This window comes from Heloderma suspectum, chromosome 6, assembly GCF_057233095.1.
Source record: "Heloderma suspectum isolate Gila_16-S chromosome 6, 16-S_ref, whole genome shotgun sequence".
Classification (NCBI taxonomy): domain Eukaryota; kingdom Metazoa; phylum Chordata; class Lepidosauria; order Squamata; family Helodermatidae; genus Heloderma; species Heloderma suspectum.
Genome location: NC_139463.1, coordinates 2,012,847 through 2,084,935, shown reverse-complemented (window position 1 = coordinate 2,084,935; position 72,089 = coordinate 2,012,847). Strand labels below are relative to the sequence as shown.

General features: G+C 47.8%; 1 long non-coding RNA gene across 1 annotated transcript; it reads right to left on the bottom strand.

Moving 5' to 3' along the window:
• Positions 1–14,459: 14,459 nt before the first annotated feature.
• Positions 14,460–68,746, bottom strand: LOC146340366 (uncharacterized). Its single transcript, XR_014784035.1, has 7 exons — positions 68,688–68,746; positions 40,226–40,354; positions 30,227–30,405; positions 20,920–21,010; positions 19,654–19,833; positions 18,696–18,997; positions 14,460–16,342 (listed from the first exon to the last, which is right to left on the bottom strand). It is a non-coding gene; the product is annotated as an uncharacterized LOC146340366 (long non-coding RNA).
• Between the last annotated feature and the right edge of the window lie 3,343 nt (positions 68,747–72,089).

Here is a 72,089-nt window from a genome sequence, read left to right as displayed (position 1 = left end):
AGACTGTTCCGCCACCGATTTCGGGGGGCTGAATGCGCTGGCATTTGGCCTCCCCAAGATCCGTGGCAGAGTTCTCTGACATCCCTACATGGCCACCTAACACGCCCCCTGTAAGACCATCAAGTCCATGGCCGAAAATTACCTAGCTGCATCACTGAAACCTAATGCATTCCACTGCATTGCAGGGTTGGGGCAGCCACACCCCACAATGCACCAGCTCCTTTTAAATGTGTGTGCCCGGTTGCTTAATGTGTCTCTTTCATCCACAGAGTACTTTTAGTATTCTCCCATTCATCCTCATCACAGCTCAGTGTGGGGAGTTAGGCTGAGCCACCCAGGGTCTTCCCTACTTGAGTGGAGGTTTGGACCAGGGCCCCAATGCAGTACTCTGTCTACGCCATACTGCCCACAGGAGACCCTCCAGTCCTCCTAATAATCCAACTCAAGTAGGAAAAGTAATGTCTGCCATGCTGGGTGGGATATGCAGCCAGGAACATTCTTCCCGCTGGGCTGTGCCACCCACCCTGAGCCCCCAATACCTCCTGTAGACTAGCTCCAGCGGTGCTGTGGAGCCAGGGCTCGCAGGGATGCAGTGCTCGCACCTAGCAGGGATGCTGACATCCTCTCCACCCCACCCCCACCCCAGACTTCCCTGTTCCCTCTGAGTTTAACTGCAGTCCTTGAAGAAACTGGGTGTGGGGGATAAATTTTCCCAACAAACACTATATTGTTCCTTGTTGTAATGCAAAGTATTTGGCGTGGCCTGGTCTTGAATGGGCAATTAAAACCCATTAGCTTTACAAAAGGCCTGCTCCTGCTGGAGAACAGAACTTCTAGAACTGGGCTGTTCATATGGATCAAGGCAGCTGCTTACATTGCTGGCCTCTCCTTGGGGGTGTGGCGATGGGGTCTCTTGTGATGAGCGCCTGCACTTGAAAAGGTACCACTCTGCCCCTGACTAGCTGTGATCTGCAGACCTGACTGCAAGTGGGACTGGGAATGCTGAGCACATCGCAGAAGGGTCAGGCCCTGACTGAGGCCCCCCTGCATGGGAGAGTGGGGGTGGGGAAGGCAAGCCCAGCACTGCCATGACCTGGCCATGCTGGCTGTCCAGCAGTACACAAGGCCAAGCTTGGCTACCTGAGGTCCTCCACTCCACCCTGCCAGGACCTTACTGCTCCAAGTGAGGGGAGGGCCTGGGGGAAGAGTAGGCTGCCAGGAGACCCAAGGGCAGCAGCGAAGGCCTCCAGTTGCTGTGTCTCTCTTGTGTGCAACTGGGCCCCTGCAGGGCAGCGAGATGCAGTTGGATGTTGTTGCCAAGAAAGGGCCCCCTGTGTGCCATGAGGCAGGATGGAGCCCTCCCTGAATTTCCTCCTGTTATAGCCTTTTCATCTTTCCAGTGAGAGGGGAGCCCATACTTTACATATGTGATATGAGGCTATCGGGAGAAAATATTACAACAGACAACATGAGCAAGCCAAAGGCAATCGATGCCCCCGAGGTCAGATCTGCACCCAGAGAGGAAAAGAACATGACAAGCTGCCCTTTCCCAAATTGCTCCTCTTAGTAGAAGACATGGGGAGCGAGCTCCAGTACACAGGAGAGGGCTGGGGGCTGGGGACGTCTGTCAAGGGGTTTCGCAAAAGCACAACTGTCTGTGTTCGTTCAGCCGTGTGGAAGGCAGCACTAGAGAAAACCCACTGATGCTGCATGGCAGGGGAAACGAAGCTTCGAAAAGCGCATGCAGATTCCTTCCCCTCCCCTTCCAACCTTCAATGCAGAAAAGGCCCTTGGTGCCTATTTGAGTAGGATGTGGTTTCTGGAGGTATAAAATGAAAACATGAAAACAAAACCCCGGTGAAATGTCTGGACAGGAAAGAGAGACTTGGGGAGTTGCCGACTGCTGGCAAGCTGAGCCTTCAAGCATCTCTGTAATTCCAAGACAGCACCAGAGGCCTCCAGCTTAGTGATCCCAGCAGCCTGTGCAGCTGGCTGGCCCAGCAAGATGGGCAGTTGATGTGGCCCCTCAGTCTGCAGGCCAGGCCAGCCCCTTCCCCAGGGTGGCTGCTGTGGGTACCGAGGCGTCTCATCCGTTGCTCTCTGTGAATTCCTGCTGAAGGGCTGGGAAATAGTTCACATCAGAGGCTGCTCACACTCATGTTACAAAATGCAAATGCAACACGTTTGAATTCCAGTGTATCACAAATTCTGTGGTTTCCAGAGAATTCATTGCTTTTTACTTGAATTTCCAAATGTAAAATAATCGCTCATTCAATTTGGAGATGTTGTGGGGGTGGGGGGACTGCAGCACTGTTCAGATGCTATTGAGGTGGGATGACTTTGATCAGTCTTGTATTGCTTTGAGCCCACCCTTCTCCACCACCACCATCATGGTGTCTCTCTCTAGCACCTGAAATAAAACTTTGGAGAACTCAGAATTGGATTTAAATTTATAAATCATATCAAAATGGAGCTGAGCCCAGTTGGATTTTGTCATTAAACATTAGAGCAATGCTCCCCCCTCCCCCATCACTCAGATCACTTGGGGGAAAGACTTTCATGGACTGCAGTCCACTTCAGTAAATGCATCCAGTGAAATAGGCTCAGCCTATAAAATATGTGTTTGTCTTTAGCGTGCTGCGAGAGTCTGTTGCTTTTGCTGCAACAAAGGAGGGGTCGTGGCTCAGTGGCACCTGCTTTGCATGCAGAAGGTCTCAGGTTCAGCCCTCAGCACCTCCAGAGAGGGCTGGAAAAACTCCTGCCTGAAACTCTGGAGAGCTGCGGCTGCCACTCAGTGTCAACAGTCCTGGGCTAGATGGACCAGTGGTCTGGCTCAGCATAAGGCAGCTTCCTATGTTCCTAAACTAACCCAGTTAGTTAGAGAGCCAGTGTAGTGTAGTGGGAGAGCCAGTGTGGTGTAGTGGCAAGAGTGTTGGACTAGGAGCTGGGAGATCTGGGTTCTAGTCCCCACTCGGCCATGGAAGCTCACTGGGTGACTTTGGGCCAGTCACAGACTCTCAGCCCAACCCACCTCACAGGGTTGTTGTTGTGAGGATAAAATGGAGAGGAGGAGGAGGATAATGTCAGCCACCTTGGGTTCCTTGCAAGAGGAAAAAAGGTGGGGTATAAATGCAATAAATAAATAAATAAATAAACCCAGCTACCCTGCTAGAAGTTTTTACTGGGGGAAAAACATCTAGAAGGGTAGTTGTGTTGGTGCTTTACTGTGGGAAATGAGTTAATATTTCAAGACTTTCTGAGAAACTCACCCCTTTCGTGGGATACTTCCCAGTCAGGAACCTAGGCACGCATGAGAGGTGAACAAAGCCAAATTGTACAACACTGCAGAGTTATGCCAAGCTCCTGACAAGGTGTGGGCTGAGCTGGGCAGGACAAGGCAGGGCAGTCGTGAAGCAAGGCAACCTAGGGAGACTACAGGAGGCAACAAGAGTATTAGTAGCTGCAGATGTATTAGTGGAGTCCCTGAGTTGCTCAGACCAGTGAGCAAAACTGATGCAGAGAGCCTTTGTAGGGGTCAGGAGGCATCCCATGACCTGGTGTCGCTCACTGTGGTTAAGAAGCTTCTTTACCTGCAGTCCCCACCTTTGGCCAGAGGTGAGGGTTATGCTGCGGAAGCTGAATCCATATCTGATATCTCCCAGTTAGTCTTGTGTTCAGGACCTGCTATGGGCTGCTTGAGCCCTGACACTTCGGCATGATCCAGGAATTTCTCTTGCCCAAGCCCTGTTGAAATGCAAGGTCACCCAACACCCTTCAGTGGTCTCTTGAACAACTATTTATTTCAGTGGGGCTTACATAGAAGAAAATCCTGGTAGAACTGGGCCCAATATTTGCCCATGCACAGCTGTGCTGAGAGGAAAAAATAATAACCTTCACAGTAAGCACAGAATGCTATCCCTTCTTCCCTTCCTTCTTCACTCCATCTGGAAAGACACCTTAGGAAAGTGCCTCAGATGGAATCTCTAACCATGTGACTAATTGGCTCTCCAGGGTCTCAGGCAGCAACAAGACTTTGTCACCACTTGCTACCTCATCCTTTTAACTGGAGATGCCAAGGACTGAACCTGAAACCTTCTGCATGCAAGGCAAGGGCTCTACCACTGAGCCAAGGCACATATCATAGTTCTGGTAAACCACTGGAAGACTTCATATCAAGGGAGCATATCAAGGCAATTCCCTGGAGTGCCAAGCGTCAGGTATTGAAAAAGCAAAAGAGGTGTGGGGGGGGGGGGTATGAAGAAAGCAACATGCCCTAGCTCTGACGTGCAGCCGTGCAGCCATCGTCATAATCAACAGTGAAGCTGATGGTTCCCAGAGGGACTTGCTAATGTAGGAGATTGATTTACTCCAGTGTAGCCCCCCGCAGGCTCTGAATGCTGCTCTGACTCAACTTCCTATAAAATCAATCCCAGCTTTTCACCACTTTTGACAAGGCCTTCTAATATTAATCCACTTGCCCTGTCAGTCAACCCAACTAACAAAGGCTCTAATGATCTTTAACTAGGCATACTAAATACTACATGGAACACAGGAGGATTCTGGGGCTGTCTGTGCTTCTGAGAAAATGTTTATAGCATTTTGTGTGTGAAAGAAAGAAAGGAAGAAAGAAAGTTCAATTCTAATTATTTCAAAACCAGATGCATTGCAAATGGGTCATTCTTTGACCACAACAGGGTACAGTAATACTGAAATGTAACAGAATAATTTAAAAGAAATAATAAAATGGGCCTCTGAGCATGTGCCAACTCCTTCCCCCTCCTTACCAATGAGTAATCACACATAAAGGGCCATGCCTCAGCTCCCATTTGCACACACATTGGGCCAACAACCCTAATTATCATCTGGGCCAGGGTACAACAGATGCCAGTTGTTAGGCTACCCACAAAATCTTCATTGGCACAGCTGGTATCCAACAGTTGAGTGCAGCATTGTGAAACTTTGCTGTCAAGCCATGGTACGTCCCTAGAGATGCTGAGAATAGTTGATCTTGAACCAGCTATGAAGCTGATCAAAGACAAGAGTATATCAAAAGGACATACAATTGGATATGGAGGTTGCTCATATTATCCATTTTTCACAATGACCCTGCTTTATAAAGAATGGTACTGCTCCAGAATCTAACTTTTATAAATTAACATTTTATTCCCTGTGAAAAGCCTTTACAGGTCTTTGCTTTCAGACAAAGCCTACTTGGATGGCAAGGATACAAAAAGAGACTAAATTCATGCTTTTGTATCTGTGGTCAGGAGGAAGTCAAGGATATTGCCCATTATGTTTTGCATTATCTGATGCATGCAGCTCCTAGAAGCAACTGTTTTGGGGGCTCTATAGCACACGTTGATGTCTCTGATTTTGGTATCTACAGTTGGACCTGGATAAATATGCAGGGCTGTACCTTTTGCAGTAACTGCTCAGAATGGATATAAATATCCACACAATCGCTGTATCCTTTATGGAGACATTTGTTATAAGAAATTGCTGTAATTGTGTAAGTGGAGGATCATCTCCTGTAATTAAATGTTGACTGTACGTGCAGATACTTGAAATATGACTAAATGAAAGCTACAGAAATCACCTTTTTAAAGAAACCATGGACACAATTTCCATTATACAGGTCACTAGGGTTACATGTTGCTGCCAGTAATCCACTGTGCTTATATATTATACTGATGTGTTGCCCCGTGATACTTGTTTTTATGATGACCTATGATCGTTTAAAATGCTCCAACTTCATGTTTGATGTTTGTTTAGCTCAGTCGTATTTATTTGTTTAAAACACCTGAACTGAACAAACATTGCATGTGAAATAGTCGCAGGAAAAGCACTGGAGAAGCCTATATATATTTACCCAGAAGCATGTCTCACTGAGTTCGATGGGGCTTACTCCCAGGAAAATTTAATAGCACCTTGCCTGAGATATGAGCCAGCTGCATGCATTGATGAATGTGCATGAGATTCAGCTTTGGATGTGGCACTGCAAGCATTCAAAGAGGACTACTTATGGCAGTGAGCTGGAAGCTGAATGCAGCACATGGCCGTTTCTGCAAAAGCCCAACAGGCACAGACTGGGAATCCTCAGCCTGCCCGCCTGTCCACCCATGTATCCCATAACTACCACGTGTCCAGAGGATGGTGTGAACAGGCCCCAAAGAGCAAGGCAACCTGACTGCAATTGGCACAGTTGAGTCTGTGGGTGAGTAGGCAGGGATTTTGCAAGGAAGAATGTGCTTGATGGGGAGCATCGATGACTCCTTTTCTCCTTGCTTCCCATGCCTCTAGAGCTCCTTGCATTTAGTAGGATGTCCTTCAAGGCAAGCCCTGCCTCTTCCCTGTAGATTCGCTGTTTTAGAGCTATTTTTGCCATTCATTTCTTAAATTTCCAGAGGGGCTTACAAATGCACAACAAGAATGGAAAGAAGCTAGAAGTATAAAAACAAAAAAAACCGCAGGGCAGGAAACAATAAACAAAACCAGTCGCTGAAAACAGCAGCGCCACTGTATTTGCTTGTATTTGTTAGTCTGAAGACTTATATCCCGCCTTCCCATTGAATGATTCCCAGGGCAGCTTACAAGCAACAGTAAGGATAAGACTCCCCTTCATGGATCACTGCCTTGCTGTGGCAAAGGGGCTTGCATAACTCAGTGAAGCCATAAGCTGTGCCGTGCAGGGCCACCCAAGACGGACAGGTCATGGCGGAGAGTTCTGACAAAATGTGGTCCACTGGAGAAGGAAATGGCAACCCACTCCAGTATTCTTGCCAAGAAAACCCCATGGAACGTATCGCAAGGTTAAAAGAGATGACACTGGAAGATGAGCCCCTCAGGTCGGAAGGTGTCCAATATACTACTGGGGAAGAGCAGAGGGAATTTCCAAGTAGCGCCAGAAAGAGTGAAGCGGCTGGGCCAAAGCCGAAAGGACACTCAGCTGTGGATGTGTCTGGTGGTGAAAAGAAAGTCCGATGCTGTAAAGAACAATATTGTTTAGGAACCTGAAATGTAAGATCAATGAATCAAGGTAAGCTGGAAGTGGTCAAACAGGAGATGGCAAGACTCAACATCGACATCTTGGGAATCAGCAAACTAAAATGGACAAGCATGGGCGAATTTAATTCAGGTGACCATTATATCTACCACTGTGGGCAAGAATCCCTTAGAAGAAATGGAGTAGCACTCATAGTCAACAAAAGGGTGGGGAAGGCAGTACTGGGGTACAATCTCAAAAATGATAGAATGGTCTCAGTACGAATCCAAGGCAAACCATTCAACATCACAGTAATTCAAGTCTATGCCCCAACCACTGATGCCGAAGAAGCTGAGGTTGATAGGTTCTCTGAAGTCCTACAACACCTTCTAGAACTAACACCAAAAAAAGATGTCCTCTTCATCATAGGGGATTGGAATGCTAAAGTAGGAAGTCAAGAAATCACCGGGATAATAGGCAAGCATGGCCTTGGTGTACAAAATGAAGCAGGACAAAGGCTAATAGAGTTTTGCCAAGAGAACACGCTGATCATAGCAAACACTCTTTTCCAACAGCACAAGAGGCGATTCTACACATGGACATCACCAGATGGTCAATATTGAAATCAGATTGATTATGCCCTTTGCAGCCAAAGATGGAGAAGCTCCATACAGTCAGTAAAAACAAGACCTGGAGCTGACTATGGCTCAGAACATGAGCTTCTTGTGGCAAAATTTTGGCTTAAATTGAAGAACGTAGGGAAAACCACTAAACCATTCAGGTATGACCTAAATCATATCCCTTATGAATATTCAGTGGAGGTGAGGAATAGATTTCAGGGATTAGACCTGATAGACAGAGTGCCTGAGGAACTATGGACGGAGGTCCGTAACATTGTTCAGGAGGCAGCAACGAAATCCATCCCAAAGAAAAAGAAATGCAAGAAAGCCAAGTGGCTGTCTGATGAGGCTTTACAAGTAGCTGAGGAAAGAAGGGAAGCGAAAAGCAAGGGAGAAAGGGGAAGATATATCCAACTGAATGCAGAGTTCCAGAGAATAGCAAGGAGAGCCAAGAAGACCTTCTTAAATGAACAATGCAAAGAAATCGAGGAAAACAATAGAATGGGAAAGACAAAAAATCTTTTCAAGAAAATCGGAGATATCAAGGGAACGTTTTGTGCAAAGACAGGCATGATAAAGGACAAAGAAGGCAGGGACCTAACAGAAGCAGATGAGATCAAGAAGAGGTGGAAAGAATACATAGAAGAACTATAGAGGAAAGATCTGAATGTCCCTGATAGCCATGATAGTGCGGTCGCTGAAATTGAGCCGGACATCCTAGAGAGTGAAGTCAAGTGGGCCTTAGGAAGCATGACTAACAACAAAGGTAGCGGAGATGACAGTATTCCAGCTGAGCTATTTAAAATCCTAAAAGATGATGCTGTCAAAGTGCTGCACACAATATGCCAACAAATTTGGAACACTCAGCAGTGGCCACAAGACTGGAAAAGGTCAGTTTACATTCCAATTCCAAAGAAGGGCAACGCCAAAGAGGGTTCAAACTACCGCACAATTGCGCTCATTTCACATGCCAGCAAGGTTATGCTCAAAATTCTACAAGCTAGGCTTCAGCAGCATGTGAACTAGGGATGGCAGAGAATTCTGCCACAGATTCCAGTGAGGCTGGATTCTTTAGAATCCGGCCCCCCGGAATCCGTGGCGGAATGGCCTCCTGCCCCCCCCCCCCGCGGAATCCCCCGGGATGGAACTTACCTGGGGCGGATGCGGCGGATGTGGCAGAAGCGGCGGCAGCGGCTGGTCTCTTGGCCAGCCACAGCCTGGCTGCTGTGGCTGCCATTGCCGTCCCAGCAGCTGTGATAGGCTACATAAGAATGTATGTAGCCTATCACGGCTAAACCCCCCCCCCCCAAAAAAAACCCAGTATACACAAATGGCAGCGGCTATGGCGGCTGCCATTTGCATTCCCTATTTTTCGCCGTTCTAGCCTATGTAAATATTTACGTAGGCTTTTATGGCAAAAAAAGAAAGAAACGCAAATAGCGCCCACTACGCTATTTGCGGTCCCCTTTTATTTCGCCTTAATTGCCTACGTAAATATTTACACAGGCTAGAATGGCGAAAAATAGGGAACGCAAATGGTGGCCGCTGTAGCCGCCGCCATTTGCGTACGCCGTTTTTGTTTTTTGGGAGGGCATGCCGTGATAGGCTACGTAAATAGTTACATAGCCTATCATAGCAGCCTGGAAGGATGCAAATGGTGGCTGCTACGGCAGCCGCCATTTGCATCTGCAGCAGCCCGTCCGCGGCTGGAAGTCTGGCTGCGGACGGCCCTGGTCGGCTGCTCTGCGGAGCTGCTGTGGAGCAGAGCTGGCCGGGCAGGATTCCAGGGGGGAGGACTGGATCACCTCCCCCCTGTCGAGGATTCTGGGGGGAGGGACGGAGCGCCTCCTCCCCCAGTGGATGCCCCGAGTGGAACCAGGTAAGGGATTCGTACATCCCTAATGTGAACCGAGAACTACCGGAAGTACAAGCGGGGTTTCGAAGACGCAGGGGAACTAGAGACCAAATCGCCAACTTTCGCTGGATCATGGAGAAAGCAAGAGAATTCCAGAAAAACGTCTATTTCTGCTTCATTGACTATGCTAAAGCCTTTGATTGTGTGGATCACAACAAACTGTGGCAAATTCTGAAAGAGATGGGAGTACCAGACCACCTTACCTGTCTCCTGAGAAACCTGTATGAGGGTCAAGAAGCAACAGTAAGAACCGGACATGGAACAACCGATTGGTTCAAAATTGGGAAAGGAGTACGAGAAGGCTGTATATTGTCACCCTGCTTATTTAATTTATATGCAGAGTACATCATGAGAAACGCCGGGTTGGATGAATTACAGGTCGGAATTAAGACTGCCGGGAGAATTATCAACAACCTCAGATACGCAGACGATATCAGCCTAATGGCAGAAAGCGAAGAGGATCTAAAGAGCCTCTTGCTGAGGGTGAAAGAGGAGAGTGCAAAAGCTGGTTTGAAACTCAACATTAAAAAAACGAAGATCATGGCATCTGGCCCCATCACTTCCTGGCATATAGAAGGGGAAGAAATGGAAACAGTGACAGATTTTATTTTCTTGGGCTCCAAGATCACCACAGATGGTGACTGCAGCCATGAAATTAAAAGACGCTTGCTCCTTGGGAGGAAAGCTATGGCAAACCTAGACAGCATAGTAAGAAGCAGAGACATCACCTTGCCGACAAAGGTCCATCTAATCAAAGCTATGGTTTTCCCAGTAGTAATGTATGGCTGTGAGAGCTGGACTATAAGGAAGGCTGAGCGCCGAAGAACTGATGGTGCTGGAGAAGACTCTTACGAGTCCCCTGGACTGCAAGGAGGTCAAATCAGTCCATCCTAAAGGAAATCAACCCTGAGTGCTCATTGGAAGGACAGAGACTGAAGCTGAAGCTCAAATATTTTGGCCACCTAATGCGAAGAGAAAACTCTCTGGAAAAGACCCTGATGCTGGGAAAGATTGAAGGCAAAAGGAGAAGGGGACGGCAGAGGATGTGATGGCTAGATAGCATCACCGATGCAATGAATATGAACTTGAGCACGCTCCGGGAGAGAGCAGAGGACAGGAGGGCCTGGCGTGCTATGGCCCATGGGGTCACGAAGAGTCGGACATGACTGAACAACTGAACAACAACAACAACAACAACAAAGGATAAGACTAAAAGTAATACCAACACACACACAACTGTGGAAGCTAAGCAGGGTCAGCCCTGGTTGGTACTTGGTTGGGAGACTGCCCAAGAATCAGGCTTCCTGCACTGAGCAGGGGGTTGGACTCGATGGTCTTGTAGGCCCCTCCCAACCCTATGAGACTATAATTCTGTAGTCCTCTGGCTGATGGTGGGGCCGGAGCATGCTGCCCTTCTGCAGCCCCAGGGCAACTGTCTCCTGGAGCTGCGGAGCTCCCTGAGCCCCACATCTTGGGCCAGTGGATGGGGTCCAGCTGGTCTCCCCCTTAGCACAACGTTCTTCCCCAGAGGGAGGGTGTGCAACTTTCCTGTGGCCCTTGATCCTCTGGCCAGTGGCAGAGGCCAGGATGCGCTTCCCTTCTGCTTTCTGGTCCCTGGCCAGCTGGCTGATGGAACTGAGTGTTCTCTCCAGTAGGGAACAAGAAAGCAAATTCCCTGCAGCTGCTCCTCTTCCAGCTGAGGGATGAGGCCAGTCTCCCTAGGGTGGCCAGGTGTCCTACTTGACAGAGGACAATCCTGCATTTTAACGGATCTCCAGTCCAAGGCTGGTTCAAAGATAAAGAACCCCACGAAGGGAGAGCAAGGGGGGCCTTGAGGTCGCCCCTGAACAGTTAGCAGCACCAGGGCAGCGACTGAGCAGCCCCCAGCTCACCTGCTGGAGACAGCCCTCCCCCGATGGGGAGATGCACTGCGGCTCTGTTTAAATTACTTTCATAATTTCTACATTTGCATCTATACATAGGAATGATGCGCATCTGCACATTCGATGTGAATCCATGTCCTCCTTTGTCACTTTTCTTGTGAGGTACAAGTGGCCACTCTATGTCTCCCCCTTGCCAGGTTCTTCCGGGGAACAGGTGACAGGTTAAAACCTCTCTGACATTTCAAGATTTCATATTTTAAACCTTGGTTTGCTAGATATTTTCCCATAGCTGCTTTACTGATTTGGGTTTTTTAAAATTTGTATCTTTTTAATATTGTATTGTAGTAGCTATTAGTATGTTTTAAAACTGCAGAAATTGTAAGCCGCTCTGGGATAAGGTTTGATGAAGGGTGGAATACAAGCACCTTAAATGATCTTAATAATCAGGCAGGTTCATATAACTGAGCAGTAGGAGAGTCCTGGATCATTCCAACACACCAATGGTTACTGGAAGAATGATGTGTCATGCCTGTCATAAAGAATGATGAGTCATGCTCCTCTTGGTCCTTCTGCGGGTGGCATCACCACTTCCAGACAGAGGAGAAAAAGAGAGAGCAGCACCTGGATGCAAGAAGGCATGGCTCCCCGATTGGGGAACACCCCTCTAGAGTGGCTCACCTGGTGCCTGCCTTGTGGTCTTTTCTGCGCCAGGTGAAGACCATTTTATTCTCCCAGGTATTTTTAGTCTTTCAGGTTTTTAAAAAAATGTTTTTGTGTTTTAAGATCCTTGCAGTGCTGCTGGCTTTTACTGTATTTTTTTTACTTTAGTTTTATTCTGTTTAAAACTTTAAAATATTTTTATTCTATATTTTATTATGCTATGGTATTTTATGATGTTAAGTCTTGCTTTGTGAGCTGCCCAGACAACTTTGGCTATTGGGCAGTATAGAAATGTAATAAATAATGAATGAATGAATGCAAAAAAGGAGAAAATGACCAGTTTTGTTTATCTGATTAACATTTCCTATATATCTGTCTTCTCTTCTGTCATATCTAGGGATATGTGAATCGGCAAAACTCGAGCTCACTGAAGTTCTTCAAATTCCATCTCAAAGCTCGTTCCGACTGAAGTCTGTATCAGATTGCGAGATCTGTTGTTGTTTTTTCCCACATGAAATTCAGTGCATATTTTCAGGTGTATTTTTCCAAATGTACAAATCAGTTGTGTGCATATTTCAAATGTACACATTCTTCTCCCATTGATTAAAGCATATTTGGGCGCATTTTTCAAAAATGTGCATTTTTGCATGAGCATTCTTCAAATGTATGCATGGTGTCGAAGACATGGGGGGGCGGTCTGCAAATCACATTGCAAGCTCAGAGATGTATGGACTTTGTCTGCAGACTCTGTCTGAGCTCCTGTGCAATCCAAAAGATGCAAACTGGGTAAATCCTGATCAAAAATCAACTGAAACGTATTTCTCAGGTATCCCTAGGCATATCACTCCACCAAGCTCTTCTGCACTTCTCCCTCATTTCAACAAAGCCAGCACAGGAGAGCTTCCCACCAGAGTGGGCCTTCTCCTTTCCAAGAGGCAACGTTTTGGGAAGGGGAGATCCAGGGCAGGAAATCCCAGGCCACTTGGCAAGGACAAGAAGCGGAAGACAGGGTGCCACAACACTGCGCCTGCCAAGCATACCTGGTGTCATTGTTGATGCGTCACATCTAATCCATCGGTTAAATTTTTTATTAACAAGGACTAGCGGAGGCAGCAGGTTGCCGCCCCCCCCATTTCCCCCTGAATACCCTCTAAAAGGCTGTCGCTGCTGCTGCTGTCAGGCCAGTAAGTGCCTTTTTCTCCTCGTCTCCAAAGTAGCTTAAGTGCCGCGTGTGGCACTGCTGACAGGCTGGGGCTGCAGAAACTGCGCATTTTTTATTGAGTAAGGGAGTTAATGGGCATGTAAAACACATACAACTTGTCAGCATGTTCGCCGCCGCCGCCTGCAGCTGAAAGGAATCACACATCCTCATTCTGCATCCCTCCATCCTTCCCTCTCCTGGTGATGTTTTCCCCTTTTACTCTGATTTCCATGAACACCGTGCAGATGGAAGAGAGGCCCCCCAGCCCTGCTGGCTCAGCAGCGCCTTTCGCTCCTGCAGTCCAGCCCCATGGTGTGGGGGGGGGGGCAACAGCGGTATAGAGACGGCCACACAGAGTTCCAGCACGTTCTACTTCATCCTCACATTTCCTTCTAGCGGAGCTAGTTTTATGAGAGGCAGAGATGCGCTGGAACAAAGTGGAGGAAAGCAGGTTGGGCAAGTAGGGAGCCATCAGGAGCCTTTGAAAAGGTTGAGTAATGAGTTGAGGGTCTGATTCTTTCGGCCTAATTGCGTGAGAGCCGGGAAGGCTCGCAATCACTCGAAATGGTTATTGGGCAAACACCCACCGGGAGCCTTCGGGCTCCGGCGTGTGGCTCCCTGTTCTGTCCCCAGCCTGGCAGGAAGGGCCTGGGTGGGCATTCCGCTCCGCGTGGTGCCATAAACAAACCTAATGGTTTGCTCTCCTTCCTCTCCACAGAACCTGTAATTATATATTTTGCTACTGTGCTCAGAAAAGGATTAGACACACCAGCTGTTTGGAGCAATGGCAAAGCTGTTTTCCGAAGCATCTGGAGCTGCTCCAAATGTGTGAGGCCTCTTCCCTGCTCTGCCGATGCCTGAGTGTGGTCAGGAACGGGCTTCCTCTGGTGTGGTGTGGCTGCAGGGGGATCAGCCTGAGCTTTGCAGCCCAGGTGCAAAGTGTTTTGTCTGTACTGGTTGCAGCTGTTTAGGCTCAACCATCAGGAATCCAGATAATCTGCTCAGAGCCAGTTGGCACAGGGTTGTCTGCTCACAGGTGAGGTGGGCAGGCGAGATTTTGTTTTTACATTCCTGAGAGCTCCACATTGCACCAGGACTACAAAAGGACACCAGACAGAAGGGGGCAAACCCTTGTTCACCTGGATGCAGCAAAGACACAGAGCCAGGAGTAATTGAAAGATTCTGGACCATAGAAGGAAACAAGCCAAGGTATAGTTTTACTTATTTGATTGATAAATTGCACCCTCCGCCTTCGAGGTGCTCAAGGCAATGTACAATTAAAACATTAGAACTTCACATAAAACCAAGAAACACAGGCACAAACCCCTCCTCCCCATACGATAAAATCAGAGCGGCATTAAAATTATAATGGAAGAGCAACAAAACATGATACAACATTAAGAGCCAAACAGAGCAAAAGTGCTTGTTTAAAGCAAAATAAGGCAGGAGCCAATCGCACCTCCTTCAGGAGGGAGTTCCACAACTGGGGTGCTGCTGCCAAAAAGGCCCTGTCTCGAATACCACCAATTGAGCCCCTCCAAGTGGTAGCTCATTGAACAAGGGGATGCTAACAAGCAGATGTGACTGAAACCCCCTGGAGGCCCTTGTTCACTGAGAGGCTTCAGTCCAACTAAAGTTAGTTGGGCTTATATCCTATCGAAATCAATGGCCACCCCACTGTCTGAGGTGAGATGAGTGGCAGCCGGTGAGAGGGCTGCCAGCTGCCTTGTCCTGCTCATGGAAGGCTCCTCCCATGGAGGCTCACCTGGTGCCTACTGAAAGCACAGTCCTATGCATGTTTAAACAGAAAAAAAGGCCTACGTGGCTGAAGCACGCTGGGCGTTGTAGGCCTCTTTTCTGTCTCGGCATACAAACGATTGTGCCTTTAATGTCTTTTCGGTGTCGGGCAAGGGAACTTTTATGTCACAAGGTCCCTTTTAGGTCACACTGGACTATGAGGTCTTCTTTGCCACCATTTAATAACATCAGAAGAGCCCTGCTAGATGAGACCACGAGTCCATCTAGTCCAGCATTGTTCACACAGTGGCCAACCAGCTGTTGACTGGGAATCCACAAACAGGACATGAGTGTAACAGCACCCTCCTGCCCATGTTCCCCAGCAACAGACATTCATAGGCATACTGTCTCTGATACTGGAGGTAGCATAGAGCCATCAGGACTAGTAGCCATTGATAGCCTTCTTCTCCAGGAATTTGTCCAACCCCCTTTTAAAACCATCCAAATTTGTGGCCATTGTTAGTGAATTCCATAGTTTGACTATGCACTGTGTGAAGGAGTCTTCCTTTTTATTTGTCCTGAATCTCCCACCAAACAGCTTCATGGGATGAGCCCTTTGGGTTCTAGTATTTTGAGAGGGGGAGAAAAATGTCTCCCTATCCACATTCTCCACACCATGCATAATTTTGTAGCCCTCTATCATGTCTCCCTTTACCCTCCTTTTTTCCAAGCTAAACAATCCCAGCTGTTGTAACCTTCTCTCGTAGGAGAGATGTTCCAGCCCCTTGACCATTTGAGTTGCCCCTTTCTGCACTTTTTCCAGCTCTATAACATCTTTTTTTTAGGTGTGGTGACCAGAACTGTACACAGCATAGATTCATATAAGGGAAGTATGATATTGGCAGTCTTATTCTCAATTCTTTTTTAAATTATGCCGAACATGGAGTTTGCCTTTTTTACAGCAGCCGCACACTGGGCTGACATCTTCATTGAGCAGTTCACCACAACCCCAAGATCTCTTTCTTGGTCGGTCACTGCTAGCTTAGATCCCATCAGGCTATACTTGAAGTTGGGATTTCTTGCCCCAACATGCATAACTTTACACTCACTTACATTGAATCACATTTGCCATTTAGATGCCCATTCTCCCAGTTGGAGAGATCCTTTTGGAGCTCCTCACAATTAAACTAACTTTAATTCAAATGGAGCCAGGGATATGTCGTCTCAGGATAATGACTCTGAAATTACAGCCTCTGAATCTTGATTGGGTAAATAAGTCCACAGCGGATGCAACACAGAGGCCGATTGTTGTGGAGACTAGCCAGCAGGTAAAATTCCATCAGGCTGCATGAAGTGAGGAAAGCAGGGTCACTCCATTGGCTCTGCAGAGAGTTCAGCTACTTTTGGCTCCTTCTCTCTCTGAATTGTTTCCATCCAGTTGGTCATTCTAAGAACTCGTTAACATTAAGAACTTGTGCCTGAGTTTGCTTTTTTCCTCCTCCCTCCTCCTCCCTTTTTACTTTTGTGTTGTGTCCTTTGGATTATAAACCTGTAGGCACCAGCAGCGATTGTGTTGTTTTTTAATTGATGGAAAGCTGCTCTGAGAGAAGCAGCTGAAGAGAAGGGTTCAGATGCTTTAAATAAATACATTCCACCTCACAAGAGCATCCAGTCTGAGAAGAAACCTATCACCCAGTGCCAGCCCTCAAAATCAGAACCCTTAGAAATACATCCACTGCTTAATTGCTCACTAGTCCCTTTCCCAAGGCAATATAAATAACAAAGTGGCTGGTTTCTTTTAGGAAATATGTATGCAAATCCACTCTTGGGTCTGCCTAGCCATGCCTTTGCACTCTCCCCAAAATGCGGGGTGGGGGAGTTCCCCCACACAGGGCATGTGCAACAGGTTGGCTCATGCCCTGCCAGCAATGCCTCCTAATCCTACCCTCCATATCTTGCTGGCTTTTCCACTTTGTGGACACAGCCCAGCATGGAGGTCAAGGGAAGTTTAAGCTCCAAGCATACTTACAGATTTGGAGAAAGTTGCCTGAATGAGCTTTTTTCTAGCCAAGTCTCTCTCTCTCTCTCACTCTCTCTCTCTCTCTCTCTTTCTCTCCCTCCCTCACCCTCCTCCCTGCCCACCATAAGCTACTGATCTGTCTGTCAGGCCTCTACAACCAAGCTCCTTCTTCTGTCTTCTGGCACTTCTCCCATGTTCTGCTCCAATCCAGACCAGGAACTATCCTTTGAACAAGCTGCCAAGGACATCCATTAATGAAACACGACTTATCTCTCCTGGCTCTCAAAAGCTGGGTGGGTGGGTGGTGCTGCCTAATGGAACTTTTATCTCAAATAGCAATAACTTTGACCGTGCAGAATTATACCCTCTTCTAGCCAAATGAACTAGGTAATGCCTTGCATTAGTGTAAAATCTTTCATCAAACCATGAAGGCTGCCATTAAGAATGTTCAAGGTGCAAAATTAGAAGTATGTGAGGAGGAAAATGGGGAAGGGAGGTGTGGGGGCGGTGGAGGGCAGTGAAGCCAGTGCAAAGTCCTCGGTGGTGAGCCCCCTTCGCCTTTCTGCGACCAAAGATGCCCTTCTGCAACTGGCCAAAGGAGATTCAAAGCAGGCCGTGCAAAACACTGTTTTGCACATTCCCTATTGGGGGGCGGGGGGGGGGGCTAATGGCATGTCCTGCTCATTTTACAAGCATTCAGATCTCAGGAAAAAGAGTCTCGTTTGACTAAAAAGTAAAAGTCAGACTTTCCAGTGCACAGATTGTCGAGAAACTCCCACAGCTGGGTTTTCTCAAGAAACTGTGGGGAGCCTTCTTCAGATATCCAGGCCCAGTTTTAGAGGGCAGATGGAATTTAAGAGTTTTGACACCTTAGCCTAAGCTACAATGTGCCATTTGGATGCAAGGGGAACATGTCGGGGTTCAATCATTCTCCCCTGCCACCACCTCTGTTTTGGAAGCCACATTTCCTCATCCTGTCTCACAACACCAGAAGTGGGGGCTGCAGTCAAGTGGTGAAATGCACTCTGTGAAATGCCACTGCACTGGGGTGGCGGAGCGCGGCTGCCCGGCGGCCTCTCCCCTGTGCTGCTGCTGCTGCTCTGCTGAGGGGCAGGCCCGGGGAAGCGCCCGCTGGGGGCGAGGCATTATCAGTGGAAGCCAGCGGCTCCGATGTCCGTGGGGCGGTGAACCTGATGGAGCTCTCTGAGGTGCTTTGGGTAGATTCAGTGGTGCTTCGCACCTTGGAGAGCTCCTTTAGAATCCTGACTGGTTCTGATTGAAACCCGGAGTGGATTCACCGCCCTGCCGGCATCAGAGCGACTGGCCTCCGCTCAACGTTATCCAGCCTCTGCCACACTGTGCTGGGATCCCCTCCTTTCCAAGCAGGTCTCCTTGTGTTTCCAGGCCCCAGGGCCAGGAGGACCTACATGGCTGGGAGAGCATTTCCACGAGCCTTGGGTCCCTCAGAGCCACTGCTAGAGACTGGGCTGGCAGCTGGATCAAGGAGCAGAGATGGATGGAAGCAGGAACCTATCGTGCAGAAGGCCTGCTGACCAAGTGAGAGCAGGAGGACAGGCCGCTAGCCTTTCTACAGCTAGGCTGGCCAATCCAAGGGCTTCATACTGCTTCGTACCAATCACAGGGGCTGCTGTTGCACAGCCCTCTCCCCTTCCTCACCTGAAGAGGGCGGCGCTGAGGCCTGGGCCCACACAGTTCCACGAGATCGAAGCCAGGCCATTCCTGGCGCGCTGATGGGTTTGAGGCCTCATTTGACAGCCTGCCACATGCCTTCTCCACCCATGGCCCCATCCTCGATCAGGAGCTGCTGAACGGGTGCTGCCAAATCGTAAATCGGGTGACTCGCTGCACGCTCCTGATGCGTTCCCTGCTCCTGCCACAGACAGAGTTCCCTCTGCAAGTTCCAGATTTGCTAGTCCGTCCGTCCCCCCGGCCTTCCATGAACACACATTTTAGAGTTGCTATAAAAATTCATGAAGTTAAGTACAGAGAAGTTAATGCACGAAGACCCTGCCACCCCCAGTCTTGCCTTGCTGAGACTCCCAAGCTACCCATCTCCTCTTCCCTCAGCTGCCCTTCGTTAGTGATAATATATAATAATAAAGTTTGTGGTGTTTGCTTGATTTTAATGAAACCAGCAGTATGGATTTTCCTGGAGCACACCTTGGTTTCCTTCTGGCAGCCCTTTCCCCTTCTCTCCCACAAACCTGCAGCTGGAAGGCAAGTCCTCCCAGAGAGAAAAGGCCACGCATTTCATCTGGTGCTCCTTGCTTCACTTTCTTTCAGGCATGCATGCTGCCAAAGCCAATAAGCAGGAGCTGGCAGGGAAGCGGAGCGGAGCCTCAAACGTTGCTGCAAGGAAGGAAGGTGGCGATCCCTGCACTCCAGGCGAGGCACTTGCTGCCTTGTAGCCACCAGAGAACAGACCCTCTTTCTGCCTTGGGATCCGGTCCAGGATCTTTTCTATTGTCTTCAGCATTTGAGGTCAGGTGGCCACTTGCGCATTGCCCCAAAAGTGGACAAAGGAGGACACAGAATTCCATAAAACTGGCACATGCTGATATGTATGGATGCAAATTTAGAAACAGTTACTATAATTTAAATAAAAATACAATACCTCTCCCTATAGTGTGGAAGACTCAGACCAGGCAACCTATGTGCCTGCTACTCAGTCTGCTGTCCTGGACCGGGCAGCCCTTCAAACACAGGATGCCTTCAAACAGAGGACTGTCCTTTGCCAAGTAGGACTCCTGTCCACCCTCCGGAACTTGCAGAAAAGGCTCAGCTGGTGCACACCCTGCCAGACAAAACAGAATTCTCCAAGAAATGTTAGGCTTGAGCTTGAGGAATTTCTCGTCACCTGCTACACAGTCCCCTAATCCAGGTATACCGGGCCAGTCCCTGGCGTGCAAGGTGGGCTCAGGAAATCTTCCTGCACCACAATGAAGAGCAACAGCTGAGATGCCCAGCTGCAAACCCGGGGGGGGGGGGAGCAGGGGATGCTTTTTTAAAGTGCAGTTTTGTTATGCCAGTGAGCTTGTGGCTTAAAGTGTTTCTTCTTCTCGTCTAATTTTTATGCCAGGGGAATTGCGAGACTTCCTGCCTTTCTAACGCACAACGCCTGTCACCGTGGTAATACTTTCTTAGTTACAGACACTCTGTCCCCCTCCCTTTCCTCCTTTACAATTTTAATTCAGAAAGATCACTATGGGGGAGCGGTCTATAAATAGGTGTTCCAGTAAGCTTTAAGTAACTCGAGCAGAAGAATACCTCCAAAAGACTAAAGACTGTCTGACAGGAGAGAATGCAGAAATCAAACCGGGCCTTAATTAGGAGAACAAGACTTTCCTATTTAATATCCACCACCATGTGATACTGGCAAAGTGAGGAAAGGGGGAGGAGAGTGGAGCTAAGGTGTCTGTTTGTTTTGCAATTACAGATGAAATTTTAAAAATATTCCTTGGTCTAATAAGGCCTCATTTCAGAAGAGACCTGTGCAACATACATTCCGATTCATTACCAGTTCAAGCACGGCCCTCCTTTGCATAGCTGTATTGTAAAGTGAAAATATACAAAGGGTCAACTCCCTCTGTCAGTATTATTGCAAATTTGGCTAAACTCAAATGACAAATCTCATTGGCATGCAAATAGGCCTAATTGATAAGGACTTTTTTCCTCTAGGCGGCTCTCAAAGGGAAAGGGAAAGAAGGGAGGGGGGCACAGAAGCGATTCCAATTGTGACAATTCTCCAAAGCATTTTCCTCCTTGCCCAGTGAAGAAACACTATCTTGACAAATTAAAGAGAGTGTAACAAAATCAGATTAATTAATGCCAAGACCAATTTGCACATGCAAAGAAAACAACAGAGGAAAGCAAGATTTACCAATAGACAAATTCATCGCCCTGTGTGTCTTTATACGTCCATCTTTATGCATCTGAAGGAGCTCACTCGTTTCCTTTTTCCCTCACACTCCCTGTAAAGACAAAACAGTGAGAAATGATCTAAGTAATCAGAGATGGAAGGAATCAAGCAGCCATTTAATCCTCCAAGGTCCTAATACAAGGCATCCATCAGCCCCCAGCCCCCACAATCAGCATGAGCCATCCGGAGCTTGCCACAAGGACGGAGAGCAGAAGAGGAGCCCCAAAGCCGGATCAGACCAAAGGTCCAACTTGACAAGCATCCTGTTCCCTGCAGTGGCCAAGTAGATGCCTCCATGGAGCAGGAAGGCCACAGCTCTGCCTCATTCTCAGCCCTATTCTCAGCCCCAGCATCTGGTCTTCAGAGAACATGTATTATAACACCAGGAGAGGAGATTTCAATGGTACACTGAAGACAAGTGACTGCACAGAGAGTTTCGAGTTGCAGCTCTTCCCCGGGGGTGACTGTAGAAATGTGATTCATGTACAACCTTTTAACAGCTCAATATAGAAAGTCATATCTTAAAAAGAACAGACAAATGAACGTAAATGCATAGCTCAGTGATAGAGCATGCCAAAGGTACCAAGTTCAATCCCTGGCATCACCAAGTAGGTTTAGGAAAGAATTGTACCTCAAACCCTGGGGAGTCTTTGCTGCCAGTCAGTGCTGACTATACTGGGCTAGATGGACCCAGGGTCTGACTCGGTATACGGCAGCTTCCGATGCTCCTGTGTTACCTCTGCAAACATCTTGAATTTCTTTCCCCCCTCCTAATCTTGCTTTTTGTAACATCCTGTATGATAAAGAGATCTGGAGATCTTGAAAGTTTGTATATTTTAGCTGACCTCTGAGTTGGCCTAATAAAGGTATTATAGTAATAGGGATTTTGGAATATGGCCAGCATGGCTATCCTTGCTTTCTACATATCATAGTAGCAGGACAATTAATGAAGTTTCTTATAAAACACATCCAAATTCTTGTTATAATTATTATTTTTATTCAATATTCAACAATATGAAACTAAACTGTATCCAGTACTTCCAGTATCAGAGGCAGTGTGTCTATGTAGGCCAGTTGCCGGGGAACACAAGCGGGAGGGTGCTGTTGCACTCATGTCCGGCTTGTGGGCTTCCCGTGGGCAGCTGGTTGGCCCCTGTGTGAACAGAATGCTGGATCAGATGGACCCTGGGTCTGATCCAGCACAGCTCTTCTTACGGCTCTTCTTATGTTCTAATTTTTTTTTAAAAGATGGAAAGAAAAAAATTGTGGCTACATAAATTTAAATATACATCAAAGTTCTCACAAAATGTATGACCTGGGGACACTGGGAGCTGCCTCACAACTGTCCAGCATGCATATACTGTCCAGTGGGTGGGTTAGGGTATGTTTAGAAATACGATGTTTTAATGTGTAATTTTACTGTTTTAAACTGTACTGCTGTACATCGGCCAGAGTGGCCAGGTGACTGGCCAAATGGGCGATTAAGAAATTGAATGAATGAATAACATACTTTCAACCTGAGCCATGCATACAAGGTGAGAGATCTCGGCCTGTGGGCATAGCACCACACATTAAATCGCCAATCACCCAATACTGCCCCGGAGGTGGGACCATGGCAGGGGAGGGTGGTGGAGAGGCCTTCTGACTCCTCTGGTGCTGGGTCAGAATACAGGCAGCCTCCCCTTTCCAGTCTTTGCACGTCAGTTCTTTGTTAAAAGAAGTTTGGGCCTGACATGCTGCAGATATCAGTGCTTTGAAACTGCCCTGGAAAACCAGGTTATGCTGGTCCTCTTCACATCTGATCTTCACACCAATGGTTCAATTTGCGGCTGGTAGAAGATAAGGTTTAATTTGGAACTCTCCCATAGTGGAAAAAAGTCTCTGCTCATGGAGCTGCAAGCTGGCTCTTAATTTAACTTTTTATCAGGAGGGGTGACAAAACGAAATTGTGGTGATCAGCCCAGACAAACTGGGGGTGCGGCAGGGGCAGGGGGAGGCAAGCAGCAGGAATGAACAGAAGCTGGTCTGGATGCAGAAGCCTCTGGGACCATGATTTTCTCCTCCCCTTCCTCTGCAGTAGTATGCATCATATTCACCCCTATCTAAGAACATAAGAAAAGCCCTGTTGGATCAGATCACGGGTCCATCTAGTCCAGCATTCTGTTCACATAGTGGCTGCCCGGCTGCCCATGGGAAACCCCCAAGCAGGACATGAGCACAATAGCACCCTCCCGCCCATGTTCCCCAGCAACTGGTGTATATAGGCTTACTGCCTCTGATACTGGACATAGCTAGGGATGGCAGAGAATTTCTCCACGAATCTCCGGGAGGCCGAATGCCAACGCATTCGGCCCCCCGGAATTGCTGGAGAAATTCTCTGCCCCCCCCCCCGGAATGGGCCTTACCTTTGTCGAATGTCCCTGGCGCTGGCGGCTCCCGGCGGTGGTGTGGCGGCGGCCGGTCTTCCGACCGGCTGCTGCCGCTGCCATTTCCCAGTAAAAAACAACAACAACAAACGTGATAGGCTACGTAAAGATTTACATAGCTTATCATGGCTAATTTTTCCAAAAACACCGTGATAGGCTACGTAAATCCTTACGTAGCCTATCACGGCTGACTTTGGGGGGGGGGAGCGCGTACGCAAATGGCAGCGCCCATGGGCGCTGCCATTTGTGTTCCTTTTTTGGGCACGTGTAGTCTACATAAACATTTACGTAGACTACAGCGAAAATAAGGGCAACGCTATTTGCGTTGCCCTTATTTTCCCCGTAGTCTACATAAATGTTTACGTAGACTACATGTGCCCAAATAAGGAATGCAAATGGCGGTGCCCATGGGCGCCGCCATTTGCGTACACACTTTTTTTATTTCCAAAGTCAGCCGTGATAGGCTATGTAAGGATTTACGTAGTGTATCATGCAGCTGACTGCGGGGACGCAAACGGCGGCAGCTACGGCCGCCACCATTTGCGTCCCGGCCAGCCAGGAGGATTCACGGCCAGAGAGATGGGGCGCCTCCCCTCCGGCCAGAATTTTGGCCGGAGGGACGGAGCGCCTCCCCCCCACCGCGAAGCAAGCTGCGGGAGCAGGTAAGTGACTTTCGTCCATCCCTAGACATAGCACATATCCATCAGGACTAGTAGCCATTGATAAGCTTCTTTTCCAGGAATGTGTCCAACCCCCTTTTAAAGCCATCCAAACTGTTGGCCACCACTAGCGAATTCCATAGTTTGACTATGCATGGTGTGAAGAAGTTTTTCTTTTTATTTGTTCTGAATCTCCCACCAATCAGCTTCATGGGATGAGCCCCTTGGGTTCTAGTATTTTGAGAGTGGGAGAAAAATGTCTCCCTATCCACATTCTCCACACCAGGCATAGTTTTGTACAAATCATGTCATGTTTTGCCAAGAGAACACGCTGATCATAGCAAACACTCTTTTCCAACAGCACAAGAGACGACTCTACATATGGACATCACCAGATGGTCAAGATCGAAATCAGATTGATTATGTCCTTTGCAGCCAAAGATGGAGAAGCTCCATACAGTCAGTAAAAACAAGACCTGGAGCTGACTGTGGCTCAGATCATGAGCTGATTCTTGCAAAATTTTGGCTTAAATTGAAGAACGTAGGGAAAACCACTAAACCATTCAGGTATGACCTAAATCATATCCCTTATGAATATACAGTGGAGGTGAGGAATAGATTTCAGGGATTAGACCTGATAGACAGAGTGCCTGAGGAACTATGGACGGAGGTCCGTAACATTGTTCAGGAGGCAGCAACGAAATCCATCCCAAAGAAAAAGAAATGCAAGAAATCGAGGAAAACAATAGAATGGGAAAGACAAGAAATCTTTTCAAGAAAATCGGAGATATCAAGGGAACATTTTGTGCAAAGACGGGCATGATAAAAGACAAAGAAGGCAGGGACCTAACAGAAGCAGATGAGATCAAGAAGAGGTGGAAAGAATACACAGAAGAACTATAGAGGAAAGACCTGAATGTCCCTGATAGCCATGATAGTGCGGTCACTGAACTTGAGCCGGACATCCTCGAGAGTGAAGTCAAGTGGGCCTTAGGAAGCATTAGTAACAACAAAGCTAGCAGAGTTGACAGTATTCCAGCTGAGCTATTTAAAATCCTAAAAGATGATGCTGTTAAAGTGCTGCATTCAATATGCCAACAAATTTGGAACACTCAACAGTGGCCGCAAGACTGGAAAAGGTCAGTTTACATTCCAATTCCAAAGAAGGGCAACGCCAAAGAGAGTTCAAACTACCGCACAATTGCGCTCATTTCACATACCAGCAAGGTGATGCTCAAAATCCTACAAGCTAGGCTTCAGCAGTATGCGAACCGAGAACTACCGGAAGTACAAGCGGGGTTTCGAAGAGGCAGAGGAACTAGAGATCAAATCGCCAACATTAGCTGCATCATGGAGAAAGCAAGAGAATTCCAGAAAAATGTCTATTTCTGCTTCATTGACTACGCTAAAGCCTTTGATTGTGTGGATCACAACAAACTGTGGCAAATTCTGAAAGAGATGGGAGTACCAGACCACCTTACCTGTCTCCTGAGAAACCTGTACGAGGGTCAAGAAGCAACAGTAAGAACCAGACATGGAACAACCGAGTGGTTCAAAATTGGGAAAGGAGTACGACAAGGCTGCATATTGTCACCCTGCTTATTTAACTTATATGCAGAGTACATCATGAGAAATGCCGGGTTGGATGAATCACAGGTCGGAATTAAGATTGCTGGGAGAATTATCAACAACCTCCGATATGCAGACGATACCACCCTAATGGCAGAAAGCGAAGAGGATCTAAAGAGCCTCTTGTTGAGGGTGAAAGAGGAGAGTGCAAAAGCTGGTTTGAAACTCAACATTAAAAAAACTAAGATCATGGCATCCGGCCCTATCACTTCCTGGCATATAGAAGGGGAAGAAATGGAAGCAGTGACAGATTTTACTTTCTTGGGCTCCAAGATCACCGCAGACGGTGACTGTAGCCATGAAATTAAAAGACGCTTGCTCCTTGGGAGGAAAGCTATGGCAAACCTAGACAGCATAGTAAGAAGCAGAGACATCACCTTGCCGACAAAGGTCCATCTAATCAAAGCTATGGTTTTCCCAGTAGTAATGTATGGCTGTGAGAGCTGGACTATAAGGAAGGCTGAGCGCCGAAGAATTGATGCTTTCGAACTGTGGTGCTGGAGAAGACACTTACGAGTCCCCTGGACTGCAAGGAGGTCAAATCAGTCCATCCTAAAGGAAATCAACCCTGAGTGCTCATTGGAAGGACAGAGACTGAAGCTGAATCTCAAATATTTTGGCCACCAAATACGAAGAGAAAACTCTCTGGAAAAGAAAGACTGAAGGCAAAAGGAGAAGGGGACGGCAGAGGATGAGATGGCTAGATAGCATCACTGATGCAATGAATATGGACTTGAGCACGCTCCGGGAGAGAGCGCAGGAGAGGAAGGCCTGTCGTGCTATCGTCCATGGGGTCACGAAGAGTCAGACATGACTGAACGACTGAAGAACAACAATCATGTCTCCTCTTGCTTGCCTTTTTTTTCCAAGCTAAACAATCCCAGCTGTTGTAACCTTCTCTCATAGGGGAGATGCTCCAGCCTTGATCATTTTAGTCTCCCTTTTCTTCACTTTTTCCAGCTCTACAATATCTTTTTTTAGGTGTAGTGACCAGAACTGTACACAGTATTCCAAGTGTGGTCGCACCATAGATTTGTATAGGGGCAGTGTGATATTGGCAGTTTTATTCTCAGTCCCTTTTCTAATTATGCCTAACATGGAGTTTGCCTTTTTTACAGCATCCAGACACTGAGTTGACATTTTCATTGATCTGTCCACCACAACCCCAAGATCTCTTTCTTGGTCAGTCACCGCTATCTCAGATTCCATTGAGTTATACTTGAAGTTGGGATTTTTTGCCCCAACGTGCATCACTTTACACTTGCTTACATTGAACTGCACTTGCCATTTGGATGCCCATTCTCCCAGTTTGGAGAGATCCTTTTGGAGCTCCTCACAATCCTTTTTTGTTTTAACCAACCTAAATAATTTGGTGTCATCCACAAACTTGGCCACTTCACTGCTCACTCCTAATTCTGGATCATTTATGAACAAGTTGAAAAACATTGGTCCCTGTACAGATCCCTGTGTCACTCCATTTCTTCCCTCCAGTGGGATAATTTACCATTTATTCCTACTCTCTGTTTACTGTTCTTTAACCAGTTACTCATCCATAAGAGGACCTCTCCTCTTAGTTCATGACTGCTAAGTTTGCTCAGGTGACTTTGGTGAGGGACTTTGTCAAAAGCCTTTTGAAAGTTCAAGTAAATAATGTCTACTAGATTACCCCTGTCTACATCTTTATTGACACTCTCAAAGAACTCTGAAAGGTTAGTGAGACCAGACTAACCTTTGCAAAAGCCATGTTCTTTTTTCAGCAGAGCTTGTCCCTCTAAATGCATACTAACTTTATCTTTAATCATGCTTTCAACCAGAAACAGGAACAGACGTTAAGCTAACAGGCTTGTAATTTCCTGGATCCGCCCTGGATCCCTTTTTAAAAATTGGTGTTACATTGGCCATTTTCCAGTCCTCTGGTACTAGGGATGTACAAAAGTCACTTACCTTTCCGCAGATTATGTTGATGGGGGGGGAGGCATTCCGTCCCTCCCCCCGGAATCCTCCACGGCCAGCTGTGCTCCACGGCAGCTCTGCAGAGCAGCCGGCCAGGCCCAGCCAGGCCAGAGCCATCTGCAGCCAGATTTCCAGCCGCGGAGGGCTCTGGGGGGGGGGACCACGTATGCAAATGGCGGTGGCTATGGCTGCCTCCATTTGCGTTCCTTATTTTTGGCCGTCTTAATCTACGTAAATATTTACGTAGACTATGACGGCGAAAATAAAGGGGAACGCAAATAGCGTAGCGGGTGCTACTTGCGTCCCTTCTTGATTCGCCGTTTTAGCCTACGTAAATATTTACGTAGGCTAAAACGGCGAATCAAAAAGGGACACAAATAGCACCCGCTACGCTATTTGCGTTCCCCTTTATTTTCTCCGTCATAGTCTACGTAAATATTTGTGTAGACTAAGACGGCCAAAAATAAGGAACGCAAATGGCGGTGGCCGTAGCCGCCACTATTTGCATACGTGGTTTTGTTTTGTTTTTAAACCCAGCTATGATAGGCTACGTAAATCTTTACGTAGCCATTCATGTCGTTTTTTTGTTTTTGTTTTACAAGACTGGAAATGGTGGTGGCGGCTGGTTGGAAGACCAGCCGACGTAGCCGCCGCCGCCCGGAAGATCCGCCCCAGGTAAGTCTCATCCCGGGGGCGATCTGCGAGGGGGTGGGGGGGTGGCAGGCATCCCTGTCTGGTACACAGGCTGATCTTAGGGACATGTTGCATTTTTTGGGTGGAGTATCAGCAATTTCACATTTGAGTTCTTTGAGCATTCTAGGATGGATACTAGGGATGGACGAAAGGGACTTACCTGGTCCCGCAGCTTGCTTCGCAGTGGGGGGGAGGCGCTTCGGTTCTCCCTCCAAAGTTCAGGCGAGGGCAGGGAGGCGCCCCGCCTCACCCGGCTGAAATTCGGGCAGGGGGGGAGGCGCCCCATCCCTCACCGCCGAAATTCAGGCCGGGGAGGAGCGCCCCGTCTACCCGGCCGTGAAAAAAAAAAAGGAAAGTAAAAAAACACACACACACACCCGTGATAGGCTACGTGACGATTTACATAGCCTATCACGGCTGACTTTGGAAATCTAGCCATGATAGGCTACGTGAATCGTTACGTAGCCTATCACGGGTGTGTGTTGTTGTTTTTTTACTTTCCTTTTTTATTTTGCAATGGCGGCGGTGGCAGCCGGTCAGAAGACTGGCTGCCACCGCCCCCACCGAACCGCTGCCGAACCGCCGCCGGGACCCGCCACCAAGAGGGACATTCACACGAGGTAAGTCCCATCCCAGGGGGGGCGGGGGGCCGGCGGAGAATTTCACCACCAATTTCAGGGGGCCAAATGCGTTGGCATTCGGCCTCCCGGAGATTCGTGGAGAAAAGCTCCGCCATCCCTAATGGATACCATCTGGGCCCGGTGATTTATTTACTTTCAATTTATTAATAAGGTTGAGAACTTCATCTTTTGTCACCACTATTTGCCTGAGGTCCTCAGACTGCCTTCCTGAAAACATCAGTTCAGGCACAGGTATCTGTCCTATATCTTCTGCAGCGAAGACGGATGAGAAGAATTCATTCAGCTTCTCTGCAATGTCCTTATCCTCCTTTAGTACTTCTTTAACTCCATTGTCATCCAACAGTCAAACTGCCTCCCTAGTTGGATTCCTGCTTCTGATATATTTAAATAATTATTTATTGTTAGCCTTGATATTGCTAGCGATATGCTTTTCAAGATGCTTGTTTGCATCTCTTATTGTCTGCTTGCATCGCCTTTGTGCAAGCTTGTGCTCCCTTTTGTTTTCCTCACTTGGGCAAGACTTCCATTTTCTGAAGGAAGCCCTCTTTTCTCTAAAAGCTCCCTTGACACTGCTTGTTAACCATGCAGGTGACTTCTTGGATTTGGTGGTCCCGTTCCAGACTTGTGATATACACTTTAGCTGAGCTTCTGTTATTGTGGCTTTGAGTAACCTCCAAGCATTTTGAAGGGATTTAACGCTTTTGATTCCCCCTTTCAACTTCCTTTTCACCAGTTCCCTCATTTTAGAGAAGTTTTCCTCTTTTGAAGTCAAATGTGACTATATTGGACTTCCTGGGCAATTGTCCACTTAAATTTATGTAAATCTGATAGCACTGTGATCACTGTTTCCAATTGTTTCAACAACATTTACATGTCGTAATATGTCTAGGGTGACACCATTTAGGATAAAATCCAGGGTTGCCTCCCCTCTGTTTGGTTCCATGCCCAACTGTTCTAGGGCACAGTCGTTTCAGGCATTAAGAAATTTGACCCCTGTGGCATCGCTTTTGATTCTTGTCACCCTGAAGGATGCCAGGATGGGGCACAATGCAGCATTTTGCTGAATATCTTCAAGACCTTTTTAAACTGATACACACACGCACAAAGGGGGTGCGTAAGCCAGTTGTACCCAAACAGTATGACATGAGAGAATTGCAGGTAGGCTGAGAGAAATAAATAAAGGAAAATTTGAAGCTGCTGTGAACCTCAGATCCCTATCCACTAAGGCAGGGGTACAGAACGGGGGGTGGGGGGGATGACCACTCACCCAGCCCTCTGCAGGCTGTATAATATCAGGCGAGTAGATTAGGCCCAGGGGCCAGAGGCGCGAACGAGTCTGCCGGCAGGGGTCACTCTCAGCAAGCTGCCAGAAAATCATACTGAAAGGTGTAGGATAATTTCTTGCCAGGCCATCTGCTGCCTCCTTTGTGTGGAGTCTTCCTTTGGCTAGTAATAGAGCAACATAAAAGATTAACTGGAAGGGAGGGCCCTGTTTATCTACCTTGTAATCAAGACATGCCAGGAAACAATATAAGACGTCACTCAAAAGGGAATAAATCACCAAATGTCAAGATAGACAGCCATCTCAGAGTAGCCTGCCTGCCTCCCATGCAGTGAAGCCCACCCTTGTGGAGTACAGAGGCAATGGCCGTGCTTCTCAGGCTATGCAGGGGCGGAGATCGGCCCCTTGATGGGGGGGCACAGGCTCCATCAGAGCCAGTTTTGTTTCGTATCTGCTAGGTGCAGAAAATATTACGCAAGCCTAGGTGGGCCACCACTACGCCCAGTCCTCTCAGGGAAGCCGGACTCTGCTCTGGTCGATAGATGGATTGCTTGGCGTCCTGGCCTGGTTATTCTTTGGGGGATGGGTTGAGGAACAAAAGGGGAAATACGTCAAAGGTGCAAGGAAGATGATTGACCCCACAGGATCAACCCTAAAAACAACCTGTTGCATTTGAATCTGCAGGAAAGGGATGAAATGTAGTCCACAAAAGCTTGTGCCATAACAGATGAGCCATAAGACTGTTGTTTTGCTGCAACAGATTAACCAGACAATCCTATATGTATCACTCAGAAGCAGGGTTCGGGTTCAGTGGGACCTACTTCCAAGTAAGTGTTTATAAGATGCAGGTGTAAGGTGTCTTCCCCTCTAGAAACCATTGAATTTTGTGCTTTTGACAATGTTGGTGTGTTTTTAAAAGAAGACATAATTGTATTAATGGTATTGCTAAGTGGATTTGTTGTTCTCATATACATGTTATGGTATTTCATATCTAAATATTTATCTTCCGATGTTGAAATGAATTCTTAAGATATTACTTTTTATATTGTTAATTCAATATAAAAATTAACAATTCACTTTTAGAGGCACCCTTAAGGAAGAGCTTCAACTTGAAGCAGAATCATGGAATTTTTAGAGTCGGAAGGGGCTCTGGAGGTAATCTAGTCCAATCCCTTGCTCAATGCTGGATCTGCCATTCAAAATGCAACTACAGCATCCCAGGCAGATGGATAACATTTGACAGTCAACAGTATTTGATGACTGGCATGCAATAGCATTTAGTATCTTATGGCATGGGGCAGTGTGCCTGTAACAGCCTTTCAGCCTCTGCTCATATATCTCCAGCAAACGAGCCCACCACCTTCCGAGGAAATTTGTTCCACTGTCAAACAGCTCTTTGTGGTCAGGTGCAGGGATGCATGAGGATTTCATTTTTGCTTGCATAACACATGAGCATGCCCCATTTAAAGCCCCAAACACAAATGCAAGCACAAACATGTGTCCACCGAAAATATTTGCAAATTGCGAACATGTGCTTGTATTCATCTCATTCCTGATTCCCAGTTCAATTTGTGTAAATTTCATAATCTGTATAAATTCTATATTTTTCATATTTTTCATAATTTGTGTACATTTCATAATTGTTTCATATTTTTCATAATTTGTGTAAATTTCATAATTTTTTTCATATGTTTTCATAATTTGTGTAAATGGCCCTATTTACAGCCACCATTTGAACAGAATGGAGATTTAGGAAAAGGCTGAGCTGCCATTCTGTGCAAAACGGCAGCTGCCAGAGTCCCCATCACCACCTGCCAACCCCTCGTAAGGAGAGAATGAGGGGTTGGCCAGCAGTGTGGGACTCCTGCCCCCGCTGCCTGCCAACTCCTGGAGCTCTCCTTCCTTGCAAGGAGAAAGAGGGATTGGAAGGTGGAGGAAAACAGTGAGTTCGCTCGACTCAGCCCGTGCCAAGTCAGGCAAGCATGGGGATCTGTGGACTGGTGTTCAGCGGGGTGAGCAGGTGAGAAATTGCTGAGCTTGAGCCCCAACAGCACTCCCACGACATCCCTAGCTATCATGTCTCCCCTTAATCTTCTCTTCTTCCAGCTAAACACAGCCACCTCTTTCAACTGTTCTTCATAGGAGTTGGTTTCCCAGACTGCTCACCATCCAAGTTCCAGTTTGTCAATGTCCTTCTTAAAATGTGGCACCCAGAACTGGACACACAGCTTCAGAGGCAGCCTGACCAGAGCTTAATAGAGCAGAGCTATAGCTTCTCTTGGTCTGGACACTATGCTTCTGTTAAAGTAGCCTAAAATTGCATTAGGTTTTAGCAGCCATGTCACACTGCTGGCTCATGTTTGGCTTGTGACCGAGTAAGACATTTAGATCTTTTCCACATGTACTGCTGCCAAGCCCCAGCCTATATGTGTGCCTTTCATGTTTGTACCCAAAATTACATGTACCTCTGTTGAATTCCATCGCGTTGGTTTGGGGCCAGTGTTCCAGGCTGCCTAGTCCATTTCCAGTCTTGAGTCTGCCTCCTGTGGTGTTAGGTGCCCCTCCCCACTTCAAGGCACAGGTGGCCTCAGTGGTGTGGGCCGCCTTTTATCAGCTTAGGCTGATATACCAACTACAAACCTAACTGCACTGAGATAGCCTGGCTACGATTATCCATGCGCTGGTAACCTCTAATCTGGATTTCTGCAGTAATAAGTGGGGCTGCCTTTGAGAATGGCCCAGGAACCTCAGCTGTCCAAAATAAGGCTGTGAGATTGTTAACAGGGACTGGCCAACATCATGATATCACCCCAGTTCTTTGCCATGTCTGTTTCCAGGCCCAGTTCAAAATGCTGGAATTAATCTTCAGCCATAAATGGCTGGGGGCCAGGTTACCAGAGAGATCATCTCCACCCATATATCCTTGCCTGGACCCTGAGATCCTCTTCAGGGGCCGTCCCATGGGTTCCTCCACCAAAAGAGGTGAGGTGTGTGCCTGCTGAGGAGAGGACCTTTTCAGTGGTGGTGTGTGTGGATATTGTGGAACGTTCTTCCCGGAGAGGCTTGCCTTGTGCTCATGTTCAGCACCAGGTGAAGCCTGGCTTTTTAGTGCTTCTGTTTTTAAAAAGAGGTGTTGTGTTTTTTTAGATCTTAGCACTGGTGGTTTTACTTCTTTTTTACTGTTCAATGCTATGTTTTAATGCTATGTTTTAAGTTCTTACATTTTCTGGTTTTAGCTGTTCTGTGAAATGCCCAGAGAGCTTCAGCTATTTGGTAGTATAGAGATAATATGTAATAAATAAATAAAAATTAAATAAATTTGGAAAAAATGGGCAATCAGTTGTCTTGTGTGTGCCATTAAAGTCTTCCATTTTCATGCCTGCATTGGGTGCCTGCCCTTCTTTCCTCCAAGGGACAAGCTGAGGCCAATTTGAAGTGGATTTTGATGTAACAGAGACCCCCCAAAAGGCAGAGCCTTTGAAAGAAAAGAACTTTGATTGCCTCATCTCCCACTCTGCCCTCCTTCTAAAACAGCTTGGACCACTCCTCTGCAGTTTCTGCAATGACCTCCTTCAGGCCTGCCTTGACATTGCTTCTTCCGCTTTATGCCTCTATTCTCGTCATGTTCACTTTCTCACTTTTGCTTTTATGAGCAATTAGAGTAGCTTTGCAAGAGCTGATGATGCTACATCAAAGCTGCTCCTCTGTGAGCTTTGCAAGATGTTCGCTCATTTTGCAAGCTAATGCTAACTTGGGTGAGCCTGAGCTAGATAACTCAGACGTAACTTTCAGATGTAACATAGCCAAGTCCCTTCTGATTCAGTTGTTTTGCCTTACGAAATCCAAGTGCTTTGGTTGGATCCGGGCAACATATCCAACTGGAAACCTCTTCACCAGAGACTGCAGCTACTTTTTAAAACAGAAAATGGCCAGCCTGCTGTCGTAGTGGTATATAACCCTGGAAGGTGGTTTTTCTGAAGGACCAGGCTGGCTACAAGGCTCAAGGCCCACAGAGTCCATGCCTCACTCAGGCCTGGGGAGGGATGGAAAGTCCACACTTCGGAATAATTGTGTCTCTTTAGAGAGCTGGCAAGTAGGTCAGGCCAGCGTGATGAAGTGCACTTAAGAGACGGGCATTTTTCTGATGGCATTATCTGAGCTGTTAAGATATTTGAACGATTGAATAAGTGTTATTGTCAGCATTATGCTACCATTCTGCTAAAGTTCACATCTCCAATGCATTACCTCACTCTTGCCATTCAAAATGGGAGTGAGAAGAAGGACATTTAAAGAAAAATATATGGAGAGGGTAATGCAGTGAAGCCTAGAAGGACAAAAGCCAGTGTGGTGGCCTGCTGTGAAGCTGCAAAAAAAAAAAAAGCTATTTTTCGGGCTGATGCTGACCTTCAATCAGAGAGTGATGGGAGGCAATCTGTTCCCTCCAGCAACCTGGTGTAGAACTGGCCCAGGAACCACTGATCGGGCTGGGCAGGAAATAACCTGGGGAAGGGTTGGGGGGGTGTTATGGAGTTACGGAGGCAGACCTGGCATTGCTGGAATGTAGCAACGTTTACCCACAATTCAGACTGTGGCATCACTGAGCATCCATCTAGCCACTGTAAGAAGCGGTGGAACTTGAAGGGCTTTGGGTCTATTACAGCAGCACAAGTAGAGATGGAGCACCTGCTCCAAGCACTACGTCCTCAGCTGAAGCCAACTGGGTCCCTCACAGAATGGGTACCACCAAAGCAAATTTGGATCACTTCCTTGAACTCTTATTTTGCTCTCTGTAAGCAGAGCATCTTGTGAGATGATGTATTTGAAGCTTTTTGAACACAGAGGAGTGCTACATAAATACTAAGCATTATTATTATTATTATTATTATTATTATTATTATTATTATTATTATTACAACATCCCCAAATTATTAATATTACCATTATTGTTAATACAGCCTCATCCATGTACATGGTCCTTGGTGGAACACCATGCACAAAACAGTCCAGTCCCAAGATGATGGCACTTTCAAGTCTGACAAAGGGTGGCAATAAAAGCTCCACTGAATGTCGATATGTTGAGGTGCAGAAGCAATGCTTCTGAAAGGGCCAAATGCCCCATCCCCTGATCACTGTTTCCCTGTTTGGCCATTGTGTGCACCGAGTTCACTGTTTCAGCACCATTTCCCCATTTCATTCTTCCTCAGCCAGTTGGGGGTCAGCATAACAATGGCACCATGCCATCTAGCTGATCCAGTTTTCTATGCAGCAATGCCACGAAACCTACTCAGAGTGGGGCAATATTTTTTTTACTTCATTCTGAGTGACTGAATGTTTGTGCCACTGTTTGCAACACACAAACACACACCCCACACCCATAGACAAGGCTCTGAAAGGGGAGGCCCTTCTCAAAGTTGACAAGCACATTTTGTGAAAAGCACCCCCTCCATTTTGGCTCAGACCTAATGGAGACCCCAAAGGAAAGATTGCAGAGAAAAGGAAGAGGTTAAGAAGGAATTGCGGTGAGCAGGTCTAGATAGACAGAAGGTGCATTCATATAGACACGGAAGCTGTTGGCTTTAGAGATTTCAGGGGATGAAGCAGGAATGCTGAACCTCTGTCAGCCAAAGGCTGGAATGCCTTTTCAGAGGCACTCTCAGGGGCCTCAGGCTGGGCAGGGCAAACGGCCAAAGGTGCAGGGCCCCAAATGCCAGCGTAACTTAGCCTACAGCTCCTATTGCCAGGAATGGAGCCTCAGGAAAGGCATTCCCACATTTTAGAGTGGGGGAAAACTGCACAAAAGTCAGGAAGCCACCCAGTGATTGGTGGCTGGGGCCAGGGGGGCAGGGAGAGGGTGCGGCCGTCAGAGGAGTGCTGGAGGGCCAGAGTGGGGCCCCAGGGCTGAGGCTCTCTACCCCTGGGGTAGGGGGACCTCCTGAATGGGGACAGGATTGCAAATCAAGTCCCCTTGCACTGGAGAAGCACACGGTCCCACCACTGCAAGCAGGGTAATGGTGGGCATCTTTGCCATGGCCTCCTGGACTGCAGCGTCCAAGTTTACACTTACAAGATTGGGTCCCTTCCATGCGTTTCCAATTTGACATTTTAAAAATCAGGAAAGATTCCCAGACACCCAAATGTGGGTGGGTGGGGAATGCTCCAGATGAATACGATGGTAATGATATTTTTGGCTCTAGTCTGAAGTTACAGAATCCAAGTTGGAGACAGCAGACCGTCTGAAATAGGATGTGAGCACCAGGTTCTCCCAGGACCACGGACAGCATCACTGCAGGCAGAGGAAGGCATTCCACTGCATTTCCAGAGGGACACCAAGGTGCCCAGCCCAGGGGAGGGGGAATGGTGAGCAAGAGGAGGGTGGAAGGACATTTTGGGGCTTGGGGTGGCTCTCCTCCGCTCCTCTTCCCTCCCCCTTCCCATTTTCTGCTGGCTCCCTCCCTTTTCTTGGCAGTTTCTCACCTTCTGTAAACCTACATTGTCTTCCTCACCCTCTTTTTTCTCTAGTTTATGTTATTATTTTTAAAACATAAAAAAGCAAAGGAGGAGGAGGAGAAGCATCCCCCCCCCGCAGTTTTGCCTTTTCTGATGCCTAAGCTAATTGAACTCATCAGCTAAAACTGTTGGTGGGGGGAGGAGGGAGGAGTGGATTAGAAAAGGAGAGGGAACCATCCACTGCAGAAGGAACTCAGATGTGAAAATACTTCAGTCTCTGAGATTGCAGTATTTATCCACACAAGTGCCCTGCTGTGCTTCAGAAACCCAGTTGATTTTAATGAGCTGCCGCAAAGGTGTTTGTTATTATGGAATCCAATCTCTCTCTCTCTCTCTCTCTCTCTCTCTCTCTCTTCCCCTCCCCTCCCCTCCCCTGCCACCCACCCCCTCTATTCTGTGTGATTGGGATCCAGGCCTGGAGAGGTTCAGACATGGAGGGTTATGAAAGATTTAGACCTCGTGGCCCATCACCACTCCCAGCCCATGCCTCCAAACCTCCCTTGAAACTGTTCCAAAACGAAATACTGTACAAGCTTGAACAGGGGCCTTGTTTAACCCAGACCCTGAGTGAGAGCGAAGGGGAAATTAGAAAGGCATTTGTGTGAACAGATGTTCTTCCTCTCTGTCTTGGAACAGCAAGAATTGAACTGGGTTGCTTACAATCTGGATGTAGCTGCTGTAATAAAGAAGAGAGAGCACAGTTGGGAGGCAGAAACGGTTTCCCAGAGAAAGTGTCCACCTGCAGCATCCCTGAGCCATCCAGTGGCTGCAAATGCTAGGGACACGGAAGCATGGACCGTCTTCTGTGTATTGGCAGCAGCTAGTGGAGGGCCATCAGAGAGAGAGAGAGAGAGAGAGAGAGAGAGGGAGGGAGGTATGAATCACAGAGCCCCCAATTCAAATCTCACCCCCCCTACACACTCTCCAGGTGTTCTTAGGTAAGGTGAGCCCCACGTCTAAACTACAGGGGTAATGCTGGCCCACCTTACAAGATGATTGTAAGAATTTCTGCCAGGAATGTATCTGAAGTCCTTTGAACATTCCAAACTGCCTCCCAAAACACCTTCCTGGTGACACTGCCAGCTTCCTTCCTTCCTCATTCTTCCTTCAAAATCCTTCTCGATACCCACATTCCCCACAATGCCTTTGGCATTTCCCCTGCTGATCTTCATCCTGCACGGTAACCCAGCCGAAGCAGGTAGAACTATGACAATGATCACCTATTCTTCCCCCATTCTTCCTCTATGGAGGGCCTCCATCCCCCTCCCCTTCCTCTTTTGTCTCCCCGTGTCAAATGTTAGATTGCAAACTCTTCTGGGCAGGGACCTGACCTCTTATGCTTGCACATTGATGGTGATATACATGGACTGGGAATCAGAAAAAGCTTTAAAAAAATCTAATTGAGGTACTTCTTTCTCAGTACAAGATGTGGTGATGGCTGTTGGTCGGCTGAGATGGCTGTAAGGAATGCATCTGAACTGATTCATGGAGGAAAGGTTTATCAACAGTCAGTGATGAAGCGAGGTAATTTTGGATCCTGGACTTAACGGTCTTATGGGAGCTCCTCTGTAGATGGCCAGGTGTACGACTTCAACTGGGGGGCACACCATGAACATTTCTCTTCTTCCCTACCCCACCCTGACCTCCACTCCATGCTTTACAACTGCTTCTATATGCCTCTTATGTTAGAATAACAACAAACAAACAAAAATCAACTGAAGAACTGTTTGCTAACCTCAATTTAACAAAAGAAAAGGAAAAATTCTCTTCATATTTTAAGGGCACAATTCTGTCAGGATGGCCATAAGTCTCTGAGCTCAGAGGCTGACTGCCATCCAGTGCAGAGTGGGGGAAGTGGCGGAGGTGATCATCACCTCTACACTCCTCCCACTCTGCATTTCGGCTAGACAGCCTTTTTCAACCATCTAGCTGGGGCTCTGCAGAGCGGGAGGGAAGGAAGCTGGGGAGCCCTGGGGATATGACATCAGCCGGCCTCCCCAGTCCCCTCCCTGGCTACCAGCACACCCTCTTTCCCTCCTCTCTGTGGTCACTTTTGCAACCTCAGAGAGGCAGCTGGCATGGTTCTCTTGGCACCAGCTGTGAAGAGAAGGGGTGGGGAGCTTGGATTCCTGAATCTGAGGTCGGAGCACTGTCTCTGAACTCAGATGTAGGAATCTGAAATATCCTATGGCCCCCCAGTCTCTGTCTAAGGGCCATAGGATTGCTCCCTAAACTCATTTGCAGTTTTGCATTTTAAACTCACTTGAATCCTAGCATCGTCATGACTACAAGAATAAAATGGAGCTTGCATCTGCTGCCTGGATGCCTTCAGCACCTGCTGTTCTCATGGGTGGGGGGGCTGTGAGGCCCTGGAGCTTAGCCCCAAGTTCTAGCCCTGGCTGCACCACTGTCAACAGCTATGAGCAGGGAGGACTGAGAAATCTGCAACACATTCAAATGAGTTCTGAGTTCTATGAATCCAACCTGTGGATTCTGCAATGGATTCTGAGATTTGCAGACCAGTTTTGTACTGGGGGGGATTTGTACAAATTCACACTTGCACTAATGCACATTAGTGCTACTGCATACTTCCGCTAATGTGCATCAGTGGAAGTGGAACAAAACTCTCATACATCCCTGAAAATAATCCGATTCAGTCAATGAGTGGACAACAGAATGAAAGATGCTTGACAATCCACAAAACACAGATAGAATAGATTTCACAAAACTACCATCCAGCTACCAGGTAAAGCTACCTAATTTGGCTTCTATTAACTGTTAATACATTTATTACACCACCCAACATTAATCTCTAGCTGTGTTGATATAAAAACAGTCCAGTTTCCCTCTCCTTCTCTTTTCCACCCATCTAGATGTGTTTCACTCAAGCCTTGAGACAGATCTGGGTAACTGCTGGCTTTTACATTTGCAACATGGGCGATCAACCGGTGCATTATTCTTCATCTCTGCAGTCCTAGGGACTGTATCAGCAGGCTTTGGGGAACTCTGAGGTTTGCAGAAGAGCACACACTCACACAAAGCCTTTAAAAACCGTAAGGGGACAAGCCCCTCCCTGCAAAAAGCAGGGCCTGAGGAGGCCTGAGCATGCACAGTAGCCACGGGATGCAGACTGACATTTGGAGAAGAAGTTGACAGTCCCATGTAGCAGGGACGGCTCTTCAGAGATGGGAAAGATGCAGCTTTCTTTTCCATGTGACCCTTTTTAATGCACACTGTGATTGAAATGTGCTAGGATGCTTGGGGGGCAGATAAATGGCCTTTGGGCTCAGATGCAGCCCCTGGGCCATCGCTGCGCATCCTCCAGGGCCAGGATGACAGCTGGGGAAACTAAGCTGTCAGCTGGTCATGTTCTCAGGACACCAAGTTCTCACAGCCTCAGCTTGACTTTTGCCACTGAATGACTCCAGACTGCCCCACTGCACTTGTGGCAAAGGGGCCCCGCTCCACGCTGCTTGCCTGCTGCTCTGGCTCAGCGTCAGGCTGTCAGCCTTCTGAGGTGTTTCTCCTTTCATGTCGCTCAAGCACAGCCATTTACACAGAGGCTAAGCAGCCATGCTGGGGAAGCATCCCAACTCTCATTTTCTTCTGTAATGGAAAATACGAAAGTAAGATTTCGGTCGGTGAACACTTCTAAGAAAGAAAGAAAGAAAGAAAGAAAGAAAGAAAGAAAGAAAGAAAGAAAGAAAGAAAGAGGGACCCAACAAATATCTTTATTGGTGCTGGACAGCCTGCCAACCAGGCCTGAAAATTGCTGTCTTCTCTCTACCCCCCCCCCCACCAAGGAAAGCCTCTGCATACCAAGCAACCCAAAAAACATTTGGGCCAGCCAGATGAAAAGGCCCTTTTTCTACCTGATGCTGAGTGATTTGCAATGCATTGCTTCAGCATAATTTCCCATCTCCGTGGTTCACAAAGGAACCTCCATTGCTATCTGCAAGTTTAATACTTCATCTTCTGAACACCTTGCGTTCATAATGCCTCTTCTGACACTTGGCCCCATGCTGCCGCCCGCTAGGCTGTGACTGCCTGAAATTTGCCCATTAGCACAGGTGAGGCCAGGAGCAGGAAGAGGAAAATGAACATCCAAAAGATGCCTTAGACAGAGAGGAAGGGAGCAGCTGCCTCTGCAAATTGAAGAAGCCAGGTCCGCATTTCCTCTCTATCTCTCTGTATGTACCAGTCTTCTAGAACTTGCCCAGCAACAAAAAAAGGGGGCAAACAATTGTCCCAGGTGGCTCACAACTTGTGTTCATAAACAGGCATCAGGATAGCATCATCCTCACCACAGCAAGGGGCCTGCTACCAATCCCTAGAGCCCCGTGACTGCACTGCCCCCACTTGCCTCTTCATCTGCCCACTTTGAGCAGGCAGCCGTGAGAGGAGCAAGGAGGAAGACTCGCATGCCCCTTCACCCCCTGCCCTCCTTGCTAAGGTGACACAGATGGGGCTCTAGGGGTGTACGAACCCACTTACCCAAGTCTGCCAGGGGTCCGCGGGGGGGGGGAGGCGATCTGTTCCTCCCCCCGTAACCCTCCCCGGTGGCTCCACTCCGCGGTGAGTCCACGGAGCTGCTAGCTGGGTCCATCTGCCGCTGGACTTCTGTCCGCTGCCAGTCTGCAGATGCAAATGATGTCTGGCATAGCGGACGCCGTTTGCGCCCCTGCTCTTTGCCGTGATAGGCTACATAAATCTTTACGTAGTCTATCATGGCAAAGAGCAGGGATGCAAACAGCGTCCACTACACTGGACGTCATTTGCATCCAGTGACCAGCAGCAGACGGCAGCAGACGGTCATGGACCCAGTCGGCGGCAGGGAGGATCTGGCCGGCACGAACTTCGTGGGGTGGCAGAGGTGAGTGGTCCATTTTGGAGTCCATGGCGGAATTCTCCGCCATCCCTATTAGGCTGCCAGGGAAAGGCAAGCAAATGGGTGGCAGCAACAACAGCGAGAAGATGGGTCCCATGGATAACATCTTGTCCAAGGACTCTCTTCCCAAACCTGGATGCAGCATTCTTCATATATACCCTGCCAAGTCCTTAACTCCAAACACACCCATACGCAGGGAAACATTTTTGAAGCAACCAACTAGGGGAATAGAAATTTGGATTTTTGCAAACAAAATCAAGGATGTGCACGAGAATATCCCCCAGCATGCATTTCAGCTATATTCAATGTTACTTTTTAGGGCAGCTGGAAAATATCCTTGCGTTGGAGAGAAAAACATATTGCAGAATAGAAAGCTGTTCTGTTCAAGCCTTTGCTTGGGCCCCCGATCCATCAAACGCCCACACAGTGAAAGCAAAGGAAGGCCTCATTAGCACATGGAGTCAGAAAGGTTTTTAATTGGGTGCATCCCTTTACTATGGAGCAGTTGCTATCCCGTCTGTTCTGCCCACTCATTACAAAGAGAAACCAGCAAAACATAAAAATAATACATGGTCCTACTGCACTTCAAGGTGTCGGGGCACTTGTCTGCTTCCAGCATGAGCTGCTGGAGGCTATTGCATGCACAAACCCTGAGAAAGGGGACAAAGGAGATGTGCCTCTACTCTTGGGCACAGGGCTAGGCCACTGGGAGGAAGGAGACTTTGCTCTCCAGTAGATCTGGCCTCTGAGCTGCACAGACACAAGGAAGGGCTCTTCTGATCTTCTCTCTGTTGGGCTGGATGCCTCTTCCATCCACTCTTACAGGCCCCTGTGCCTACTCTGTGCACCTTCCAACAGTGTCAGAGCCCATCAGGAATCAGGCCACCAAGAAGTCAGGTTTCACTGGTGGCCAGGGGCCCTACTTTACAGAGGGCTGTTTGAAGGCGCTCTCTATCTGAAGGGCATCTGTCTAGTCCAAGGCTGGTTCAAAGAAAGAAGAACCCCACAAAGGGAGAGCAAGAGGGGCCTTGAAGTTGCCCCTGAACAGTTAGCAGCACCAGGGCAGCGACTGCGCAGCCCCCAGCTCACCTGCTGGAGACAGCCCTCCCCCGATGGGGAGATTGCTGGTTATCAGTCCAGGAGGCCAGAGACTAGGCCGGGACACACACAGGACAAGTTTTGGAGGCAGCAACCAAAGACCAAAAGGGCCAGAGGCAGGTAGGCTGGTCCGAGACCAGGCAGGAAGGCGGGTGGGATCCAGAGGCCAGCACTACAGGGGAACGGAGCCAGGCAAGTTGCCTAGACTACTGAAGAGCTCCGAGGCTGGGGCTTTCTAGAGTCTTGTGGGCTGGGCCTGGCTAAGGGCTCAGCTGAGGGGGTGTACATCCAGGTGACAAGACTGGTACCACAGCCCAGGTGGCAGTCTTGGGGTCGATGCAGGAGGATACAGGTGGTGCGGGAGGTAAGCAGCAGAGCCTGGATGCAGGGAGAGCTGGCTCTGGACCCCCTCCGGGCCCCCTCCGGGCCCACTCCATTCAGCCACCCTGCCTCCTGCTCCTGAGCCCCCTTGGCCTTCAGGCTCCGTTGCCTCCTAATCCCTTGGATTCCCAGCCTGCCCAGCCTTCAACAGCATGCTACTGTTATGGTCCCTCTGCCCTGTGTTGCATTTTTCCCCTTGTAGAGTTGCCAGATTCAATAAGCTTTTGTGCCTTTAAAATTTAAACCTGTGCATAAATGGGGGATTTTCAGCAGCTGTAGCAGACTGACTCCATCCACTGTATATTCACCTTCAGTTTCTAAATACACAGGAATTCTGTGCTTGACTAAAAGAGCTGACCGTATTCCTGATATGAGTTGGTCTGCTCACAGCATTTCCACCATTTGTCATTATTCTGTGCCTGGCCCTTTCCCCTCAGCCATTAGAAAGGAGGGCTATGCAAAGGATTTGGATGAACCCTGAACAAAATCAGGCTGATTCAGACAGATTCAGGATTTGTCCAAGGTGATGCAAGGGTCCTCCAAAGTTCCCACAAAACCACAGTCGGGAGCAAATCCCCTGTGTGTGTGAGTGTCCCACCTGCCAAAATCAACTATAAAGGTACCTAGCACAAAACTCCCTGAACCTATCTTGGAATTTTACAGGTTTCCTCTCTAGGGGCACTTCTATGGAATATGCCATTTCCACACAAATTGCCCTCCCCCTCAAAAAAAACCCAACCCACAGGAGGTAGTGAATCCTTGCCTGAAAACCCCCAAACGGTAAAGCAGGGGTGGGCAACTTCAGGACATCCGAGGGGCATTCTTACCCACCGGACCACCACCTCCACAGCCCCCCCCCCGCCACACACACACACACACACACACACAGATGCTGATTTTTTAAAAAAAAAAATACAATGGCATCCATAGTGGCTGCAGATCACCAACATTAGTTGGTTTGCAAGCTAATGTTGACCCCTTTGGCTCTCTGTAGCCATTATACGTGCCATCCCCCCCAATAATGAATGTGGGGGACAGCAGAGGCTGCAGCGGGTGGTAGTGGCAGGGGTGTTGCCCAGCCCTGCTGTAAAGGCTGCTCTTGCACAAAAGCCCCTCCACCTATTAGTCTGAAATTTGGGAGGCGTTATCCCCTCAGAACAGGCAGCTATGCCTGCTAACCTGATACAATTCTGATAAAAAGCAAAAAAATGTTATAATAATTTTTTGATTTCCCATTTGTTATTAGTCAATGGGGAGGCACGAAGCTTTGGATTTCCTAAAGTTCTGATTCAGACCCAAATTCAACTGGGTGGCCTCTGAAGCTTTCCAAGCCAAATCATGCTGTTTTCCAAATGCTCAAAACAGAGCCATGCCAAATCTTGGGGTCAGTGCACACCCCGATTAAAAAGTGAAGCATCATTCCATGATGTAACAGCCTTTCATCTGAAGGACTCACAGACAAAAGCTAGGTTTCACCCTGGTCCATCTTATGTCTTTCCTGGGTTTTTCTTAGATTCCTAATCTTAGAAAAAGATTACCCGTCTACAAAAAATTGTAAGATCCAAGATGGACAACACTCCATGTTTCATTGTTGATTTCAGAGAGTTTAGAAGAAGACAGCGATGAATTTTTGCGGACAGAAGAAAAGGAAGTTTTTGCTGCTGCTATTATCTAAACACCTGTTGGGATCTTCTTCTCTCAGAACATGAGCTACAGCAAATGGGCATTCATACAAAAATGGAAATAATGTACCCATCAGAGGTGAGCTCACAGACAAAAGCTTTCCTGCAAGATAGCTTTGTGCCTGGGTTGATGTGCAGAAACCTCTCCTGGTGTCTGATTCCGTTATCAAACAGCTTCTCTCTTCAGTCAGTCAGAGAGAAACCTATTTTTGTAAATGCTAGAAAGAGAGATTAATGGGTTCTGCTCTTAAGCTTCACTGTTGTCCATGGAGTTTGTCACAATGGAAACTTTGCTACCATTTTGATGAGATTCTAGAAGCTTCTGGGTGGCTTTAGAAGGCCACCTTATGGAGTAAGGGAGAGACACCAGAAAAAACACAGGGATTTCACATAAAACATGCTTGCTGCATATCCAGTATCCTTCACCTCATCTACCTGCCTGCACTAACTTGTGTGACCCCCTTCCCTCCCTGTGTGTGTGCTGTGCCCCAAAATGGTGATTATGAGGAGGATAAGGGGATTCGAACCCCTACCTAGAGGGGTAGCTCAGGGCTGGCATAAGTGGCCACCATTTATGCATAACTAAGCATTTTATGGCTGCAATTTGCATCAAATACGCTAATGATGACTGTAATTTCCCCAAGATATGCAAATTGTGGCTCTAATTTGCATATCTTGCTATTTTTACAAGAAGAAATTTAGCCCAAATCTGCAAGTTGAGCCAGGAGCTCCAGGAAAATCTGTTGAGCCACAAGGGGGCCAGATTTCCCCATGATGGACATCCCCTGGACCAGACACAGGTGGATTCGTACATCCCTAGGTGAAAGTAGCAGGAACGTTGCGGGAAAGTGGCCATGTAATGGTTGAGTTCTTGACTCTAAGGAAAACTAAAGCTGAGTGTAGTCAAACGTGTCCTTGGACTTCAAGAAAGCTGATTTTAATAAACCCAGAGCAATGATAATTGGATTCCATGGCGGGAAAGCCTAAAAGAAGAGGAGTTCAAGAGGGATGGGAGTTCCCAAAAAAGGAGATACTAAAGGGGCAATCAGAAACAATCCCAGTGAGGGGGGGAAAGTAGAAGACAACAGAAGCAGCCAATGTGGTTACACAAAAAGCTTAGCGATGATCTGAAAAATCAAGAAAGGACATGTGTAGGGACAGATCACTAAGGAAGTGTACAACTGATAGCCTGGAATTGCAGAGATGGTGCCAGGAAGGCTAAAGCTCAGAATGAATTGAGGTTGGTGAGGGATGCTAAGAATAACACTGAAGATGGGGAAATGCTTACAGGTGACAAAGAAAAGGAAGAACTGCTCAATTATTTTGGCTCAGTCTTCTCCCAACAGAGGATCTGTGTTCCATCTCGCATATGTGACAAACAGGCTGAAGGGACAGGAGTGCAGCTTGAGGCTGACAGAGAGATGGCCAGGGAGCATCTAAGCACCTTAAATGAGTTCAAGTCCCTGGGTCCAGATGAATTGCATCCTAGGATGTTGAAAGAGCTAGAAGATGGACCCTCAGAACCTCTATTATCTTCGAGAAATCTTGGAGAACAGGTGAAATACTGGGGGACTGGAGCAGGGGCAATATTTTCCCCATCTTCAAAAAGGGCAGAAAGGAAGATCTGGGGAATTATAGACCAGTCTGACATCAATGCCTAGGCAGATTCTAGAGCAGATTATAAAGCGCTCCATCTGTAGCTACTTTGAGACAAATGCAGTAATCACTAGAAACTACCATGGATTTGTCAAGAACAAGTCCTGCCAGACCAACCTTGTTTCATTTTTTGAACCGGCAACTTCCTTGGTGGATCATGGAAATGCTGTGGATATAATATATCTTGACTTCAGCAAGGCATCTGACAAAGTACCCCATGATACCCTGACTAGCAAGCCAGTTAAGTGTGGGTTGGATGGCATTACTGCTAGGTGGATCCATAGCTGGCGGGAGATCTGCGCTCGGAGTACTCATCAATGGTTCTTCATCAAACTAGAGGGAGGGATCGGGAGGGATGCTGCAGGGCTCAGTCCTGGGCCTTGTATGCTCCCCCATTTTTATTAATGACTTGGAGGAAAAGGTGTGGGAAAAGCTTATCAAGATTTGCAGATGACACAAAATTGGGTGGGACAGCAAATACTTTTGAAGACAGGAACAAAATTCAAAATGATCTTGATAGGTTAGAAGGCTGGCAGAAAATAAGAATGAGATTTAACAGAGACAAATGCAAAGTCCTTCATTTAGGAAAGAGAAATCAAAAGTACAGGTGTAAAATGGGGGATGCCCGGCTTGGCAATACTACGCGTGAAAAGGATCTTAGAGCTGTAGTCAATCACAAGGTGAATATGAGTCTGCAGTGTGATGTGGCTGCAAAAAAGGCAAATGCAATTTTAGGCTGCATCAATAGAGGTACAGTTACAAAATCATGGGAAGTAACAGTTCCATTCTACTCTGTGCTGGTCAGTCCTCACCTCAAATACTGTCTCCAATTCTGGACACCACACTTTTAGAAGGATTCAGATAAATTGGAACGGGTTCAGAAAAGGGCAGCAAAGATTATCAAGGGCCTTTTCTCAGTACTGGGAAAAAAGTAGGAAGAATACTAATACTAATACTAGAAGAAGAAGAAGAAGAAGAAGAAGAAGAAGAAGAAGAAGAAGAAGAAGAAGAAGAAGAAGAAGAAGAAACTAAGTCTTATGAGGAAAGATAGAAGGAACTGGGTATGTTTAGCCTTGAGAAGAGACTGAGGCACTTCTCAAGGCTAAACATATAAACTGATAAAAACATAAACTGATATAAACATATCATATTAACTGATATAAACATAAACTGATATAAACATATCAGAGCACTTTTCAAGTACCTAAAGAATGTCAGACAGAAGAGGGCCGCAACCTGTTCTCCATCATCTGAGACTGTATGCCATGAAATGATAGGCTTAAGGTACAGGAAGGCAGATTTCAGTTGAACATCGGGAGAAACTTCCTAAGATTCAGGGCAGTTAGACAATGGAACCAACTGCCCAGGGAGGTGGTGGGCTCTCCGTCACTAGAGGCCTTCAAACAGAGGCTGTACAGCCACCTGTCAGGAATGTTGGAACCTGGATTCCTGCACTGAGCAGGGTTTGGACCCAGACTTCCGGCTCTAGAATATTGTAATTCTAAAGTGCTTCTCCAAATTAATGAATGTCAATGTTTTTCTCTGCATTGACTGTGGAACTCAGTGCTACTTGATGCTAGGGATGTACGAAAGTCACTTACCTTTTCGATGGGGTGATTCACGCTGGGGTGGAGGCGCGCCGCACCTCCCCCTGAAATCCTGATCCAGCCGGCTCCGCTCCGCAGAGATTCCGCAGAGCCACCGGCCAGGGCTGCCCACAGCCGAACATCCGGCCGCTGGGCAGCCTTCCAGGAAAAAAAACACCACGTACGCAAATGGCGGCAGCTACGGCGGATGCCATTTGCATTCCCTTTTTTTTGCTGTTTTAGCCTATGAAAATATTTACGTAAGCTATTACAGCCAAAAAAGGGGAACGCAAATAGCGTAGTGGGCGCCATTTCCATTCCTTTTTTCCCCACCGTTTTAGCCTAAGTAAATATTTACGTAAGCTATTACGGCGGGGGGGGGGAAAGGAACACAAATAGCGCCCAGTACACTATTTGTGTTCCCCTTTTTTGGCCGTAATAGCTTACGTAAATATTTACGTAGGCTAAAACAGTGAAAAAAAGGGAACCCAAATGGCGGCCGCCATAGCCACTGCCATTTGCATACGCAGTTTTGTTTTGTTTTGTTTTTTTGCTTGCTGTGATAGGCTACATAAGTATTTATGTAGCCTATCACGGCAAAGGCAGCTACGTAAATGGCATGGTGGCTGCCATTTGAGTCCACAGCAGTCAGCCGAGAGACCAGCTGCCGCTGCCGCTGCTGCCACCGGAGCCGCTGCCGCCAGAACATCCACCCCAGGTAAGCTTTCGTCCCGGGGGGATTCCACGGGGGGGCAGGGGGAGGCTGTTCCGCCATGGGTTTTGGGGGGCCGAATGCCAGTGCATTCGGCCCCACTGAAATCCGTGGCGGAATTCTCCACCATCCCTACTTGATGCACTTGAACTCACGAGCCTGGCATGACCGAAGGAGCAGCAAACTGTACCTACAGATATCTGAGACACTGACCCAGTTTGCACAATCACAGAGGGGGAAATAAGCCACGGTGACTTATTTCCTCTACCACGCATGCCAGTTGCATGCTGGAGAGATTTGCATAATTACCCTTGTCAGCACAGCTTGTTGTGTCATGTGAACCTGGTGAGGGTGACTTGTTGCCATGGTTAATCAGCTACCCAGAATCCATGGGCTGTTTTAGAGTAATTATGCAAATCCCAAGAGCATATGACCAGCACGTGTGGTGGGAAAATAAGTAGGGATGGACAGACTCGCCTCCATCCATGCTTGCTGGGCACTTGCTGAACCACCGTTGCCCCCCGCCCCCACCTGCTGCACTGTGTGAGCAGCTGGATGGCCTGGTGAGTGCCCGGTGAGTGCTGTGGGGCCTCCTGTCCCCTTAGCGAGCCACCATTTTGCATAAAAATAGCAGCTTGAGGTTTTCCGGAAATGCAATGTTGCATAAATGGCAGCTGTGAAGGAGTCATTTATCTAACATTACAGGCATTAATGGACCATTTACATATGTGAGGGGGGGGAGTCCGCTGGACTCCGCCAGACTCCACCCTTCTCTCGGATCTCCGCAACATCCCTAGAAATAAGTCACTGTGGCTTATTTCCTCCACTGTGAACCTGGCCAACAAGAGCATTTAGGACTATCATGTCTTGCCATGTTGGTGGTAAGAAATGAGACCAAAAGTTGAATCCAGTGGTATTTTTTATTGGACTCCTTCTCTTGGTAAAGCAGCCCACAAGTTCTCCTGTTGTCCAGAATTTCTGATAGTGAGAACTGCTGAAGGGGCTTGTCTTGCATTTGTAGCCTCTTCTAATTGTCTGTCTAGACGATTCTTTTCAACCTCTGCCATCTTGCACAGCCTCCAAGGTGAGCAGCTACTTTTCTTCTTTTTTTTAAGACAATCCTGATATGCTAACCTTGCTCTGGCACAGAAAAGAGGAGACAAAGCTACCACGAGTACAGAGTGATTGAGGCAGGGGGATTAATTTAAGTGCAAACCTAATTTCTCACCAAATTAAGATAAATTGATGAAAGCTATGTTTAAATCAAATTACGAGAGCGTCCGGTCGAGGGCTAAGCAATGCAATAAGCAAACTGGCAGACAAATAGCACCTTCAGGCACAGCTGGGGAGCAGATTTAAGGGCCCTTTCCCCTTCTGCTCCTCCTTGCTAACATTTCTTCAACACCACAGCACTGCCAAGTGCTGTGCACAAAATATGAACAATGCTATATACCCAAAGCAATGAATATGGACTTGAGCACACTCCAGGAGAGAGCAGAGGACAAGAAGGCCTGGTGCGCTATGGTCCATGGGGTCACGAAGAGTCAGACACAACTTAATGACTGAACAACAACAACATACTACCCAAAAGGCTTATTCCAGTCTAGGGAAGAACATAAGAGCCTTGCTGGAGCAGACAAAAAGGGCCATCTGCTCCAGACTTTGGTTTCCAAACATAGCCAGGCAGAGGGATTTGGGAAGCTTGCAAGCCAGGCAAGAAGGCGACTACTTCCAGGAACAGCTTTAGGGAGTGGAGAGATCCCCCCTCAGCTGGTGACTCACTCGGGGGGGGGGGGATTTGCTGTTTCCAGTCCCCATCTGAATTATGGGCATAACTGTGGCTCTCCTCCTTATAGGGTTGTCTACAGAGATAAGTGAGATAATCATTGGGGGCATATTTCTCCTTTAAAAGTTCAAAGTAATGGATTTATGCTATAAACAGACCCCCTGACATATTATGCAAGTATTCCTCCATCCCCAGAATAAAGGCAACTACTCAATGGCTCCATGTCACAACCCACAGCAGTGGTCTGTGAATGGAACCCTCAATTTCTACATTTTTACTGGTCCCCTTCTGTTGTAACTTCCTAAGAGTCTCTCTTTTCCCCCTTATTTCCTTTTTTTTTTTTTTTTGCAGTTTAATTCCTCAACATAGTCTTGGAGAGACATGAAAATTAGATCTAATAATGAATGATTACAACTTTCAAGTAAAGTCTAGTTGGTTGACTAATCAATTTGGTTAAGTGAAAATCCATAGCAAATGAGTCAGCCGTGGTACAACATTTCTCCATCCAATTTAAATTAAAATCACCAACCATAATAATTTCACAATTACTCTGTGAGCAGGCACCAGGGACTTGACCCTGGAGAAGAGAAATTTCAAGGACTGCAGAAGAGGGCGTGGGAGCATCAGATATGGGGGAAGGCCCAGGCCGCCGCCACCGCCCAAGAGCCCCGGCTGGAGGAAAGAAAAACAAAGGAGGCCTGGAGGACAGCCACTGGGTTGTCCTAAGCAGTGTTTGTTTCATTTCTATACTGCCCAATAGCTGAAGCTCTCTGGGTGGTTCACAAAAATTAGCAGAGGTGGCATGTGCTGGGCCCATGTAAACAGCAATGGCAGCATGAACCCATTTTTCTTGTACTCTTTGGACAAGTCTTACCCAGAATTTTGCCTGGTACAAACTGGGCTGTGGAAGCCAATGCTTCTAGATGTGCTGGATAAGAGCCACTTCTGTCCACCGTGTTTAAGTGTCCATCATTTTGAGCCAGAGAAACTCAATTTTTTGTTCATTCTGGCATATAAACATGTCTCAGCAGTGCACCTCACTAGCCACAACAGCTGCTGTATTTTGTGGTTAAGAGATATGGACAGATGAGCACAGATCACCTGTGTGCCAACAAGGCAGAGTGCTTTTGATGGTCCACTGGACATCTTTTCTGAGTTTGTTATGCTACAATTCCATGAGTTAAGGCAGGGATGGGGAAACTTGTGGCCCTCCATATGTCATTGGATTACAACTCCCATCATCCCAAACATTGGCCATGCTGTCTGGAGCTGATGGGAGTTGGAGTCATGATTCACCAAGGTATTGTGAGAACAAGGCCACAATTTGTTGTTTGGTGGGAGGGAGAGGGAATCTTCATATCCAAAACCCCAGGGAATTTTCTTAGGTGAAAAATCACCAATCTACCAAAAAAAGAAAGAAAATTGATTTTCTGTGAACCCCAAAAGTAATGGTCAGAAGATATTATGGAACCACTGTGTCTGGTTTGCTCAGATGCATTTGTTACCTCCAGAGTCTCTGGAAATTGGCAAATGACTGGGGTGGGGTGGGGTGTCTCTACCTACAGTTGTTTTGTAGCTTCTGGGATGTTGTGCTGAACAAGGGGGGATTTGGGTGATATTTCTACCCCCTGTGAAATCCACAGTGATACTGGAATATTGGGGTGAGGAGGGAGCTTGTCCCCACTGCTGATGCAACAGGATCAGTGCTCCTTTCCTTCCTTTGACCCGGTCATGTCATGTGTAGTTGACCAGTCTGGGCATAGAAAATAATTCTGCATCTGGATACAGTTGATCTGCATTGCATTACTTTCAGAAGAATGTGCATTGAAATGTGCATCCAAATGTGTATCGCCATCCACATTCTTCCCAATCCACTCACGCATAACTATGCCTGACTAGGGCTTGATTGAGGAAGTCTTGCTTCACAGCACTGAGAAACTACCAGTGCTGCAAGGCAAGACAGAAAGCCTTGCCTGTTGCTGTGTGATGGAGACGTGTCCCCTCTTTCCCCCACCCCAGTTTTTGTCCTCATTGGCATTGTCATGGAGCCAAATTGGACTGCCCAGGTGATCCCTGACTGGCTGGGATCATGACATGGAAAAATCCTTGTAAATGATGCTGAAGCAGCAGCTTATCAGGACTGCAAAGGGACACGGAGGAAAGACACACAAAGGGCCAATAAGGCGATGAGGGTCGAGCGGCTTTTTGTACCCCTCAAAACCCCACTTTCTGTGTCTAAAATTGAACTTCGGGAATATTCAGGGCAGAATCCGTCCTGAGCACATTGTGCTCATTGTCACGTGGTTGTGCTGGGTGGAGCACGGCTAGGCCCCAAACGCTGTAATGATGTGGTGCAAAAGTCCAAATTCGGCTTTAACAACAGAAGAATCACATTCACGTCCTACCAAGCAATTGCACCATAGTGCACATCACAAAAAATATCTGGTTTGGCACACGGTGTGTCCTTCAGCCTAAATTTTTGCAATAAATACAACTAGTGGCCAAAAAGCTCTTTATGTTCTTCTTGATCACAGAATGGCGTGATGCTTCAGCACTAGGTTCTGACATGCGATAAATGCACTGCACCAGAAGCCTAAACGCGCCCATGTCTGAGCAAGTGGAGAGGTGGGGGAGGGTCTGGGGCTTGTGGAAAAGAAAACCATGTATGTGAACACTGTCAAAAGCTTTTAGTAGAGGCTATTACACCCTCCCTGAGAATCAATGCATTCTAATTCTCACTGAGCCATTTTGTTTGGATTTACTTTTGTATTTCAAAGACACGAGACACGTTTAACAAAACAAGAGAAGGCAACACACTGCATTTTCCCCTCTGAAATTACTGGAAGTTCATTTTCAAAGCAGGGCCGTTTTCTCGGAATCGATGCGTATCAACTCGAATCGATAGCTGCTCCGTGCAGATGGGCCAAGACACCTAAGTGATCGCGCTCGATCGCATGTGTATCCAAATCTTGACAGTTTCCAAGAAGTCGATGTATTTAAGCAGCTGCCACTGCTTTTTTGCTTAAAAACACAATCTGTTCACAGATAAGACTGTACCTTTCTGTGGAGTCCAGTAATATGCTTGGCATTTGTACTGCAGCAGCTGGGCCTGGGGCTTTTGTGGGTACGCAAAGCATTTTCACTCCCCTGCTGTTCCTCTGTGTTCCCCAGGACAGGGCTGGGGCCTCTCTATCAGCCAGAGGGCCAGTTCCGTTTTGGAGCGGCTCTGGCAGCCGCATTCCAATGGTGGGTGGGGCCAAAGCAAAAGGGGCAAGGCAAAGGCAAAAGGGAAGGGGCCCAAAGTACAAAGCACATCAGCATGTTGTCGCTTCAAGCCTTTACTGCCACTAGCTGAGCCTTCGGAGAGGCATTTCAGCCACTTGGAACAGCTGGGAAGCCACCCAGCAATGGGTGGTTGGGGCAGCAGGGGGTGCCAGAGGAAGGGGATGTGGCCCTCTGGGAATCCCCAGAAGGCTAGACTGGGGCCCTAGCCCTGGGGTTCCCCACCCCTGTTCCAGGGCAAGCTAAGCACCTTGTGCCTCCCCAAGAGCCAGTGCTTTGGAGGCCGCTCTCTCCTGGCTGGCTTAACGATCCAAATCAAAGCCATGCTTGGGAGCTGCAGAGAAAGCAGAAGGTCTGACTGACACACTTTTACATTTACCAGCCAGGCGCCAGCGGGCCAGAACCCCCTGGAAGTCTGGCGGCAGGATGCACGTGCCGTTCCCTTTGTGCCACTGCCACCGGGGCATCTGACAGGGAGAGGGCCTCGCTGGCTCGAGTGCTGCTGCCGCCCAACCCCCTCCCAAGTCCCAACAGAGGCAGGGAAGGAAACGAACCGCCCAGCCCGGAAGGGATCAGGTGGGCTGGGGAGCCAGTGGGGGCTCTGCTGGCCTTCTGTGAGAACTCTCCTGGGCTTGGCTTCCCAACCTGAGCAGCTCACCTGTGGAAGAAGATGCTACGTTGCCTCATCCTGCCTCACCTCCTTGCTCCTGGACCTGGCCACCAGTCCACCGTGGACCATGTCCCCTCCCTCACTCGGGGAACTGCCTGCATCCTTTGGGACCTGGCCACCAGCCTGTCTCAGCACACACCACCTGCTCTGGCCCTGTGGATCCTTGTCCACCTGCTCCAGCAGCAATCCGCCTGGCCCATTTGCCTCTGACTCTGCTGCGCACTCACTGGACCCTCCTCCCACTTCTCCCTCACCCCCAGAAGCCCTTCTCCTTCCCCCAGCCATGAAGGCCCACACAGGCCAGGCCAGGCCTTCCTACTTCTCCCTCCTCTCAGCCTCCCTTTGCTTCCTCTGCCTCCTGTCCTCTGCTCCACCTCGGCCTCCTCCATGTCCATGCCCCTCCCCACTCACCTCGCCTCCCATCCAGCAACATTTTCAGCCTCCCACGGAGGCTGCCAAGGCCAAGAGTCCCCTGCCAGTGGCTCAAATTGCCCTCAAGGAGGAGCCTGCAGGGATGGCGGAATCCGGATTGGGAGGCAGTGGGGCTGGAGTGGGGACGGGCCTGGCCTGGCCACCCCCCTCCCAGCTCTTCTGGCAATGGAGGTTCTGGCTCCCCAGCCCTGTGCGTACTTCGTCCCGGCCAGTGTTTAACAGAGTTCCTGGTTTAGAGGCCCTCCTTGCCACTCCACTGAGTTGGGGGCCGGGCCAGCATCAAGGGTAGGCATGGTTGGGCAACTGCCAAAGGCCCCAGCTGGAGCCCCCAGACCTGCTCTGCCTCCTCCCTGTTGCAGCCTGCTTGTTCCCCTGCCTCTCGCTCTGACTTGAGCGATGGTGGGGGTGGGAGGTAGGCGCAGCAGATGCCACAGCCACCTGGCTCCTTGCCCGCCAAGCAAGCAGGAGCAAGGAGGAGGAGGGGCAAGAGCTGCTGGTGGCACTGGCGGTGAGAAGGCCGGCTCACTGGGGGGGGGGCACGGAGGACGTCCTGCCCAAGGGCTGTCCAGACTAGAGCCTAGAGCTGGCACTTGCTGGCAGTCCTAGGATTTCTGCCCCAAAGTCCATCCCTGACAGCATCACTAACAATTAGGCAATTGACATTCACCCCAGGAAAAGCTCCAACTCAAGGTAGCACAGCCCAGCCGTGCCAAAGCAAACCAGGGTGGGGGCTTTGCTCTGTAGCGAAGGGTCATAGCTCAGTGATATTGCCCCTGCTTTGCATGCAAGAGGTCCCCAGTTCAATCCCTGGCAGCATTTCCAGGTAGAGCTGGGAAAGAGCCCTGCCTGAGACCCCAGAGAGCCACTCCTGCTGGTCAGTGTGGATGGTGCTAAGCTAGATGGGGCAGTGGTCTGGCTTGGTAGAAGGCTGTGGGCTAGCCCTATGTACTTTACATGCATAAGATTCCAGGTTCACCTCATCATCTTCTGGTGGCATCTCAGGTGGCAGGAATGGGAAATACCCCAGCCAGAGACCCTGAAGAGATGCTTCTAATCAGAGTATGTAGCACTGGAAAGGATGGCCCATTGATTTGACATATTATAACTGAACTCTTCATATCCTAAGATTTTTGTCCCTCTTGTTGATCCAATAAAGGTTTCTTGAAGATTATTAAGCAAGTGGGTATTTGCATTGGAATATTCTATCAATCTATCCATCCATCCATGTATGCAAGAATTCTGTTGTTTTCTATATTGTAGCTTCTTCCCCTTGGAGGCTGATCTGCTGCTCTGTTTCTACTTAAATACAATGCAAATGATCCAGTGTAGCTTCCTACAGCAGTCCTTAATTATCCTTTTCACAAGGCTCAGAGACAAGCAAAGCTCCACAGAGAAAACAGCCCTTTGTTATCTAATAAGTTGCAGAGAACTAGAATTTGCATAGAGCCCAAGGTACAGAGAGAACCTGTGGAAAGGGCTGCCCGTGAACATCACAGAAGCATTTGAAGGGGAAATCGCAGTCTGCCCAGGAAGGTCTTCGTGCTTAGTGCTTAGTGTTCGTTTAACAGAATCTGAGACAACGAAGAGCAATTTGCCGTTCCTCTCTTAAAGGAGCTGCCTCAAATCATGTTATTCCATGTTGTCAAGAAGGGCATTATGGCCCTATATGTTATGGGGGTGGGGTGGGGTGGGGTGGGGTGGAGACCCAAGGCCCAGGTGGGCCCAGCCACATCTGCGCATTGCTCTGCCATGCCTGTGCACATCTGTGATTCCAGGGTGACTACGATGTCCTCTCTGTAAGGTTCCCTTTAAAGAGTGCTCAGAAACTACAACAGATCCCAAAATGTGGCAGTGAAGCTCTGACTGGGTGCTAGCCAACAGTGGCTGATCTATGCTGACACATTTGCACTGGCTGCCAGTGTGTGTCTGGACCCAATCCAGGGAACCAACTTCACTTTTATTTGCTGACGTGCAAGCACAGTTGGCCAGGCCGGAGGTCTTGTCTTTTTAGAAGCCCTTCACCAGGGAGGAACCCTTGGCTGAGACCTTCCCTTGCAGGAAGGACTGGCTGAAACGATGCGTCTCTACTGGCTGATTTGCTTGCTTTTGTTTTTTTAAATAGCGCAGTTATTTTTTTTTATTTTGTTTTAAATCTTACAAACTGTTGTGAGAGCTTATATGCTGTGCATATGGGATGCAAATGCTTAAATAATATACATTACTTCACACTGTGGTATGGTGCAGTATAGCATGCTATGTTTGTGTTGTAAATTGGAGAGCAGAGTTGTTCAGGGCTCCCTGAATACTAAGTCATGTACTGTGGCCCAGAAAATCCTGTTGGCTGAGCTGGGTGGCCAGTGGTTGATGATGCACCAACCTGTGTGGGAGCTGGGTGCCGCTTCTGAACTGCAGAGCTGCAGTCCCACAAGTTGTTTTGTTTTGCCCCATGCAAGGACAGCTCTGGGTTCCTAATGCCTTGTGTTGCATTCAGTATGGCTGGCTCTCTAGGCTCTCATGACAAGGAAAGGAGAAAGGAACAACAGTCCTCTTAAGGGGATGCACAAAGTGGAGTCTATTGTGCATTCTCATAACAATTTGGGAAGAGATGTGTGCTTTTCATTGTGGGTTTTTCAAGTGTGTGTGTGTGTGTGTGTGTGTGTTTAATTGAAAGGTTCCTACTAACAGCTCTCTCTTGGATGGCCCTTGATAGTATGAGCCTGTTGCCTCATCTGCTCCTATCCAGGTTTTCTGGGCTGCTGCCTTTGTGGATCCCTTGCCCTCCTGCAGGAATACTGGATGGTCTGTGCCAGTGGAATCATACTATGTTGCCATGGAGAGCACAATTATGCCACCAGCAGCCAAAAGCAAATGAAAATGCACACCCCTGAGCTTGTCTAGGATGCAGAGTTAATGAAGGGAAGGGAAGGGAAGGGAAGGGAAGGGAAGGGAAGGGAAGGGGGAGAAAGGGAAGGGATATTTGCTTCCTTCCTTTCTCACCTCTCCCAGTAATCAAATCCAGGTTAAACTTGAGAGCAGAGTCCTTGCACATCTGAGTGAAAGAGGAAAGCTTATTATGCAGACCAGCAATTTCTCTTGTTCGCTCAAAACGTCAAAGTTCCCTTTGGAAACAACACTGAATAGATGAGTTGCTGAGAAAAATCAAACCAATGGGCCCAAAAGGTGATGACCAAAATGGCCTTGAAGCTTCTCCCCACACCTGCTGATGAAGAATGTTGGATTCTGGGTTAGATGCCCTCTTCTGCATGCCATGTTGGAATCATGGCAAGGCAGCCCTTCAAAGTCGTGTTCCCCCACTCCCACCCCGCTTTGTCATATGCCCCGCATAATGGCCCAAAGCAGAGAGGAAGCCAAGGCCAGGGTTAAATGGGATGATCTTTCACTGGACTAGAGCTGCAGTGTACTAGGCAGTGGGGAGTGTACTGGGTGAGGGAGGCAGGTTCCCTTCTTTGAGTGGCCTGCCATCAGGGATCAGGCAGGTGGCAACCAAGCAGAGGTCTTTTTAACTGTGGCACCCCTGTTGTAAAACACCCTCCCCCCAAAAGGTTGCTTGGTGCCACTTCATCATCTTGAAGGGGGCAGGTTAAGATGTTATTTCTACTCTCAGGCATTTTCATCAGTCCGTATTTTAAACACTGGCAACTCCAGTTCTCCACTTTGCACTTTCTGTTGTTCTATTGTTTTTTATTGTAGATTGTATTGCTGCCCTGGATTTTAAATTGCTTTGTAAACTGCCCTGGGTTAAGGTGGTATATAAATGCATTAAATAAATAAATAAACAAACAAACACATTCTGTCCATGGCTCAGTTTGTACCTGAAGGCATATGAAATGGGAATGGATGAAACTTTTCTTGAGCAAGTGTAGAGTTCATTTCCTTCATTGCTGAATAACTGTTGGGTTGCCTACATATCAGTGATTTTGCGATATCAGTGATTTTGCATGGAGGGATGCCAGATCAAAGTGTTTTCTTATTTCCAAACAAATTTTAGTCCCAAACTCTTTTTTCTTCTTCTGGAAATTAAGCAGTGGTTGCCCCTACCCATATATGAAGTGCAGTGGGTGACCCTGAACTAGCCACCTTCTCTTATCTTGACCCACTTGGTCTCAGGAATCAGGATACAGGAGATAAGATTGCTAAAGCAATATTATTGGTACAGAAGGGACGCAAGTAGTTAAATGGTTATACACTAGCCTTCAAGTAATGAAAGACATTTCAAGTTCAGCTGGCTTTGTTCTATTATAACCAGCCACAAACCAACAACAAACTTCCTCCTGCTTTAGAGCTAGTTTGTAATTTTGTGATTTTCTGTTTAAGAAATTGGGGGAGTGGGAGAGAATTTCTAGCCATGAGGATATTTTTGAGCATCTAAAAATGCATTGGAAACTGACCATATTTTTGAAGAAAGAAATCTGCATACAATTCTCTTGCCTGGAGAAAATTCTGCTGAAAATTATTTTTATGACGAACTGTCTAGCCTTAAGTTTTAGTAATATTCTGTCAATGTGTCAATATTCATTTATTTCTAAACTGAGCTATCACACATTCAATAGATCCATCCAATACTGCTGTTCCCATGCTTGGCAACAGTGCAAAAGACAATGAAGATGTCATTCATTCTTCATGGCTAAATTCTGCCCTTTCTTTGGCCGGTCCAGCTCCATAAATTCCCATTTAGGCTTTAAAGTTTGATTTTTTTAAAAGCTATTTTAGACATTTCCTCACTTTACTAGAATTGATGGGATCATGTGCAATTTGTAAATGATATTAAGAGAGGTAATAACACTCTGGAAACCAAGAGAAACCCATAAATTATTAACAATGGCTGAGCTGGAATTGGGCTTCTTGGCTTCTGTGACTGAACAACGGCTCACACGGCTGCCCTCCAGATGTTTCCACCAAGCACCCTGCCTCTCGGGCCCTCACACCGGCCAGTGATCAAGGCTCCTGCCATTTTTTAAGGCCTTCAGCAGCAGTTTTCAAATTGCTTCCTTTTGATGTAAGCAGGGGAGACATTTCCTGCCTCCAAACCATCACAGAGGACAAGGCTAATAAATATAACGTATCCTAGAAATAATCACATTGTCATGAGGTTTATGGGCCTCAAACATGCCTCAAGGCACCAACCAGAGGTGTTACAAAGTGGTCACCACTAACCCAGAGAAATACCATTCATTTCACATGATCCTGTTTGTCATGAAGTCAGTGCAGTGGGGACCCGATACGTTAGTTCTGTGAAATGGCTCTCACAAACTTAGCTTTCTTTTTGCATCTTTTTGGAGAAGACAAAATTATTTCCAAAGTGATAAGTTTCACTCTGAAGAACTGAACACAAGCACTGGTTGTGTGAATTCAGCCTCCTGTGAGAGCCAGAGCACTGCATGACAGCAGAGGACCAAAAGGAATATGGCGATGGGCTGCAGGCTGTTCAGAAATTATAAGAAGATTCTTCTGTGCTATGACCAACTAAAGGCTGCTATGTTTTCTGCACTGGGTAACCCAGCTGGTGGGCGAAGCATAAAGACAAAATGTAGCACAAAGACAAAAGAAGATTTCACTCTTAAAGTTGCCAGGTTTTTTCTGCCCCTGCCTGCCCCTTTGCCTAAAATAGTAGACCGACACACAAAATTTTGCAGGCAATGCTTCTTCTTTTTAAACATGATACATTTCCATCATTCTATCTACATGCCAGGCAGTCTCCCATCCAGGCTCAGACCTGCTTAGCTTTAGCCATGTAACACATACGCCCTAATTAGAGGCCTCCCGTATGAACCTGCCCATGGCTTACATTCTTCATCTGAGGCCCTCTTGTATGTCCTGCTACTGAAAGAGGTTAGCTGGTAGGAACGTGGGACAGGGCCTTTTCTGTGGCAGAACCCCAATTTTGGGACTCCTTCTCTAGGGAGATTAAATTAGCTCCTTCGTTGGTTATCTTCTGAAAGGTGGTAAAAAATATTTCTGTTTTATTCAGCATTTGTTGGTTTAAAGGGTTGGTTATATCCTTTTGGAGGTTTTGATGTTCTGTTCTTAATCTTTGTCATTGTTTAAATTGTTTAAATATTTGTTCTGTACATAATCTTAACAGCCTTATGGCCAAAAGCAATCTAGAAATATATTAATAAATAAAATAGTGTCATGCACCAACAACAGTGTGAGGGCCAAACTAAGATGAGACACAGGAGTTGCATGATGGAAGCCCCAAAGTATTTCTCAATGCTTCAAGTAATTGGGGGGAGGGCAAAGTGGAGGCTTTCCCCCACCTTATTTTCCAAACTGTAATCCCAGCTCCCCAGCAGATGCAATATGGATGTACCATTTTTTTCTCCAGCAGGGTTAATAGCAACTCTGGGGTGGGGAATGAAGATTTGGATCAAGTAAAATGCCACAGAAGGGAGGGTTAAAAAGCTTTCCCCAAAATTACAGTCCCAATCCATTTTGGGGCCTCCCATTGCTGCTTTTACTTTGGGAAGTCTGATTGTGGATCTTCTGCCTCACTGCAAGTTTGCCTTAATGTTAAATTGAGAAGGCAGCAGTAGTACCAATGAGCACCATTGCTGAGAAGGCTACCATACACAGCTGCCATGCCCTTTCTTCCTGGAAATTAAGAAGAAGAAGAAGAAGAAGAAGAAGAAGAAGAAGAAGAAGAAGAGGAGGAGGAGGAGGAGGAGGAGGAGGAGGAGGAGGAGGAGGAGGAGGAGGAGGAGGAGGAGGAGGAGGAGGAGGAGGAGGACACAGATCTACCACAATCTGTGCCCAGCTACCATATTTGGAAGGGGACAAATAGATGCAATTTACAAAGTGGGAAAGATAGCACTAGCAGCAAAAAATATTCCTTCTTCCCACCACCAGTATGGACTCTGATGAAAGCTCAAAGAGGAGGTTAGAGGTCTGAGGGGGGAACAAGCTACAGCAAGCCACAGAGTACACAGTCATCAGTCAGGAATAACATGGTTTAGTGAGTGAACAACCCACCCACCATGGCTTGTTCTCAGTGTGATGTGTGAACCCACCCAAAGTGTGCCTTCTCCAAGTCCCATGCGATAAGCAAAGGCCCAGCTAAGCTAGACTTTGCTTCTTAATTTATCGTGTGCAACATCATTCAAGCCCAGTGGTTTGAAAAAAGCAGCAGATGTCAGTCTGCCTTTGGAGAAGTGAGAAAGGAAAAATCAGGGACATAATAATTGTCACATATGCATTTTTTTAAATCCTCTCTTTGTTGAGGTTTTGATACTTTGCATGATGATAAGCAACCTCCATTGTTACACATGGGGGAAAAAAACATTTCTTAAAAAAAAACCCCATAAAATACAACCCAGCAGGTTTTGAGAACAGAGATGGGAGCCTCCAGCAAAGCAATCAGATGCAATTTGGGAACAATGCCTCAGGTAATTATCAAAGATTTCAGCCACAATTTTCTCCCATTAAATGAAAATGGGATGCCAAGATGAAAGGGCAAGAATGGATGGGGAGTGGGGGGGAGAGAATGTATAAAGAGGAAAGACAGATCCACACTTTGCAGAAAGGCAACCTGAAGAAGGTCAGTAAGAATTTAGGGGTCGCGGTGTTCTGACAGAAGCCACAGTTGCAAAAGGGGCAAAACAAAGGATTGTGTTGTAAAGGAGATCTCAGGGACTGTGTTTGGGTGAAACATTGTCAAAATGGGAGGAGGAGGAACAGCAAAAAGCTATTGAGGAATGAAGCTGGGGAAATAAAGACCCTGAACAAGTGCAAAAATATTTATTTAAAATGGGATGCTTTCTTTCTTATGTGGAACATCTCCAGGTCTGGCAAAAATGGAAATCCATTTCCTGGCTTGCAAATGCTAGCTTTTGGGACTGAAAAATTCTCTGTACATTTGGGAACAAAAACTGGACCACGTGGATGGGCTGTGTCGAGGTTTGTGAATCATGGTGCAGCTAGTTTCTATAGCCCAAACAGCACTGTGCGTGTCTGCACACGAACACCCAGAAACAAATGTATTCAAATACAGCAGTCCCAAGAGGAACAGCTTTCTTTCGAATGCTTGCTAAGGTTTGCACTGGCCTTAGTAGATCAGATAAGAGAGTATTACTGACTTGTTGAACTTGCGTGGTACATGTAAGACTGTTTACCTGGACTGTTTGAACAGGCAGATACACATTATTGGTTTAGTGCACAGTGCAGGAGAGGTAATAAAAAGGACCAGGGGATTCCTGTCAGTGGATAAGTGGCTCTGCCCAGTCAGTGGCTGCTGCCGCTCAAAACCAAGGGTTACCTTCAGAATTGCCCAACAATGCTACACTTTTTGTTTGGCTACATTTCAGCAAGGCCTGGTGCTCGACAGCTCCCTTTGTGCCATTGTTGTTAGCTGCATCTTTGCCCAAATCTTGGGCGCCATTTGATAGAATGGCAGGATGCAAATTTCACGAATAGTTTTAACCAATACATTAAATAAATAAGTCTGAAATAAGCTTGCCAGCTCAGTATTTTTCTTTGCTGAGAAAGAGAGTATGAATAATATTTTTAATGACTAAATAAATAAATGTAGCATTAACAATGTGCTAGGCCCAGTACAAAAGAGTAGTGACATAGTCCTGGCCAGAATCTTTATAAACCCCCATGCTAGATGGACAGCTCGGGGGTGCAGGGTGAGAAAAGATCTCAGATTGCCAATGAGAAGCACAGATGGGATGGCAGAAAGTCAACTGGTCAGAAGAAAGGAGCCCAAGGAACTGCTGTGATTCAAGCTTAAGATCTCCCAAGGCCTTTGCTTTAGCAGTGCTCTGCTTTCCAAACCCAGAGGATATAAAAAGAAGGACTTTCCCTCCCTTTCCCTTCCTCCCCACCCCCATTTGCCCACCCACCTCTGTCTGTCTCTCTTGCGCGCATGCACTCAAGGAGTTCTGCTTACCAACTCCAGCATCTCATTATAGAATTAGCTGACAGTGCCTTGAGTGGGGTGTGCGTCCCACTGCTGTTTCAAGTCTAGATCCATGCAACCATTCATAAGCTGTCAAATCAAATTTGGGGGAGAGGGAAAAAAAGCAAATTGCTTTTATAATTAATTTAATTATTATTGCAACACCACTGTTTTGTGCAGCTTAGATGAATGCCTTGCCCTCACCCTCATCTCCTCCTCCCCCCACCCCAGCTATTTCCCGTACTCATCTCCAGTTGGGTGCAAAACAAAATAGCAATGAAAGAAGGCCAGTGCCGACTAATTAAAGTTTCAATTGTTGTCATCCGTTAAATGGTACATCTTTTAATTATCCTGTGAGGCTGCCTGTGTGTTCATGCTACCAGCATCATTCCACTTCTAGGCAAACAGAAGATTCTGGACGAATTTAGTCCCCCACCCAAGTGAGCATTTTAGAGTTACCATGGGAACGGTAATAAATGCAAAAGTTCAAGACTTGACTGTCATCACCTAATGTGCTGTGAAGTTTACAGTTTTAAGAATCTTGCAAAAGTGGTCTTTGGCTTAGCCAGAACTACAGGTCCTGTTTTTCTGAGACTCCCCTCCTACATTTTGCCCCAAACCCACCCCACCCTGCTGCACTGTTTCTGGCTGTGTTGGCACTGCTTTGGGATGAAGTACTCTTCTTTTTAATGTAAGGTGCCATTCTTATGCATGCCCCTGTCTGTCTTTGTTTTTCCTTTCCACCAGCAAACAAGTTGAAAGGAAGGAGGGGGCATATATTTGGTGAGGCCTTTAGCACACTGGTAAGGCACAGATGTGCCTGTGGGTTCAGTCCAGCCTCTGGCACCTCCGGTTACAGCATCATCAGTAGGAAACCTGTGAAAGATCTCGGAGAGCTGTTGTAACTAGGATGACAACGGTCTGGCTCAGTATATAAAGCACACATCCTTAAGATGCTGATATCCTCTCCCGACAGGAACCTACCCGTACACTACGCTCAATATCTAAGGTCCTCCTCTGGCTGCCTCCTCCAAGGCAAGCTCGGAAGGCAGCAACAAGGCAGAGGGTCTTCTCAGCGGTGGCTCCCCAATTGTGGAATGATCTCCCTGATGAGGTCTACCTGGTGCCAACATTGCTATCTTTTCAGTGCCAGGTTAAGACCTTTCCCTTCTGTCAGGCATTTGGCAGCATATGATAAGTTTAATTGATCCTGGATTGTCTTATGGTGATGGTTGTTGCTTGAGATGGCTTGTCTGAAGTTGTTTTAGATAGATGTTCTCTTGTGTATATTGCCTGTTCATGTTTTTTTTATGCAAATGGATTTTAATCTCTGTATACTGTATTTTTAATGTTTTTAATCTTTGTAAACTGCCCAGAGAGCTTTGTCTAGTGGGCGGTATAGAAATGTAATTAATACTAATACTAATATTAATATTAATAATCCTTAGAATGGGAAGAGGCCACTGCTCAGGGGCTGGACACACCATCTGCATGGAGAAACAGATGCCGCCCCAGACCCCTTTGGTCATGGGAGCCTTTGCACGCAGTGCTGTGAATTACCACTTCCAAAAGGCTGGCCATGGGTGCAGAACCTCCGGGCCCATGCAGCCCATGGGGAACCCCAGTCTGGCCAAGCAGCATCTTGGGGGATCCAGGGGGCAGGTTAAAGCCCTGCCCCCTGGAGCAACCCCCTCAGAGGGCATCTCCTCACTGCTATAACAGTGGTGATTCCCCTGCTGGCCTGTGCCAGCAGGGGAAACTCCAGTTATCTCCATTCTCAGATCAGAGATAGCAGTAGAGGGTGGAGCATGACTGGGTGGGTCCAGGGAGTGGTACGTGCATGAAGGGATGCTTCCTGCTGCCCTTAAGGAGGCAGGAGTGTGACCATTCCAGAAGAAATTTGACAAGTACCACCCAATTGCAAATACCCTTTTCTTGGGGAAGGGCTCTAGAGGGTCGTGGCCGGGCAACTGCAACGCTCCTGGAGGATATTGATGATCTAGACCCATTTCAGTCTGGGCTTTGGCCAGGTCAGGTGACTGAATCAGCCTTGACAGCCCTGATAAATGACCTTTATTGAGAGAGGGAGGGACAGGGGGAGTACAACCCCGTTAATTCTATTCGATTTCTCATTGGGTTTGATACGATTGACCATGGTGTCCTCCTTGATCAGCCCGGAGGCACTGTGTTACAGTGGTTCCAGTCCTACCTGCAGGGTCAATTTCATTATTATTATTATTATTATTATTATTATTAAATTTATTAATCGCCCATCTGGCTGGTCACCCAGCCACTCTGGGCGATGTACAACATACAATAAAAACAGTTTAAAACAATAAAATTCTACAATAAAAACATTTTCTAAAATACCCTAACCCACCCCAAATGCCTGCCTGAACAACAGCATTTTTAATACACAACGGAAGCTCATTAAAGAGGGGGCATGACGGAGTTCCCTAGGGAGGGAGTTCCACAGAGTGGGGGCCACCACAGAAAAGGCCCTCTCCCTCGTCCCCACCAGTCTAGCTGTCCTGGCTGATGGGACAGAGAGAAGGCCATCCGAGGCTGATCTTGTTAAGCGGCCTGTCTGGTGCTGCTGGAGGCGCTCCTTAAGATAGGCTGGGCCAGAACCATATAGGGTTTTAAAGGTCAAAACCAACACCTTGAATTTGGCCCGGAAAACAACGGGTAACCAGTGCAACTCCTTCAGCACTGGAGTGATGTGATCTCGCCGGCAGCTGCCTTTAATCAGGCGAGCTGCCGCGTTCTGTACCAGCTGCAGCTTCCGAACCGTCTTCAAGGGTAACCCCACGTAGAGCGCATTACAGTAGTCTAAACGAGAGGAGACCAGGGCATGTACTACCGATGGGAGCAGATGGTCGGGAAGGAAGGGGCACAGCCGCCGTATCAGATGGAGTTGATACAGCGCTGTCCGGCTCACAGCTGACACCTGAGCCTCCGTGGACAGCTGGGAGTCCAAAATGACCCCCAGGCTGCGGACCTGGTCTTTCAAGGGTAGCCGTACCCCATTCAACACCAGGTCAACATTCAGACAGTAACACTGGGTAGCCATTCCTCAGCCCCTAGGCAATTGAGTTATGGGACTCCACGGGGTATCATCTTATCCCCAGTGTTGTTCAACATCAGTTGCTTGGACAACCGGTTGCTGGGAAATATGGGCAGGAGGGTGCTGTTGCACTCACGGTTTCCCATGGGCAGCTGTTTGGCGACAGTATGAACAGAATGCTGGACTAGATGGACCTTGGTCTGATCCAGCACGGCTCTTCTTATGTTCTTATCTATATGAAGCCACTGGCAGCAGTCATTAGGGGATTTGGAGCTAAGTGCCATCACTATGCTGACAACACACAGCTCTGTCTCCCTGTGACATCTCAGTCAGGAGAGGCTGTGCAAATCCTGGATCAGTGCCTAGATTCAGTGATGGGCTGGGTGAGGGCCAATAAACTGAGGTGAAATCCTGGCCAGAGGGATCCTCTGTGGGTAAGTGGCTCCCAAGCCCAGGAGACAGGCTCATTTCCTGTTCTGGATGGGGTTGCAACCCTTCTGAAAGATCAAGTTCATAGTCTGGGGATACTCCTGGATCCATCTTTGTTACTGGAGGCCCAAGTGGCCACGACAGCTTTGAGTGCCTTCTACCAGCTTTGACTACTATGCTAGCTATGACCTCTCCTGGACAGGGATAGCTTGGCCACAGTGGCACAGGCACTAGTAACCTCAAGCCTGGATTACTGCAATGCTCTCTATGTGGGGCTGCCCTTAACGTTGGTCCAGAAGCTGCAACTAGTACAGAATGGAGCAGCTTGACTATTGTTGGGAGTTCCCTGTTTTCAGCAGGTGACACCTCTATTGGGGGAACTTTACTGGCTGCCTATTTGCTACCAGGCCAAGTTTAAGATTTTGTTATTGCTGTATAAAGCCCGAAACAACTTGGGAGCAGGATATTTGAGAGACCAGGATATTTCCTTCCAGAAATAGAGAGACCAGGACTTGGGACCAGGATAGTTCCTTCTCCCTTACTGCCTGCCCAATCACTGAGGTCATCGGATCAGGGTCTCCTGATGGTTCCACATGGACATGCAGTCTGTTTGGAGTCCACTCAGAGTAGAGCCTTTCATGTATTGGCTCCCTCTCTGTGGAGCTCCCTGCTGATTGATGTCAGGCAGGCACAAATATTGTTTCATTTTCAGTGCCTGCTGAAGACATTTATGTTTAAACAAGCCTTCGCTTACTAACCAGACATGGTTTTATTGGCACAATCTGATTTTAAGGTTTTTAATTCTGTGTTATTGTTGTTGTTGTTGTTGTTGTTATTTTCCATTTTATTGTTCACTGCTTGAAAATTTTATTGGATATAGAAAGGAATATAAATTGTATGTAAATAAACAGATAAACTCAGTGCAGCCAAGCCCCCTCCCTCCTCTCCCTCCCTCTGTTGCCCTTTCATCTTGACACCCCATTTTCATTTCATGAGGGAATGTTCTGGCTGAAATCTTCGATAATTAGCTGAGGCATTGTTCCCAAAGCACTACTGGGATGGGATGAATGGCTTGACTCAGGATAAAGGCGCTCCCAGTCACAGATGAGAAGGAACAACACGATTATTATTATTATTAAGCAGCACCGCATGAAAACACCACGACTGTTCTTAGCCTGCCTAGTTGAGACCTCGCTCCTCCAAAGTATGGGTTGTCGATGCTGCTGTATTAATTGCTCTCCTTCCTATATGCATATGCGTTTGTGTCAGTCGCCTTTGAATAGCGAAAAATGGCAGGCGGCAGGCAGGCGGTCGGGGCTGGGGGACGGCCCGCCCGCCCGCCCGAAGTCCTACCTGAACGCGTCCGCAGCGGCCGGCCGGCCCGACGCCGCCCTCGTCCTCCAGCCCCGGCCAGCCCCGCCCTTTGCCTGGCCCGAAAAGCGCCTCCTCCGGCTTCAGCCCGAGGGGAGCGGCGGCAGAAGCGCGGGGCGTCGCCGGCCAGCGTGGCCGGGCTGCCGGAGTCAGAGGCGACCCGGGTGAGCCTGCGAGTGGGTCAGAAGGCGAAGGGGCGAGAGAGGCCGGCCCTTGGCCGCCCGGAGCGGGGACGAGCGCGGCCCCGGCCCCGGCCCCGGCCCGGCCCGGCCCGGCCCCTCCAGCGGCAGCCGGCGACGGCCTGGCGGGAAGCAGCTCCGGCCTCCGCCCCTCCGGTGGCCGGGGGAGGACCGCCCGCGGCCGGCGGGCTGCGCGCGACGCGGGGCGAGGCGAGGCGAGGCGAGGGTCCGCGGAGCGGGGGCCGGCTGGGCGCCTCCCGCCGCCGCGCTGCCTGTCGCCGTCGGGAGCGGGCTCCGGCGCGGCTCCCCGCCGCCGCCCCGGACTCGCGTCTGCCGCGGGTCTGAGGGGAAGGGGGGCGCGCGCGTCACACCCGCGAAGCTGCCGGCTTCGGGGTCGCTGGGACGGCGGGTCTCGCGCCGGGGGCCGGGCCCGGGGGGCTGATGGGGGGGCGCCCCAGCCCGCCCGGGCCTCGGCGGGCCCGAGGGCGGCGGAGTCCGCGCGCCCCTGCCCGCCTGCTCGCAAGAAGCCGCCCCGCGGGTGGCTTTCGCAGCAAGCAGGCGGAGTCCGCCCCTTCACGGATCTCTGCCTTGCTGTGGCGAAGGGGCTTGCATAACTCAGTGAAGCCATAAGCTGTGCCGTGCAGGGCCCCCCAAGACGGACAGGTCATGGCCGAGAGTTCTGACAAAATGTGGTCCACTGGAGGAGGAAATGGCAACCCACTCCAGTATTCTTGCCAAGAAAACCCCATGGAACGTAGCACAAGGCTAAAAGAGATGACGCCGGAAGATGAGCCCCTCAGGTCGGAAGGGGTCCGATATACTACTGGGGAAGAGCGGAGGGGATTTCCAAGTAGCGCCAGAAAGAGTGAAGCGGCTGGGCCAAAGCCGAAAGAACACTCAGCTGTGGAGGTGTCTGGTGGTGAAAAGAAAGTCCGATGCTGTAAAGAACAATATTGTTTAGGAACCTGGAATGTCAGATCAATGAATCAAGGTAAGCTGGAGGTGGTCAAACAGGAGATGGCAAGATTGAACATCGACATCTTGGGAATCAGCGAACTAAAATGGACAAGCATGGGCGAATTTAATTCAGGTGACCATCATATCTACTACTGTGGGCAAGAATCCCTGAGAAGAAATGGAGTAGCACTCATAGTCAACAAAAGGGTGGGAAGAGCCGTACTGGGGTACAATCTTAAAAATGATAGAATGATCTCAGTACGAATCCAAGGCAAACCATTCAACATCACAGTAATTCAAGTCTATGCCCCAACCACTGAGGCCGAAGAAGCTGAGGTTGATCGGTTCTATGAAGACCTACAACACCTTCTAGAACTAACACCAAAAACATATGTCCTCTTCATCATAGGGGATTGGAAGGCTAAAGTCGGAAGTCAAGAAATCCCCTGGGATAACAGGCAAGCATGGCCTTGGTGTACAAAATGAAGCAGGACAAAGGCTAATAGAGTTTTGCCAAGAGAACACGCTGATCATAGCAAACACTCTTTTCCAACAGCACAAGAGGCGACTCTACACATGGACATCACCAGATGGTCAATATCGGAATCAGATTGATTATGTACTTTGCAGCCAGAGATGGAGAAGCTCCATACAGTCAGTCAAAACAAGACCTGGAGCTGACTGTGGCTCAGATCATGAGCTTCTTGTGGCAAAATTTTGGCTTAAATTGAAGAACATAGGGAAAACCACTAAACCATTCAGGTATGACCTAAATCATATCCCTTATGAATATACAGTGGAGGTGAGAATAGATTTAAGGGATTAGACCTGATAGACAGAGCGCCTGAACAACTATGGACGGAGGTCTGTAACATTGTTCAGGAGGCAGCAACGAAATCCATCCCCCCAAAAAAAGAAATGCAAGAAAGCCAAGTGGCTGTCTGATGAGGCTTTACAAGGAGCTGAGGAAAGAAAGGAAGCAAAAAGCAAAGGAGAAAGGGGACGATATATCCAACTGAATGCAGAGTTTCAGAGAACAGCAAGGAGAGACAAGAAGGCCTTCTTCAATGAACAATGCAATGAAATTGAGGAAAACAATAGAATGGGAAAGACTAGAGATCTTTTCAAGAAAATCAGAGCTCTCAAGGGAACGTTTTGTGCAAAGACAGGCATGATAAAGGACAAAGAAGGCAGGGACCTAACGGAAGCAGATGAGATTAAGAAGAGGTGGAAAGAATACACAGAAGAACTATACAGGAAAGATCTGAATGTCCCTGATAGCCATGATAGTGCGGTCACTGAACTTGAGCTGGATATCCTAGAGAGTGAAGTCAAGTGGGCCTTAGGAAGCATTAGTAACAACAAAGCTAGCGGAGATGACCAGTATTCCAGCTGAGCTATTTAAAATCCTAAAATATGATGCTGTTAATGTGGTGCACTCAACATGCCAACAAATTTGGAACACTCAACAGTGGCCACAACAAATTAGTAACAACGAAGCTAGCGGAGATGACCAGTATTCCAGCTGAGCTATTTAAAATCCTAAAAGATGATGCTGCACTCAACATGCCAACAAATTTGGAACACTCAACAGTGGCCACAGGACTGGAAAAGGTCAGTTTACATTCCAATTCCAAAGAAAGGCAACGCCAAAGAGTGTTTAAACTACTGCACAATTGTGCTCATTTCACATGCCAGCAAGGTGATGCTCAAAATCCTACAAGCTAGGCTTCAGCAGCATGTGAACCGAGAACTACTGGAAGTACAAGCTGGGTTTCGAAGAGGCAGAGGAACTAGAGATCAAATCGCCAACATTCGCTGGATCATGGAGAAAGCAAGAGAATTCCAGAAAAACATCTATTTCTGCTTCATTGACTATGCGAAAGCCTTTGATTGCATGGATCACAACAAACTGTGGCAAATTCTGAAAGAGATGGGGGTACCAGACCACCTTACCTGTCTCCTGAGAAACCTGTATGAGGGTCAAGAAGCAACAGTAAGAACCGGACATGGAACAACCGATTGGTTCAAAATTGGGAAAGGAATACGATAAGGCTGCATGTTGTCGCCCTGCTTATTTAACTTATGTGCAGAGTACATCATGAGAATTAGTGGCCTAATGGCAGAAAGCGAAGAGGATCTCAAGAGCCTCTTGTTGAGGGTGAAAGAGGAGAGTGCAAAAGCTGGTTTGAAACTCAACATTAAAAAAACTAAGATCATGGCATCTGGCCCCATCACTTCCTGGCAT